The 72,089-nt window shown below is 38.1% G+C and overlaps 2 protein-coding genes across 2 annotated transcripts; both read left to right on the top strand.

The window, feature by feature from the left end:
- The first annotated feature begins 49,920 nt into the window (after positions 1-49,920).
- On the top strand, positions 49,921-50,912 carry LOC148692958 (putative aldehyde oxidase 4). Its single transcript, XM_088680503.1, has 3 exons — positions 49,921-50,053; positions 50,197-50,406; positions 50,658-50,912. Exons 2-3 carry the CDS (start codon positions 50,224-50,226, stop codon positions 50,895-50,897), a joined length of 423 nt encoding a protein of 140 aa, XP_088536629.1. The 5' UTR covers positions 49,921-50,053; positions 50,197-50,223; the 3' UTR covers positions 50,898-50,912.
- A 101-nt stretch (positions 50,913-51,013) lies between these two features.
- On the top strand, positions 51,014-58,200 carry LOC137742011 (indole-3-acetaldehyde oxidase-like). The gene is made up of 9 exons (XM_088679450.1): positions 51,014-51,051; positions 52,725-53,013; positions 53,157-53,366; positions 53,618-53,836; positions 54,930-55,895; positions 56,449-56,544; positions 56,724-56,822; positions 57,210-57,399; positions 57,672-58,200. The coding sequence occupies exons 1-9, from the start codon at positions 51,014-51,016 to the stop codon at positions 57,887-57,889; spliced, it is 2,325 nt and encodes a 774-aa protein (XP_088535576.1). The 3' UTR covers positions 57,890-58,200.
- Positions 58,201-72,089: the final 13,889 nt, after the last annotated feature.

Here is a 72,089-nt window from a genome sequence, read left to right as displayed (position 1 = left end):
ATAGCCAACGAACCATTCAAATTCAAATGTGAAAACAGAAAGTCTCCAGGGCATCAAGTAGCCAAATACAATAGGAATGCTTAGAATGGCCTAAATTTGTTAAATAACGAACTTCGTTAAACATCTCTATTGTTATTAGGGAACGCTAGCGCCTCCATTTTCTCTTCTTTGCCTTCAAATCTAATGATCAAACCTTAGTTTCTCCATCTTCATAATCTTTGCATTCTCTCATCCCGAACTTAAACCGTTCTAGAAATAGTCAGTGTTCAGTTTCAGAAATAATGATATAACTCGTGTTCAATTGAAGAAATAATGGTAATACTTGTGTTCAGTTTTAGAAATAATCAGTGTTCTGTTTACAATATAACGATGATACCGTTGTTCAGTTCTAGAAATAGTTAGTGTTCAGTTTAAAAAATAGCAAGTGTTCAGTTTACGATCGTTGTTTAGTTCTAGAAGTAGTCAATGTTCAATTTAAGAAATAATCAGTGTTCAGTTTAAAAAATAATTAGTGTTCAGTTTACGAAATAGTAATGATACCGTTGTTCAGTTATAAAAATAGTGAGCATTCAATTTAAGAAATAGTCAATGTTCAGTTTACGAAATAGTGAGGGTATCGTTGTTCAGTTCTAGGAATAGTGAGCTTCAGTTTAAGAAATTGTGATAGTACTTGTGTTCAATTCTAGAAATAGTCAATGTTCAGTTTACGAAATAGTGATGGTATCGCTGTTCAGTATTAGAAATAGTTTCAGTTTACGAAATAGTGATGGTACCGTTGTTCAATACTAGAAATAGTCAATGTTCAGTTTACTAAATATTGAGGGTACCGTTGTTTAGTTCTAGAAATAATCAGTTTTTAGTTTAAGAAATAGTAAGTGTTCAGTTTAAGAAATAGCAATAGAACTAGTGTTAAGTTTAAGAAATAGTTATAGTATCCATGTTTAGTTCTACAAATAATTAGTGTTCAATTTAAGAAATAGTCAGTGTTCAGTTTAAGAAATAGTGATAATACTAGTATTAATATCCGTGTTTAGTTTTAGAAATAGTTAGTGTTCTGTTTAAAAACTAGTGATGGTACTAGTGTTAAGTTTAAGAAATAATGATAATACCCGTGTTCAGTTCAACAAATAATGATAATTAGTGTTCAGTTTAAAAAATATTGATATACCAACTAGCACGAAAATTACCCTAGGATGGCGAGAGATTTTTCAGGGTGATTGGAATACGAAGTGGTACACTACGTGTCATTATATCAATGGTGAAATATGTGTGCTAAAAAGTTAATAACTTAAAAAATACAATTTCCCACCGCTTAAATAAAAACACATAATGTTACTACCCATGTTCCAGTAATAATGAAAAATTTCTCTAAGATGGCGCCTCTCATTCTTTCTCTTAATTTTACCCCTCCCCACTAAAGACACCACCCAGCTTACACCCCCACATCTTTGACGACAACTCATCCACCAAGCCTTCGTCACCCTTCTCCATCTTCCTCGTAGGCCTTCTCCTCCCCATACAACATCTACTTTCTAGAATTTTCAATTTATTTTTGAAATATTATGGTATGAAATGAAGCTGAAAAATTAATTCTCGGTTACTTATAAAGTCTGACTTGTAGTCAAATTAATTACATATTTCTGATGTTATTTTTCGGAAGTTCTAGGGGCTGTTTAAATGGGATAAAATGTATTCGCAAGAAAGTCCAAACTTGCATCTTACATGGCCTTGGCTGAACGAGTTTTTAACATGCCTTTTCTCTTACTTGACTTAATTATAAAGGTTTGCCTTGAATCTTGATCTATATGAGCACGAGAAGCAGGGAGTAAAACCTTATAAAATGTTATTTTTCTGCTTCATTTAGAACATCTTTAAAAAAGATGTCAAAAGTTCAAATCATTAATGACAATAATAAAATAAAAAAAAACACAAGAATTTTCCAACCGAACACTAAAAAATTTCTCCAGCAGAAGGAGTTGTTGTCAAATTTGATAGCAGTTTCAAATAATTTTTAATTAATTATTAAATCTTTTTTATTAAATTTTTTGCCCTCTCTCGCTCTCTCTCATGCTCTATCCATCTTCGTGTCGAACCAAGACCAAACTCACGAAGAGAAAATCTTTGATTTTCCATCTTTCACACAATTTGTGGACTAATTTCGACTAAAAAAAATCATCGCATTCAGAAAACCCCCAAATTGAAAAACCCTAGTCCCCACCAAATATGAATCCAGCACCTCCATAGTTAGCCAATGCACAATCCGACTCACGGAAGCTGACTAATGATAGGAGCATATTTATGCGACTTAGTTAGCTTGTTTTCTTGCATTTACATAGTTAGTTTCTATTTATTATAGTGATTTAAGCTATTTTCGTGTGTTTGTAGGTTTAAATGGCAAAAAAGGCAAGAAAATGCATTTTGGTGCATTTTAGAGCAATTTTGGGCTGGAATGGATAGCTTGCATATGGAGCAAGGTGGATGGATGAATTTAAAGTTCAAGAGAGGCTAGGAATGTGCTTAATATCTAGAGAAACAAATTTGGAAGCTTGGAAGATAAGGAATCAGCTAAGAAGAAGGAAACATTATCCAAACAACCTTATCTTATCCAAACTTTATCCAACCTTATCTTATCTTATCCTAACATAATCTTATTCCACCTTAATTCCAGCTGCAAGGAGGACATCTAAATGACATTTGGATACCTACAAATCAAGTTTCTAGAAGCCCTATCCTTCTCCTACATTGGTGTCGCATCCCTTATCCCTTGTCCTTCTAGAAACCTGCCATAATACCCTTTCTAGAATGCCTTATCTGGTCCTATTTCTATGCCGCACCTATTCCTTCTAGGTGGCCCATTCTCTGCCGTGTAACCTTAACCTTTTCCCCCTAGGATTGTGCAATCCTTTTCCCTTCAGAAATTGTGCATAACCATAGGCCTATATATACAAATTTCTGCCGCATAATTCAGATGACACACATGAGAGAAATTCAAAGAAATACAAAGAGTGTGCCGCAGGTTTCTGAGAGTTATAGAGACTTGTGCTGTGCAAGGAAGGAAGGAGAGGAAGAGTGCCGTGCCTGCCACCATTCAAGGGAGTGCCACTGCCTACTTTGGAGTGCTGGAGCGTTTATGGGTTCTTTCTATCCTTAGTTTTAGTTCGATGTTTATTTTAATTTGGTTTTCAATTATGATGAACATGAGGAACTAAATTCTTTTTAGTTAGATGCAAATTCGAAGCCATGAACATATATGTAATATGAATTGATTTACTCCAGTTATTGTTTCGTAAAACATGAATGCGCTTTACTTATCTGTTTGATTGATAACTTATTCTTGTATGTTGATTAAGGGTGCACACTTAGTTTGCATGCATGAATCTGATGCTAAAATATAAGGGAATTTCACCTAATAGTTATGAACTTATATTTATAAGTAGTAGAAATCACTAGTCATGATTGTGTTAAGTAAATCCATGGCAGGAGTATCATGCAGTTCATAGCTACGAATGCCTTGTCAATGCTTATGATTTTCATAGAACTTAATGATCTTTGATTTGTATCTCTATCATGCAGTTCATATAGGGAACTTGATAAGAATAATTTGATTGCGTCGTTGAGTCCAATTTAATGAAATTAGGAAAATCTGAGAGTTAATTTGTGCAGTTCACAATTAATTTGGGGCATTGTCATTCATAGTTTATAGGAATAATAACTGGAAATAGATTTGTATGCATATGTATCATGTGTGGAGATGAACCCTCTAGCTAGCCATTCACCCATTAAAACACCCAATTTCATCCAAAGTTGTTTAGAGTCTTTAAATCTGTTTGCTTTTACTTTAAATTCGTCAAAAACCACTTCCCCTTTTATATTTTGTGTCCTTTAGTTAGAATCTTTTCAAACTAGTTTCTTTTTAGTGTTTTGAGTCAACATAAGTTAGAATTCATCCATACACATTGTTTCAAGTCAATTTGTTTGTTTTGTGTGGTTTTGAGTCAGTCTTGAGTCATAAGAGTCTAGTTAAGTGTAATTGAGTCTAATTTGAGTAGATAAGCATCCCTCCTAATCCCCGGTCTAGAACGATTCCTATTTTCACATACTACAACTATCTAAAAAGAGGGTTAATTTGTGTGTTAGTTTATATCACATCAACTAACGCCAGAGACGAATCAAGTGGAAGCAACAACGGCGACGGTGGAGGCAAATTTCATACAGTGCAGCAGAGCGTCACCTAGAATCCAATTGGGACCTTGATCTTGCACAAAAACTCAAAGAGTATTTGCTCAAGATTTGCTCCGGTGAAATACCCACTGAAGCAGAAGGGCATGTCCTATTATTTTTGCAGAAGGTGTTCCTTTTGCTTCAGACTACTAATTTTCTATTAATTTCACAGAATCTTTAAAATATAAAATAGAAATAAAGGAAAAAAAATTAATAATTTAATAATTTAATTTGACAAATCAGGTAGAGAGAGAAAATTTCAAAAATATCAAAATGCCACATAAGACCATCTCCAATGGATATGCCATATATGATGTGGCATGTGGATCATTTGATTCCTTACTTTCTAGCTGCATTTTTTGACAACAAACAAAAAATGAGTCAAATATATTTAATTGAATTTTTTAATACATGGATCCCATTAACAACTAATAGAATAAAAACTACAATTAATTTTGATTATTTTTAATAGTTAATGTAACTCTAGGCCTAATAAAATAATAAAATAAATATTTGATACATCCATTGGGAAAAGAAGAGAATTTAGCACTTGTATTCAATTTGCTACATCAGCCATCAAATAAAATTTTGACATATTATATTTGACTTCTTCTTTAAATTTAAATTTTATATTTAAAATTTGAAATTTCCCTTGCCCATGGTCTAACTTTCCTTCTCCGTAACCCACAAAGGTTTAAGGCCTTCCTGGGTTTACTGCTGTTGATTGCTCCCTTGTTGCTTGTCTTAATTATTCGCTTGATTCGCAACCCAAATTTTGGGAATTAGCCAAACTCCATGTTGACTGATATAAATCATCAAGAAATTACCCCAAATTTAAACTTTCTCCTTAAAAAACCACGAACCGAAAATGAAACTGGGATGTTGATCCTCCATCCTTCCCATATTTTTGCTCGGTCAAACTTCCTCTTCTCGACGAGAATGTCGGCTGCGCCTCGTAGGAGGAGGTAGGCACCTTTTGAATAACCAACCCATTAATCTTTGTCTGGTGGATTAATGAGGTAGTGGCACAGTTGTAAATAAAGAATGAGTAATCCAATTCATACCATGTTTTTGTATCACATTTCATACCATCTTATATGGCATTTGATGTGGATGCCACATCATTTGAATTAATCAGATTTTTAAATTTAGTTTATTATTTAATAAACTAATAATTAAGAAAAACTAATTAATTAAATGATGATTGTGGTATACGAGGAGTCTTTCTCCTTCATTTCCTTGGGTTTTGCAAATTTTTCAAATGATGTGGCTGTTCACATTAGATGTCACCTAAGGTGGTATAAAAATATGGTATGAATATCATTACTCATAAAGAATTAATTTTTAGAATTGGCTGAGAGAAGGGGTTTTTGTTAGGGGCAAGGGCTGGAAACAAATTTATCTCATTTTGGGCTTTTAATTCAGTCCATATGCGTTCAATGTTTGTGGGACTTGATATAGATTAGTTTTGTCCTTACGATTAAATATGAAACCCTTTTGATTAAACAATATTATAGGATGGTTTTTTTGTTAAATTAAACTCAGCTCAAACCCTTTTTCTGAAAGCTCTCTTAAATATATACATAATATCGACTCATCAGTACACAATTACTTATTGGTTGGAAAATTTTACCTCAACCGAATTGATCATGATGATGCATGTGATCAAGATGCATCTCATAAGCAGAAAATGACAATGAATAAATTGCTTGAAACTTGTGGTAAGCCATGAAACATTGTGTGCTCATAATTTAATCCCAAGTGGCATGAAATAGCCAACAAAACTTAGGACACTGTGCTTGTAATAACAAGCAAATTATATGATGAATATCTTGTAAATACATTTAGGTCAAATAATCCATAATTACATGTTGACTAAGCTCATGAATATGCTTTTAAATCCTCGAGAAAAAAAAAAATGGAGATCCAATGTCACTTTTGACTCAGATGGTCTGAGGACCAATTTTCTATGTGAGCACTACTTGTAAGGACGTGCACAAAGCACTAGGTTAAGATGTTTAAGACTTGGCTTCTCCCATGCCATATCACACATATGGTGTTTGTGGAACTTATTTGGAGGCACTTCATTTAGCAGATTAGCTATTGTTTGTAGTACATATCCTCAGAATGATAGTGGTTGATCAACATAACTCATCATGGAACGAACCATGTCCATCAAGGTTCAGTTTCTCCTTTCCAAAACTCTGTTATGTTGAGGAGTTCTCGGTAAAGTTCACTGTCATACTATTCCACACTTTGAGATAATCTAGGAATTTAGTACTCAAATATTCACCCCCTCGATCTGATGTTAAGATCTTTATTTGTTTCCTAGTTTGCTTCTCTACTTCATTCTTGAATTCTTTGAACTTTTCAATGGTTTCTAAATTATACTTCATAAGATACACAATGCCAAATCGAGAGGGAACGTCGGTAAATGTGATATAGTGGGAGAAGCTTCCCCTTGATGTGGTGGACACCACACATATCTGTGTGGATTAACCCTAGTATATCATTGGCATGCTCTCATTTCCCAATGAACGGAGATTTGGACATCTTCCCCAATAGAAAAGGTTCACAAGTGCCAATGTGGTCATTACCCAATGAGCTAAGATATCTGTCTTTCAACATCTTGCGAAGTGATTGACTATGAAGCGACTTTCTTTCCTATAGTCATGGTTAAGTCCCATTGGGATTTTGCTTGCTATAGTTGCATACCATCATTATGAGATATGGTAGATGGATGTGAAGACAATTTTTTCTGAATGGCTATCTAGAGGACGAGTTTTATATGACTCAACCCGAAGTGTCTAAGTCTGAAAAGACTAAGGTAAACAAGTTTCAGAGGTTCATTTATGCCTAAAAAACAATGTCCATATGGATTTATAATAGTCTGACACATCATTGTGTATCATGAATGACCATGTTAATCATATGCCATTATTTGGCCATTGAACTTCTGGTTCTTGACAAGTGTACACCAATTTGAAAAAATAAATTGACCGATATACAAATGGATATAACAATAAGCTCAATTAAGAAATTCATAGTAACAAATGATTTTTATAAATTGGGGAAATGTGGGAATACATAGACAACAAATGAAAAATAGAACCTATGTATTCACAAGAAAGAAAGTGGATATTCCACACCTTGAAATTTATTTTTTTTCTTCGGGGGATGAGAAATTAAGGTGTGTTTTCTTTCTTATTAGAGTGCTTATTTATAGGCGTAGAATTTACATAGAAAGATGTTCAACTATTTGGGTATTACTTATTGATTCAAAAGTGAATGTCCACACAATAAATATTATGTATAACATATATCATTGTATTTTGTAATTTATGTTTCCTAACAACAACAACAACAACAACAACAACAAAGCCTTTTCTCACTAAGTGGGGTCGGCTATATAAATCCTAGAACGCCATTGCGCTTGGTTCTGTGTCACGTCTCTCGTTAGATCCAAGTACTCTAAGTCTTTTCTTAGAGTCTCTTCCAAAGTCCTTCTAGGTCTTCCTCTACCCCTTCGACCCTAAACCTCCGTCCTGTAATCGCATCTTCTAACCAAAGCGTCAGTAGGCCTTCATTTCACATGTCCAAACCATTGTAAACGATTTTCTCTCATCTTTCCTTCAATTTCGGCTACTCCTACTTTACCTCAGATATCCTCATTCCTAATCTTATCCTTTCTCGTGTGCCTACACATCCAACGAAGCATTATCATCCTCGCTACACCCATTTTATGTACGTGTTGATGTTTCACCGCCCAACATTCTGTACTATAAAGCATTGTTGACCTTATTGCCGTCCTATAAAATTTTCCCTTGAGCTTTAGTGGCATACGACAGTCACACAACACACTGAATGCACTTTTCGACTTCATCCATCCAACTTGTATTCTATGGTTGAGGTCTCCATCCAACTCTCCATTATTTTGCAAGATAGATCCTAGGTAGCAAAAGCGGTCGCTCTTAGATAGCTCCTAAGAGCGACCGCTTTCGCTACCTAAGTAGACACTTATTTATATATTATTTATAATTTAATTAAAATATAAAAACCGCCTAGGCCCCTAAGCCCTTACTAACCGACTAAGTAGCACCTAACACCTTTCGGAACCTTGGGTATGGATTCATCTAGAAGCTCCTAAATACAGTGGGAGAGAAATGAGCTCCTAGTGCTTTCTATAAGTAATATTAGCTATTTTAGTATTATTTTAAATTATTAATAATTCTAATTGGCTAATTATTGAATCATAGTCATTATAACTCTCTCAAGTAAAGAGTATGGCTGAAGTATAACTTTTTCACAAAGCTCTTAATATAATTTTTTTGATAGTTTTAGCTTAAATTTTGCTATAAAATAGAAAACATGATTATAGATACTCTAATATAGATGCACCCAATGTAGTGTTCACTTGTAAGCATAAGACTAATGCTGGGTTCGATTTCAATCAGTTTTCCTTTTTGTCAAAACCGAAATTACTATTTGGTTTGATTTTTCTATCGAATTTTGCCACCATCGCTCTACTCTGGAGCACTAGGCGAAGTTCTAGTGACTCCGATGGATGACCATTCCTTTTCTGCATGACATATGATATGATCCGGATATGGACACATTTAGATCTTCTAAGTCTTAGGGTTCCTACAACCTAGGGGTTGGTGCGCACCACAAGTAATCACAACTCCTAAAAGGGTGCAATATCTACTACTAGATATCCTCTAGGATTCTCCTGGCTTGGAACGAGGATTCTATCCTAAAAAATGTCTCTCTTCCCATGGTATAAATATACCCACCTAGGATTCATTTATGGTAGCACAATTTAAACATTTAAATTCTCTTACCTACTACTTGAGTCTAAAATCATTCACTAACTTGACCGTCAATGAGCCTTTTGCAAAGCAGTACTAACAAATGCACAACATCGTCACTGCAATTGACTAGATATGGGAAGATGTCATGGAAATCTACTTTTCCCTGTAGGGCGTTTGACGAAATTCCCTAGCTAAAAAACCCACTAGGCTTACCGACATGAAGGCACGCAATAAAGATCTCAAAGAAGCAGTAACTCGCTTTGGAGAATTAACCACCCAGAAGTAGAAGGTGATTGAACTGATGTTAGACAGGTCATCTCAACGAACTACCCTAGAAAGGCACCCCAGAAAATCCCCAAGGCTTCAGTATGTGCACCTTGTCCAGTACTCGACGGAAAAAGCATCATCTGAAGTTATCAGTCCAAGCGAAACCCTATAACCACTTGGTAACTTTTCACGTGATGGATTGCCCAACTCCCCATAATGCCATTCTTAGCCGTAACTGGTTACATAAGGTGAACACCGTTCTGTCCAATTATCACCACTTACTCCACTACTCGGCTCTCAGCGGGGTAAAGGAAATAAAAGGAGGTCAATCGGCAGTGTGCTATTGAGCCGTTGAAAACATGAACATGATCTGGAAAAGAGAATAAAGCTCTAGTGCACGAATGGATGAAACAACATAGCAATCACAGCCTGGGGGCCAGGAGACGAGTTACAAGGAGTTTGACCTGGACCTTGATCCCTAAGATGACGGCACGCTAGAATTGAAGGCAGACGAAGATGCCGTTTACATTAGCCTCGACCCCAACAAGTCAGAAATGAAGATTAAGATTGGTTCGAAGTTGACCAATCAAGAAAAGAAACTGTTCACCAACTTCTCATGAGCCAAAAATAACGTATTCACATGGTCAGTAGAAGACATGCCTGGAATCGATCCCTCTGTAATTTACCACCGTCTCAATTGGACCTAACTGCTGGACCAGTTATCGAGCATAAATGGAACCACAGAACAGAGCGTAGTAACATCATAGAGGTCGAAATAGACAAGCTCAAAGACGCCCAGTTCATCTTTGAAGTCCACCATCCGGACTAGCTAGCGAACGTTATACTAGTGTAAAAAAAAAAAAAAAAAAAAAAAAAAACGAAAATTGGAGTATGAACTTTACGGACCTAAAGAAGGCTTGTCCAAAAGACCCATATCAGTTTTCCTTTTTGTCAAAACCGAAATTACTATTTGGTTTGATTTTTCTATCGAATTTTGCCACCATCGCTCTACTCTGGAGCACTAGGCGAAGTTCTAGTGACTCCGATGGATGACCATTCCTTTTCTGCATGACATATGATATGATCCGGATATGGACACATTTAGATCTTCTAAGTCTTAGGGTTCCTACAACCTAGGGGTTGGTGCGCACCACAAGTAATCACAACTCCTAAAAGGGTGCAATATCTACTACTAGATATCCTCTAGGATTCTCCTGGCTTGGAACGAGGATTCTATCCTAAAAAATGTCTCTCTTCCCATGGTATAAATATACCCACCTAGGATTCATTTATGGTAGCACAATTTAAACATTTAAATTCTCTTACCTACTACTTGAGTCTAAAATCATTCACTAACTTGACCGTCAATGAGCCTTTTGCAAAGCAGTACTAACAAATGCACAACATCGTCACTGCAATTGACTAGATATGGGAAGATGTCATGGAAATCTACTTTTCCCTGTAGGGCGTTTGACGAAATTCCCTAGCTAAAAAACCCACTAGGCTTACCGACATGAAGGCACGCAATAAAGATCTCAAAGAAGCAGTAACTCGCTTTGGAGAATTAACCACCCAGAAGTAGAAGGTGATTGAACTGATGTTAGACAGGTCATCTCAACGAACTACCCTAGAAAGGCACCCCAGAAAATCCCCAAGGCTTCAGTATGTGCACCTTGTCCAGTACTCGACGGAAAAAGCATCATCTGAAGTTATCAGTCCAAGCGAAACCCTATAACCACTTGGTAACTTTTCACGTGATGGATTGCCCAACTCCCCATAATGCCATTCTTAGCCGTAACTGGTTACATAAGGTGAACACCGTTCTGTCCAATTATCACCACTTACTCCACTACTCGGCTCTCAGCGGGGTAAAGGAAATAAAAGGAGGTCAATCGGCAGTGTGCTATTGAGCCGTTGAAAACATGAACATGATCTGGAAAAGAGAATAAAGCTCTAGTGCACGAATGGATGAAACAACATAGCAATCACAGCCTGGGGGCCAGGAGACGAGTTACAAGGAGTTTGACCTGGACCTTGATCCCTAAGATGACGGCACGCTAGAATTGAAGGCAGACGAAGATGCCGTTTACATTAGCCTCGACCCCAACAAGTCAGAAATGAAGATTAAGATTGGTTCGAAGTTGACCAATCAAGAAAAGAAACTGTTCACCAACTTCTCATGAGCCAAAAATAACGTATTCACATGGTCAGTAGAAGACATGCCTGGAATCGATCCCTCTGTAATTTACCACCGTCTCAATTGGACCTAACTGCTGGACCAGTTATCGAGCATAAATGGAACCACAGAACAGAGCGTAGTAACATCATAGAGGTCGAAATAGACAAGCTCAAAGACGCCCAGTTCATCTTTAAAGTCCACCATCCGGACTAGCTAGCGAACGTTATACTAGTGTAAAAAAAAAAAAAAAAAAAAAAAAAACGAAAATTGGAGTATGAACTTTACGGACCTAAAGAAGGCTTGTCCAAAAGACCCATATCCACTGACACAGATCGACCTATTGGTGGATTCAACTGTTAAGCACGAACTGTTAAGCTTCATGGATGCTTACTCCGGATACAACCAAATAAAAATGTACGGACCAGACATGGAAGCAACCTCCTTCATCATTGACTGAGGAACATAATGCTACAAAGTCATGCACTTCGAACTCAAAAACGCAGGGGCAACATAACAGAGACTTGTCGATCGAATCTTCAAGGAAAAAATTGAAGATACAATGAAGGTCTATGTGGATGACATGGTCATTAAAAGCAAAGAAAAGAAGGACCACATAACACACCTTCAAGAGTCGTTTGATATGCTCTAGAAGTACGACATGAAATTGAATTTAGAAAAATGCATATTCGGAGTGGCATCATGCAAATTCTTAGGTTATATGGTTACCAAACAAGGAATCAAAGCTAATCCAGATCAGATCAAAGCCATCATCAAAATGGCATCATGCAAATTATCTCACAATCCACTGACAAATGCAAACCATTGTTCACGACAATAAAGAAAAGCAAGGGTGTACTTTGGACAGATGAATGCGAATAAGTCTTCACTAAACTCAATGAGTACCTTTCCAAACCCTCACTGTTATCTAAGCCAATCGACGGAGAAGACCTGTACTTGTACTTGACCGTGTCCAACTATGCGATAAGTGCAACTCAGATTCGAGAAGACTTGGGGGAGCAAAAATTGATATATTACATGTCAAAAGCTATTTTCAAACTAGAAACAAGGTATCAAAAAATGGAAAAAATCATCCTGGCACTAGTAAAGGCATCTAGAAAACCCCAACCATATTTCCAGTCATTCAGAGTAATCTACATGACAAAGTATCCATTCAAATCAATATTGCATAGCCCCAACACCTCGTCCAGAATCACCAAATAGGCCATTGAACTAGGGCAACATGAGATAATTTATTGACCTAAGACATCCATCAAGGTGTAAGCACTGGCAGACTTCTTAGCCAAATTCACATCAGCGGCTTAAGGTACCACAGACACAGCCAGTTCCCACGGTAATCCAGAAAATCCACATCTATGGAAGCTTTACGTAGGCGGATTGTTCAACATCCATAGGGTCGATATAGGTATGGTGCTTCAAACACCAGACAAATTCATACTCGAGCAGGCTCTAAAACTTGGATTGAAAGCAAGCAACAACAAAGTAGAGTACGAGGCCTTTCTGGAGGAATTGAGAGTTGTAAAAGAACTCCACGTAAAAGAACTACTAATCCATTGTGACTCGATGCTTATAGTTAACCAAGTCACAAGATATTACGTCTCCCACCATCCTACCATGAGACTCTACCTGAGCAGAGTTAAGGTTTTACTTAAGAAGTTCGAAAAATATGAAATCATACAAATTGTCAAAATAGAAAATAGCCACACGGACGAACTTGTCGAGATAGCTTCAAACGTAGATTACTCATTCCAACGACCAATTCCCTTCGAATATCTAGAAGCCCCCAGTATCAATCAGATCGAGCCTGAATTAGTAGCCATCATCAATGCTTGAGAAAATTGGATGGAGGAAATCACTGATTAGATACGGGACGAAACCTTACCAAAGGATCATAACCTAGCCAGAAACTTAATCTAGAAGGCTGACAACGTATATAGTCATCCGCGGGAACCTCTATTGGTGTTCCTACTTCAGACCATATACCTTATGTGCCACACCATAGATTGGCCGGCAAATTTTGAATCACATCCACTCTTGGATCTGGGACAATCATGCTAGAGGAACGTCGTTAGCCCAAAAAGCAATGATCATAGGTTACTACTATCTTACCATGCGACAAAGTGCAAATAGCTATACCCAGAGTTCTAATAAACGTTAAAGGTACGCTTCTATGAACCATCAACACGTGGAAGAACTCAATACCCTGACAGGTTCATGGCCCTTCATACAATGGGGTATCAATTTAGTAAGACCCCTTAAGAACACTCCAGGAAACAAACATTACTTGATAGTGGCAATAGACTACTTTTTGATATGGATAGAAGTGGAACCTCTAACAAGAATCATGGTCACAGTCGTCAAGTCTTTTGTTTGGAAAAATATTACTCATTGATAGGGATTTCCCATGCCATAGTAACCAATAGTGGGCTACAATTTACCGGCTCCGAAGTCACAGACTAGTACAAAGAACTTGGGATCCGCCATGTCACCTCCACTATGAGATATCCCCAAGGCAATGGACATGCAAAAGCCTCAAACAAAGCCATCCTCCAGTGCTTGAAGAAAAGACCAAGGTCGGTCCTGAGATTTTTGAGGCTTGAAGTGGCGCCAAAACATGTGCCCTAACTTTATTTAAGAAAATTATTTGTTTTCACATATAAGACTTCGAAAAAATAGAAAAGCACTTCAAACTCAATAAATTAGAAACACGGGAAAAACTAATTTATTTTGTATTGAAAGAAGGGAACCAAAAAACCCCAGACTTACAAGTAGATAGATGATGAAAACAAAATAAATTATTGCTAGCCCATTATTTTGTATCCTCTTCACCTGTAAGTGAGAGGTTTTAGGGTCGATTCTTGCCAAAGGCGAACTTGAACTACATTATTGCTAGCTCATTATAAGGCTAAGCCCGCTCCCCCACCCCTTTAGTGTAGATAATATCATTTGTTTTAAAAAAAATATTTTTAGATAAATTGTGAGGTGTTTTTGCTTATTTACTAACCTTGTCAATACGAGACTAAAAAAATAATTATGTTTTCAAACTTTTAATTGATATGTACAAGTAATGAATGAGCACTAAATTAAACCTATCGGTGACACAATATATGATTTGCAAATTTGGTCTATGAATTACTCTTTGTTGAAGGTTAGACATGAATTGGAATGAATGTTTAAAAACTAAACATAACATTTTGAACTCATAACCTCTCATTAATTTTAAACAACAAAAATCATTGCTTCTAATTAAACTTCTTGATCATTTAGCCAAATTTCATAAGTTTAAACTCTTATGAAAAGAAATTCATAAAAATTGGAAAGTAAAAAAACACATAGTATTCCAAACCTAGGGCCTCCTCGTTAATTTTAAACAACATAAACAACCACTTTTGATCAAACTTTTTTTTATCATTTGTATTCTTATGAAAAGAAATTTGTAAAAATTGAAAGTAAATAAACATACATGGTGTTTCAAACCCAACACCTCCTCATTAATTTCAAACAACAAAAACCCCCAGTTCTAGTTAAATTTCTTTGCCATGTAACCAAATTTTATAATTTTATACTATTATAAAAACATATATGAATATAGCACCCTAATAATTTTGATGCCCCCAATTTTTTGGGCCCCGAATGGTCGCCTAGCCCGCATTGGGTCTGGGCCTGCCTTAGAAAGTACAAGAACCAAAGAAAAATAAGTGGCCGGAAGAACTACCCATAGTCCTATGGGCATATCGCATAATAGTTTGGAAAGCTACAAGGGAAACACCATTCTTTATGGCTTACAGAAAAGAGGCCATCCCATTTCAAATCAAAATCATGTCAAATCTGTATACCGAAGAACGAACCATCCTGGAAAATGTGAGGATTCTAAAAATCTGACCCATATGTCGACGACTATGTTTCCAAAGAACTTTCATTTAAGATTCATTGGAAATGTACGTGCAACCCAGTTTGGGAAGAGAAACTCCTTTCTCACACTACGTTGCAATTATCAAAGCTCTTAACCTAAAAACATGGGAGAAGTATGGAAAATTTCACTAAACCTATGTTTTATAGGATATTTTCAATATACGCGAAGTCGACTTAGATCCGACCAATGTTGAAAAACAGCTCAGAGCAAATGGGCTCCTCATGGGTTTAATATTCAATTCCTAGTACCAAACAAGGTGGTACTCCAGATATCGCGATTAGAGTTCTTCATAAAATGCAAAGTTTAGGAGGTAATGTTTTTCCAATCAACATTGCCAAGAGGGGTTTTTTAAAACTCTATCTTGGGCCTACAAACTTAATCGTGTTTTTGCTTTGTTGCTTATTTTATTTCTCAAAGTTCGTTTACTTATTTGGAAACATTTATCGGATTGGAAATTCTTTATGCGAAAAGATACACAAGACATGAAGATTCTCGTACAAATTAATCATTACTTCCAAAGTTACAAAGAAGATATAACTAGTACAATGGTTTGGGGGTGACAAACCCTCACCCCTAGTGAAAGAGAAAATCTGGGGTCGAAACAACATGTTGCACTAGAATCACTGATTCAAGCAGTGGCAGAGCCAGAAAACTAGATTATGAGGGGCCTCTTGAGTCATAGAAAGAAATTAGGCTTTGAAGTATAATTAATGAAGAAAAATTAAAGGTTTTGTTTTCTGTATTTGCATGGGAAATTCTAATCAAACAAGAATGGTGGAGCTTTATATTATGTATGAAAAAAAATTAGTATTGAAATGATTATATCATAAGAATTAAACTTGTTTACAAGTTTTGATAAAATAAAAAAAATAGAATCGAACAAAAATTTAAGATCATAACTTAAAATTAGACTTTGCTCTAGACGGTATAAGTCTTTGATTTATATCGTCTAGCCAAAACAAAGGGTAGTTTTTTATATGTTTAAACATAATGCTAATTATAACCAAAAAAGAAGGGCTTAATTTTATTATGGTAAAAAACAAGGCAAATTATAAGGATTTTTTCTTCTTTCAGCTTAAAAAAAAAACTTAAAAATGTTGAAACACAAAGCAAGTCTCGAACCAAGGTCATTTCGATATGCAAAACACCAAAACCAATGAGCTACGTGCTCATTTTTGTGAAAGCTTGCAGGCAATATGTATAAGAGCTAAAGTTTCAGGATAGGCTTAGGCCATTGCTGGTCTCTATGTGGCTCCACCACTGGATTCAAGAGAGAATACCACTATCAAGTTAGCGCCACACTACATCCACCTTGTTGCATACCGAGCACGACACTACATTAAGGCTGGAGTCCGCCACCGTCCCCGTCTATGAGTAGAGGAAATGGAAAGAAACAAAGACGAAGAATTCACAAGAACGTTTTACCACCTTAAAGGAATTCGACTCCATGCAAATTTTGCGCTAAAAGCCAGGGAGGGAAGAACGTTGGTGAAAAGACACTCTTATGTGACTTCAATGCTCAAACCACATAAGTACCGCCTGGGTTAGTGTTTGAATGAAGAAGCATCACCGCCATCATCATCAAGTGCCAGACGAGGAAGAAAATGGTGATGAAAGATCTCCACAAAAGTGACAAGCCAATCCAGAGGATCAACTCCGATGCAAGATCTACATCGTGTATGCCACATGGGGATGGGTGTTATAGAATGAGTTGCAAGAAGTGTGAAAAATGATCGAGCAAGTTGCTGGAAGTAAGGAGACATTTCTGGGATTATGTAGGGATTTACAGTGGACAACACGATTTTCTGGCATCAAAGTTTTCTTCAATGAAAGACTCAGAAGAAGATTAGGGTTGAGCAAAGGAAAAACAGACGTCATGGTAGAAAGAAGAAAGGATAAGAAAAATGTTATATGAGAAGGCTATATAAAGGAAGATCAGAAGAGGATCTCACCGTTGAAGTCAAAGGGTCATCATCGGGTCAGCATGAGTGAGGATCAAGGCCAATCAATGAGATATATGATTTCTTTTTCGAGGAGCATATGTGTGAAACAGAGGCATATTCTAAGAATTTGAAGACCAAACAGTACGTATTCCAGCTTACTTCAATAAGCATGGTCTTTGGATAAAAATCCATTCTCAGAGGAATAGGTTGCCTTTCATACAGATAGTTAAGGGCAATTGTGGGACCATGATTTTTCAGGACCAGAGTAAGTCTGATCTAAATATAGTTACCTCAAAAGTCTGGTCATGGATTCACCAACTCCAAGTGGAGCTGTAGCAGACGGAGTAGTGGTGCCACCATCACTCTACTCCCGGGCACTAGGTGGAGTCCTAGTGACTGTGCTGGATGACTATGCTTGTTTCACAAGACTACCAAACTGATCCAGATATGGACACAATTAGATCCTATAAGTTTTGGAATTTCTATAACCTAGGGACTGGTGTGCGTCGTAAGTAATCACAAATCCTAAGAGGGTGCAATATCTACTTCTAGATATCCTTTATGATTCTCCCGGCTTAGAACATGGATTCTATCCTAAAAGGGTAGGGTTTCTTTCCCCATGGTATAAATATACCCACTTAGGGTTCATCTATGGTAATGCAATCTAAACACTTGAATTCTCTGGCTTACTGCTTGAGTCTAATTTCATTCATTAACTTCACCACCGGAGAGCCTTTGGCCATCACACATCCGCCTTCAGCGGGATCTTAGGCTTGCTCACAACTATTTATTGTTTTGTAAGTTGCTCAGATTTACTCGGATTTGTGCTCGATCACCACTCACAGAAGTGTGCGCATTCAGTTCCAACAGTTCCGTTTTGTCGATTTGGTTTAGGTTAGGTATGATTTTTTTTACCTGAAAATTGTTTTAAAGAAAAAATCAGGCAAAAGCCCAATCTCTTGTAAGCAAACCAAACTAACATAAAAGTGAACACGTTTCAAAGGTGCGGACCGAATTAGGTCCATTGAATCAAATCTGAACGGTTGAAAACAAATCCATCAAAATGTGTTTAAGGTGAAACCGAGGTCCATTGAATCAAATTTGAACGGTTGAAAACAAATCCATCAAAATGTGTTTTAGGTGAAACGGGGTCGTGAATGTCACACATCTCAATCTAGTGGTATCACAAGTAGATAGTTAGGAATGACGTCAAGAATTTAGTTTGATTAGGTTCATAATTTCCAATTGTACCTAATTGTCTTCTTCCTCTACAACACATGCTAATAAGCCTTTATAACTTTTTCTCAATAATTGTTTCGCCTTTATGGTGATAATTAAATCATGCTTCAGATTCTAATGTTTGCATGTTGAGGTGTGACCACAAGGATGACAGGTCATCGGAAAAATGACCACTTTCGGTGGATGCTTCACCAAACGAATAATAATGATGTAGTGGATTCATCTATTGGATTACGTGGAAATCCACAATATCCAACAAAATAAGATTAACTGGCATTATTGGATTTGTAATGGACACAGTGCAATTATTGCACTCGCAATGGACATAACAGACTTGCCTTATGGCATTAGGATTCTTAAGACATACCCAACTGAGGTACCATGTGATTGAAGTATTTGAACAAACAAGGATAATATGACTACCTAGTGGTTAATGTTTATGGCACGACTACAGGCTTGCATATCTCCTACATGACTTGCTCCTAAGTTTCCAAGATTGTGGTTCCGTTGGCCCTAATTGTCTTGATACGTGTGTATGTTGGTTGTGCTGCTACCTAGCATTTCTATGGTATTCTAGTACCGTCTGCCTCTATGGGATTATGAACCAGTGTTCTGGCAAAGAGGTATGATACTAATATACCGCATTGAATTTTCAATATAAAGAAATCATACCCATTGTATACTGGTTTACAGCTCTCGAATACAGGATAATCTCGTTTTGATGGCAATTAGCATCACCTAGGTTAGCTACTACCTAGGGCAAGGTTGGAAGAGTAAGTAAGATTTCTAGGAAGGCTACTCTAGTAGGCTGATTTTGTCGTTTATAGGAACACTAACTACTGCTTTTAATATATTTGCTAACCCTGACTTTTGCTTTTGATATGTCTTCTAACTGTAGGTATAACAACTTGTATGCTCGTGCCAATACTTACCGTAGTGACGGATACTGCATCAGAAGTAATTATGGGAACTAGTGTTAGTGAAACTGCCTAAGCTTGAGAATAGGAATTGTGTTAACCTACCTCAGAATAGGGTTTACGGGAGTTCAATTTTCCTCATGATGATTCAAAATTATAACTATTACATTTGAAAGGTTAGTATTGTCGGGGACCAAAGGTGACTGTCCCCCCCAGAAGTTCTTCTATTGAGTGCTACCACTTCTAACACTTACATTGTCACTCAAAATATTTTTGAAAACTTTGAGGTGAAGTAAAACCTCGAGGAAATTCAGGCAGGTGGTACAGAAAATAAACACTACTAAGGATAAAGCTATTTACGGTTTTTTATCTCTGAAGGGTTGGTAGTGCTGACTGGATAGTGGTAGGATTAATTGGTATTTTTTTTGTGGTACTTAATTAACGATACATTAGCCATGCATTTAGGCAATGAACTTTTCTATAATCCAAATCCTTCCTTGGCAGAGAGGTTCATCAGTTGATGTCTTGAGGTGGTTGCCAGAGCGTTCTTTTGAAGGGTCAAAGAATCGTCTCATTGGCGTTAACAATTTTCGTTCTGAGATGTCCAAAACTCAAGAAAGCAAGCATATTTCACACTCAATGTTGTGGGGTACTTATGACATTAGATTTCAAAATTCGAGAATGCTTAAATCACGTGTGAGATGATTGCAATACTGCCTAACCTATGCTCTGATGCCAAAATGACACACCTTGACCCGGAATATCCACCTGGACACCCGAATCGGGATTTGTTGGTCATCACCTGGAATGTGACGAAGCCATAAAGTGATGGTGATGTGGAAAGTGCTACTAATTTAAACCTAAAGTAACTAATTCTAGAGTGCGCATGTGAGCGGGATCAACCCATTTCAAACAAATGGTGTTCAAAGCCTAAGTAAATTGCACTAAAATAATAGTAAAGACATTTATATCGAAAGAAAAAGTCTCCTACATCCTTTGACTCACTTGTGACCCAACAGCTGATGCCCCTAGAGAGTCTTTAATCGTTACCAAAGGAAAAAAAGTCACAAAAGGAGACCAGCCTTAAAGTTTCCTGGCTAGGATGAGGGCCTGTCCATTATGTGATCTAAATTTTGCATCTTAATACGAATTCCTTTTTGTTCATGGAAGAAATTCCAATCCGATAAACCTCTCTAAAGTAAACGAACTTTGTATGAGAAATATATGGCTGAGCGGAAGACAAGTAAGTTTATGGGCCTGGGACATGCCGGTTAACATGTCGGTCGGAAACACTTTTTGAATCCTCTTATCAGACGTTATGCATTAGACGTGAGCGTTTCCAATCAGGCTACCTTGACTGGCTTGGTCAAAGCATTTCCGCATATCAGAGCTCCGTTGAAATAAAATTCCTCTTGAGGATTGCCTAGTCTGGATGCCTCATTCGAACCTGCTAACATACGCTGTTGCAGAATATATTTTTCATAGTATGTCAGTTCGAGATAAAAGTAGCCGTACTTGGGTAGGAGTTTAGAGCAACATTCGGATAATTTCTGGATTTCCTGATAACCCACAACTTTTCAAGTTGTAAACTTTTCGGAGGTCAGATGGTGCATTAGACTCCAGGTCAGGGTGTCATGTACCCGTGCCCATAACCCACTAATCGTAACCGCGCTTATTATGGTTCAAGTATCCCAAGTTGTTGACTATTTAGGACGGAATGGGCTAAGAGAGACTCATTTGACAATGTTGCTTTGAGTTTTTAGACTTGCGTTCATGCGAAGTTTTTAAAGTTCATGCTTTGTTTGGGATGAGTAAGGTCTTCCCTGCATCACCAAAAATAAAAAGAAAGAAAGAGCAAACATTGAAAACTAAAACTTCTTTATTCATAACTAAAATAGGATTGATTGAAAATGGGGTGCGATTGAATTCGGGAAGGATTGCCTACATATCTCCGGAATAGAGAATCAAATCACTGTCGTAGTTCTAAGAAAGATGATATGATATAAAAATTACATCATGGATCACTTTGACAATAAGCCTATGGAAGGCGTAAGGAGATGAGTTCTTCGTGGACTTGTCTTCAAGCAAACTGCAACGTTACAACTGAATCTGGATTAGACTGCCTATGTATCCTTAAAAAGGAATCAAATCGCAGGTAGTTCGGGTGGTGTTTGTTCTTATTTAAGCTATTTAGAGAGGCATGTAAGGGGTTTTCCTTTTGTCAGCAGGGGTTCTTCTTCACAGCATCGGTTCTTCAGTTTATCTAGTATTTGACCTTTCACTGCTTGCCGTCATAGTTGGGTAGCCGGGCAAGGGTTTGTCAATAGCTAGAGTTTTACCCATACTGTGCAGCCATTCCTAACCGAAGATAGCATTGTACGGAGATAGATTGTCCATCACATGTAAGGTCACTAGATGTTTAAATTGTTTTGCTTGTACCTTGACCTATATTGTTCCTATAGTGCAAAGTGGGCTCGCATCGAGGATTTGGATAATAGACCTTTTAAAGTTGACACTGTTGAGGACGCCCATCCTTTTAGCTATGCTTTTGAAGAGGACGTTACCTTCGACCTACCATGGCATCAAAGATTTGCAACTTGACAACAAGAGCATCATCGAGGGGATAATGGGCAGTTTCTGGTCTGGAGGCCATGGGGGTCTTGGGCTGATTTCATTCTCACATCATCATCAACCTTCCCTTCTGTGTCTTTTGGCAATGTTCCTATTTTCCCACTATGCTGCTGAGGACTCCAATCCTTTCAGGCGCGCCTTTGAAGAGAATTGTTACTTGTTTAAATTTGTTTAGATGTCATAGAAGGTTAACATGTAAGTATACTTTTGATGTAATCAAATGTCATAGAAATTGAATAATTTAGGGGAAATTGATCAGTATTGGGGAATTACTTTTTCATAACATACTAGTGGAATTAAGTATAATTGGTTGTGGCACACCCAGATTGGGAATATCCACTTAGACACCCAAATCAAGATGTGTTGACCGACACTCGGAAGGTGATGGAGCCATAAAGTGATGGTGATATGGAAAGTGCTACTAATTTAAACATAAAGTAACTAATTCTTAAGTGCGCATGTCAGCAAGATCAACCCATTTCACACAAGTGGTGTTCAGAGCATAAGTAAATTGGACTAAAATAATAGTAAGGACATTTATACCGGAAGGAAAAGTCTTCTACATGAAAATTTTTACCAGCAATCATCATCGTCACAAAACCTTTGCCTCTAAAATCCTAGAGGGCTGAAAAACAAGGGTAACTGGGCTAGAAAATAAAGTTTTGTAAAACATTTTTGAACAGTGTAACCCCTCATTGTGAAACAAGTATATAGTTTCAAGAAAATATCATAATAATAATGTGTAATAGTAACCTACAGCACAAGTGAGTCAAATGATGTAGGGTAATACAAAATGGTATCTCAACATCAAATCCCAATTCGTTATCACAAGAAATCGATGCTCATTAATTTATGTAGGCACACAAGTCCATTGTAAGATATTCAGACTATGGAATAGGCTGGTGTAGGTTTTACATTCTAGTACTACATCATGTGAGTTGCATTAGTCATATCGCATAGGAGTCCAAAAAATCACACACAATGACAGGCTAGCACCTAACTCTAGATTCAGAGCGAATGTAAACGGTGCATGTGAACTACACATGAAGTTGGTCCTTGGCCCAGAACAGTACAAATAAATAAAAGACACCATGCAAACATGTAATAATGAGCATATAAGATGCAAGGATGTCATGCCACAAGTTTATGCTCACAAATAATATTATAAATATAAAGTGTACGAAAAGTCTATTTGTAAAGCTAAACGTGGCATGTCACATTAACTATATGTAAACCGGTATCAAGGAAAACCATATATATAATACTCATCAAAACCAAAACACCCACTCATAAGTACATGCAGGTCGTAACAGCGCAATTATTTTGCCTGCGGTTTGGATGGTCCTCATTTAAAGTATGACCAAAAAGTGGCCGAAGGTGGTCGAAAAAAATATTCCTTATGGCTCTCGGACAAAAAGGGTTCTTTGTCAAATTCGAGTGGATTCAAACATGCAATGCTCAGATCCTATGTTTGAGCCTCGAGGAGAAGGTTTGTGACCTTAAGTTCGACCAAATCGATGTGGTTAGCCGGACTTCGTTCGAGAACCTATAAAGCTTGCCTGAAAAACAAGAGTTAGAGATTTGTCCTTCAAATGTGCTGAAAAGTGCATGCATGTTAGTAGAATATATTGGAAACTCAAGGAAAAGCTTATGGTGGAAATCCCGAGCTTACCGTGGTCGGAGGGTATTGGCGAAGCCACATAGGGGTAAGGATGGGCAACTACCCCTCCACTCACCAAAGATCCTTCCTACAACTCAGCTTTCCGTCCTTCTCCTCTGGTCTTGCTACTCTAGTGCTTAAGTCCTACGCTAGTTTTCTGCAGCAGCGCTACTGCGTTCTATTTTTTTTTTTTCATCAAAAACCCAAGCCAAACGACATCATTTTGGATAGGAAAAAATGGAAAATTTAAATGAAAATGAGTAAACGACGTTGTTTCATTTCAAAATGAATAAATTTAAAAACTAAACAGTAGAGGACAACTCGTCCCCAGTATACACACACCTACACGAATTGAATCCGCCGCTTTGATTAAGGAGATATTGAATAGGGGATGGGTTGCATGGGAGGACCAACTTCTACAGATATTGCAGATGAGACTATATTTTGTAGTTTTAATAGCTAAAATTCCATTTTTATTGTAGAATTTCTAACAAATAAAAATTAAAATGAGATGGTCAAGAAAGATAAGCATATGGGTAAGGAAGTGAGGCTATAAATGGTAGTTTTGGTTGTCTAATTATAGAGACTTACTACTAATAGTAAGTCCACTTGTCTAAAAGGTTTCACTACTTCCGAGGCTCGTAACTTCTCCGTTCTAACTTGGAATTAAGATCCGTTTGCACCTACACGCTTGTAGGGTCGTCCTCTATTCAAATATATCAAGAATTACTATAACCAAATAGGGCATTTTTCGTCATTCCCCACTTAACGAAAAATTATAAGACATAATTAATTGGGTAAATCGCTGTTTACTACTCTCAAGTTTCGTGCTTTTCAACATTTATTACATGAAGTTTTTTTCGTCCCAGAGTCATACCTAAAGTGTTAATTTTGGGACAGTCTCATACATCCGTTAGTGTGGCTATTAAGTCTTTCGTTAACTAATGACGTGGCACCCACGTGGACAATGATTAGGCGCCGTGTGTCATTAAAAAATTAAAAAAAAACTTAAACTATTAAAATTGTTAATTAAATAAAAGTTTAAAAAAAAAAGAAAAAATTATTCCCCAGATCCCCTTTGTCTTCCCCACCCTGATCCCCTTCCCTTTTCCCTCTGCACCTCTGCACATCCGCTCTCACCTTCACTCTCCATTCTTTCTCTCTCTCACTCTCTGCTCTCTCACTTATTCTCACTTTCCGCTCTCACTCCCCAGATCCCTCTGCACCTCTGCATATCCATCATTCTCCAGATCTCCTTTGTCTTCCCCACCCCGAGTGACTTGTTGTGACACGTGTGATGATAAAGGCCTTTCTGTGGAAGAGAGGGTCGCCGTGCTTCCATCCGAGGACGAGGGAATTGTCAGGTTCCTGAAGAGGTTGTGAGAGTTGAGGATGGTGCAGACAATGTTGAGTTCTTGGATAGTGAAGGGGTCGAGAGGGTGGTGGGGGTGTTAGAGCTGTGGTCTTTGAGGCGGGGCGTTGGGATAGGAGGTTTGGATTGGATGCGATATTTGGAGGAGCACTAGGCCGATTTTGTTATGCAGTCGAGGAGGTTGAAGACGTACGGGCGGCGCGTAAGGGAGGTGGGACCAAGTGAAGATGAGGACTAGGCCTATGCAGAGGTAAAGGGAGAAAAAAACGGAGGAATCTCCGATCTTCCATGGATTCTGTGTTTCAGAGTTTGAGGGATGGGGAAAGATGGATGTGCAGAGGTGCAGGGAGAGAAGAGAGAGGAGTCGAGGTGGGGAAGACAAAGGGGATCTGGGGAATATTTTTTTATTTTTAGTTTTATTTAATTAATTATTTTAATAGTTTAATTTTTTTTAATATTTTTAATGACATGTGGCGCCCAGTCGTTGTCCACGTGGGCGCCACATCATCAGTTAACGGAAGACTAAACAGCCAGATTAACGGATGTATGAGACTGTCCCAAAATTAACATTTTAGGTATTACCCTAGGACGAAACATGTACTAAATGTTGAAAACCACGAAAATTAAGAGTAGTAAACAGAGATTTGCCCTAATTAATTCTTAATCCGGAAGCGGGATTTCACATTTTCCCCATTCGAATTTCATAACCATAAATCGATCTATTTTTGATTTCCTCCACCTAAACAATAACATGAATATCCACATAATTTCTAAAATTTTCAAGGTATTACATCTAGCCACACACGTTGGCAAAATAAATATCACATCAAGCCATAATTCACATTGGAAAAATAAATATCACAATCATTGGTAAATTACTTACCATCATTGGATATACGCAGCCGTCACCATGATTCTTCCTTGAAATTTCTACCCACAATCACTGGCGATATCATCATCAAAAAATTTTGCCATTTTCATTCTTGGCAAACAAATATCATAAATTCAAACCATAGCCCTCATCGGCCAAATAATTATCAAAATACCAAGCCATAATCATAAGTGGCTAAGTGCATATCCCAATTTCAAGCCAAAACCACTCAAATTGGCAAATCAAATACAAGAAATTCCCACCAAATCATTGGAATTTCAAATCACAATCACTGATAAAATCACTTACCATTATTAGTTATACACAGCCGTCACCACGATTCACCTTCAAAATTCGTGTGCCAACATAATCCAACCTGATGATCGGTCCCGCGGCCGATTACCCTCACTTTAATCTAACCACAAGAGCACGAAGTAGGGTAACAAGATTTTCCATTTAATCCTACACCTCATAACCAAGTACCCTCCCCCACAGGATATGGTACAAGTCTGACCGTGTAGGCCTCCAAAGGTTTAGGGGATCAAAACCCAAGGCAGTGCATGGTGCCCTTCACTCCTAGTAACTCTTAATCTAGGAGTGTCCATTTCCAAAGGCCATACCACATAGACTATCTCGCAGGAGTAGCCTGACCGTATAACACCCTTTGAAGGTTTAAGGGATCGAAACCCAGGGGAACTTCACAGTCCCTTTCACTCTTAGGTCATCAAAATCATCATGGGAACCTGCATTTACAATCCACAGGAGCCTGTGCTCACAACAACACACGTGAGTAATCCATAATACATGTACGTAACTCACATATTCATAGAAATTATGAAATATGCAACCACAATGCAATCATAATTTCCACCAACTGGACTCCATAATCACAATGGAGTCGCACCATATATATATATATCACATGAATGCCAACTCGTTCACCAAAATTGTGAATAATGCATTCACCATGCATGTCACATGAAAGCCACTTCATTCACAAAAATTTTGAGATAATGCATTCACAATGCACATGCAATTCACATAAGTGCCTTATGATGCATAAAACTGATGAAATATTGCAATATCACAGCAATCACATTTCACATCATCAAACACGATACTATATATAAATATATGTATATATATTCCCTCTTTTACTAGTGCGAGATTCAAAACACATATATATCTCACATTAATGCCACATTAATCATAGAAATTATGAATAATGCAAAATCAATGCAAATCAAAATTCACATAGCATATTGTTCACAAAATTTATGAAATAATGCATTCACATTGCATATCATATTTCACAGCAATAATAATTCAAGAATATAACAAATTAGGAAGTAGGATCGTTCGCTCTGATACCAATTTTGTAACGACCCGAAATTTCTAATTCGGAAGCCAATTACTTAGATAGGCCCCAAATTCATTTTCTTAGCAAATTTCACTAAAAGATTAATCTCAGGTATTTTATTATGGCAGCATCAAACCTTCTCGTTAGACCGCCTACGTACCTTACTAAGGGATCAAGCCATTCATGGTTCACATTATGCTTCTAGAACAACATACTAAAATTTCATTTCAATCCAATGGTCAGATCTCCGCCAATCACAGCATTCAAGTGGCGGTCGACATTTTAATTTACTAACTTGCAAATCCAATTCGGGAAAATTCGTACGTCGGATTCCTGATCCGTAAGTTCCTAAGGTCCTCAAATATTAGGTACTATAATGTCTCAAAGTTTAGTGACGATCCAACGGTTGAATTGTCATCAATTACGAAAAATCGTACAACGGTATAATTATCCAAAAATTTGAATATTCGAATCATCGCATCAAATTTCAACGAACGGACTTTGGATATGGGCTCAGGACATCAAGGATGTCCTACTGACCAAAATCCATGTAAACAAATTCTCCCCCACATGCCGCCACACCCGCCGCCTCGGGTGGTGGTTTTTGGTGACCGGAAACCCACGTTTTTGTCGAACTCCAAATTCTACCAAAATTTACAAGAAGATAGAGCTCAACAAGAGGAACAATTTTTATACCTGCCATTAAGTCCAAAAGTGGACGGAAGAGGGTCAATTCCACTAATAAAATTGGTGGGTGCCTAAAGCTTCTCGGTGTTGATTCGTCTCCCACGATGGTCCAACGGGATCAAAGCTGGTCAGGTTTTACTCCCGGGATGATGGGCTACAAAATCCACTTGGTGGCATCGGCCATCGCTTTGCCGATTCACCGGAAAAATGAAAAGGGTGGCCAGAGCACCACTGGTTTTCATCGGTTTTTATGGCCTCACACCGCCACATACGGTGGCTAATCAAGGTGGTTCTTGGTTGGATTTTGTAGAGGGGAGTGAGAGCTTCATGATGGTGGTGGTGGCGTTGAAAAACTCCACCGGAGTTGGCCGGAATTGGCGTCAAAAAATGGGATGTCGCGGGAGTCAACTAGGTCACGAATTGGGTTGGGGTTTCTGGGCCTTTTGGGTCAGTTTTCCTCTTTCTAGAAACTTCATAATTTTGGCTGTCTAATTATAGAGAGTTACTACTAATAGTAAGTCCACGTGTCAAAAAGGTCTCACTACTTCTGAGGCTCGTAATTTCTCCGTTCTAACCCGGAATTAAGATCTGTTTGCACCTACACGCTCGTAGGGTTGTCCTCTATTCAAATATATCAAGAATTACAATAAAATATATGAGGAGAATATACGTCCTCGTATAGTTACACTAAACGAATAGGGCACTTTTCATCATTCCCCACTTAACAAAAAATTATACGACATAATTAATTCTTAATCCAGAAGTGGGATTTCACATTTTCCCCTTTCGAATTTCATAACCATAAATCGATCTATTTCTGATTTCATCCACCTAAACAATAACATGAATATCCACATAATTTCTAAAATTTTGAGGGTATTACATCTAGGCCCCAATGTGACAACCCGTTCCAAATTTTACGTTTTTATTTTATTTTAAAAGCGCGAATTTACGAAATTGCCCTAGAGGTAAGGACTTTGACTTCTGTTGACCATCGTCTAGAGAGACGTATGATTTATTCTTTTAACATATTCTCGTAATACTCGTGGATGTGAACGCATAGGCGAAAGCCGTTTCCGAGTCCGGATTATAACGGTACAGTTACGGACGTTCGAAATTGGTTATTCAAGGTTTAGTGTTAATTAAATTAAATCCCCAATAAGAAATTGGTTATTTAAGGTGAAGCCCAATCAGAAATGGAGAAATAGAAAGAAAGAAAAAAAAAAAAAAAAAAAAAAAAAAAAAACCCAGCTTTTCTCGTGGGTTTTCCCACTCGCGACCACCCATTTTCCAAGGCCGATTTCGGCCAACTCCGGTGGATTTTTTCGATGCCACCACCACCATCTTGAAGCTCTCATTCCCCTCTACAAAAACCACCCAAGAACCACCTTGATTAACCATGGTATGTGGCGGTTTGAGGCCACGAAAGTTGACGAAAATCAATGGTACTCCGGCCACCCTTTTCGATTTTCCGGCAAATCGGCAAAGCGATGGCCGATGCCACCACTTGGGCTTTGTAGCCCATCATCCCAGGAGCAAAACCTAACCAACCTTGACCCCGTTGGACCACCGTAGACGACGAATCGACGTCGGGAAGTTTTAGGCACCCGCCGGATTTGTGGGCAAAATTGACCATCTTCCGTCCACTTTTGGACTTCGTGGCAGGGACCAATCATTCAGGACGCCTCGATGCGTGCGCTAGAGAATCATAGCGTGGACTCCAGGTGAGTGCATCTTTTCATTTTTATCGTACATATTATTGAGAGTTCCATCGACACTTTTAAATTGATTAGGCATATTACTTTCATATATAATTATTGTGAATGCTTGAAGTACTATATGAACTACGAATGGCTTGATCCCTGTTTAGGGTACGTAGGCAGTCTAACGAGACGTTAGATGCAGCCATAAAATATTTGAGACAAAAGCCTTGCTTGGGAAATTGAGTAATGCGAAGGAAATTGGTAAAGGCAAGTTTTAGTTTTATGAATTAGTTAGCTAAATTAGTGTTAATTGGGTCGTCATGGATAATTATCCCTGAAAATATGTAGTTCGGGAGTAGGGCGTTATTGATTGTACACTTCACACCGTATTGTTTATAATTGAGAATGTTTTGACATGGTTGAGTATTAGATTGCATCATGGTATATCAATATGTATATTACTTGCATATAATTATTGGGAATGCTTTCAAGTGCAAAGGTGAACTCAGGAAACCTAGGTAAGTTCAGGTGAGTTTATGGTACTAGTTGAATCGATTGCGTTATAGCATGACTACAGTTATGTGTTAGGCAACTTCGATACCGTCGGACTAGTTGCCATGAGTTGCATATGTTATATTGAGATGCATTGAGAGCTCATAAACCTGCACCCCGGTGTTAGTGCTCCCGCCCGTGGCCAGGGCATAGTCCTTCACGTGATGTTCACCTCCCGCACCTTACGCTCACCTTGGATTCAAGGTAGGTGCACAGTTCTGTCGTACAGACCACTTTAGGTGGTTCCGACTCGTAGGTGACCCGCGATTATTCGCCCAGTCTTCACGTGATCGTAGCACTTGAGCGTATTTATTTACACCCAGTCCTGTCGTACAGAGCACTTTAGGTGGTTCCAACTCGTGTGCAGGTATACTTATTGAGCTATTGGCTAGCCAGGATTGATGAGATATGGATAAGTCGTACAGGTCACTATAGGTGACTCCGACTTATATGCTAGCCATGATTGATGAGATATGGATAAGTCGTATAGGTCACTATAGGTGACTCCGACTTATATGCTAGCCAGGATTGATGAGATATGGATAAGTCGTACAGGTCACTATAGGTGACTCCGACTTATATGCTAGCCATGATTGATGAGATATGGATAAGTTGTACAAGTCATTTTAGACGACTCTGACTGATATATCACTTTGTATTGATTTAGTTCATTTGGCCTAATTATTAATGTATGGTGGAGTTAATGGCAAACCGTGGTTTTGGTCATTTCTGAGTATGGTTTGGATATATGTATATATGTTGTACTGTCTTATGGAAAATGATACGGGTTTTACATTTAGGGGCATTATTTTTAGAGAGGTAATAACTTTGGGAAGCTTGGTTTTATTGCTTACTCACACCTTCTGTTTGGTGCCCTCCAGGTTTTAGCTGCTGAGTTTGTATCGACAAGAATCTGTGGCGAATCTTAGTATTGATGGATATTTTTTAGGGTATGATTCTTACCCATACTACTGTACCTTACTTATGCTCTGACATCGCGTGTGAAATGGGTTCGCTCCTACTCGTCGGCACATTTTTCGGCCAGGGATTGGCTCTGATACCAATTTGTCACATCCCGGCCCGGGCGGGACCACTTCCCGGGCCCGCTCCACCACCGTAGCACGATATTGTCCGCTTTGGGCTTACCATTCCCTCACGGTTTTGTTTTTGGGAACTCACGAGCAACTTCCCAGTGGGTCACCCATCATGGGATTGCTCTAGCCTCCTCGCTTAACTTCGGAGTTCCTACGGAACCCGAAGCCAGTGAGCTCCCAAAAGGCCTCGTGCTAGGTAGGGATTGGAATATACATTTAAGGATCACTCCCTTGGGCAATGTGGGATGTCACAAAAATTCTATATCAATTATTAATTTTTATTTTAAAAAATTATGTAACATGTTAATTCATCATTACATCTTGCATCAAAATCTGAAAACCAATATGATTTCAGTCAATGAACATTAGTAACTAGGGGCTAGCTACTAATTTTAACTTAATAAAATACTAACAGAGACAGGCCTACTTGCCCACTTGCTTAACGAACCCAACGAATATATCATTGATATTACAATCTGCAACCCGTTATACTGGCAACTCACTGTTGTTTGGATAAACAAGTAATGGAATCCCGATGGTGCAAAATTATCATTTTGCCTGTGACAACCCGTTCCAAATTTTACGTTTTTATTTTATTTTAAAAGCGTGAATTTACGAAATTGCCCTAGAGGCAAGGGCAATTTGACTTCCGTTGACCATCGACTTGAGAGATGTGAGACTTATTCTTTAAGCATATCCGCGTAGTACTCTTTGGTACGAACGTATAGGCGAAAGCCGTTTGCGAGTTCGGATTATAACGGTATAGTTACGGACGTTCGAAATTGGTTATTCAAGGTTTAGTGATGTAAATTAAATCCCCACTTTGTGGGGGAAGCCCAAAAATCAGAAATGGAGGGAGGAAAGAAAAAAAAAAAAAAAAACAGGAGGTGGTTTCGGTCCACCCGCACCCACCGCGGGTCCATCTTCCAAGGCCGATTCCGGCCAACTTCGGTGGAGTTTTTAGATGCCACCACCACCATCTTGAAGCTCTCATTCCCCTCTACAAAACCCACCCAAGAACCACCTTGATTAACCATGGTATGGGGCGGTTTGAGGCCACGAAAGTTGACGAAAATCAATGGTGCTCCGGCCACCCTTTTCGATTTTCCGGCAAATCGGCAAAGCAATGGCCGATGCCACCACTTGGGCTTTGTAGCCCATCATCCCAGGAGCAAAACCCAACCAACCTTGACCCCGTTGGACCACCGTAGACGACGAATCGACGTCGGGAAGTTTTAGGCACCCGCCGGCTTCGTGGGAAAAATTGACCATCTTCCGTCCACTTTTGGACTTCGTGGGAGTATGAAAGTTGCTCCACTCACTGAGATCTTCATTTCTGTGAAGTTTGAGAATTTTTGGAAATAGTTGGATTTTCCGGCGAGTCAGGGCGGCCGACCGCCACCCGCAGCGGCGCGTGCGGCGGTGCATGGCCAGTGAGCCGCCAATGCTATTTTTAGGCTATGTCGAATATTTTGAATTCAATTTTGTCGTTTGAATGACGTAGGTTGATAGTTGGAACCTAAATTCGTTACGATACGTTACTTGATAAAAATGTGAATCGATGATCCGACCGTTGGATCGTCACCAAAATTGGAAACATTATAATACGTAATATTTAAAGATCATAGGAATTTACAGATCGGGAATCCGACTTACAGATCTTCCTGAATTGGATTTGTAAGTTAGTAAAATAAATGTTCACGGCCACTTGTTTTAGGCAATTGGCGGAGATCTGACCGTTGGATAGTAATGAAATTTTAATATGTTATTCTAGAAACATATTGTGGATCGTTGGGAGTTGCGGATTAGAAATCTGATATGCGGATCTTCCGGGTCAAGTTATAGAGGGTTGTAAACCCTACCGTCGATCTTTGATCGACGGTTGACTTGTGGTCAATGGGTATCAAACTATTTTAGAATGTCGTTGAGGTTGTGTTTTATGTGAATTACGTATTCTTCAGATAAGAGTTCTGAGATGTGATTTGATAATTGGTCACAGGGACCAATCATTCAGGACGCCTCGATGTGTGCGCTAGAGAATCTTAGCGTGGACTCTAGGTGAGTGCATCTTTTCCTTTTTATCGTACATATTATTGAGAGTTCTATCGACACTTTTAAATTGATTAGGCATATTACTTTTATATATAATTATTGTGAATGCTTGAAGTACCTATATGAACTACGAATGGCATGATCCCTATTTAGGGTACGTAGGCAGTCTAACGAGACGTTAGATGCAGCCATAAAATATTTGAGACAAAAGCCTTGCTTGGGAAATTGAGTAATGCGAAGGAAATTGGTAAAGACAAGTTTTAGTTTTGTGAATTAGTTAGTTAAATTAGAGTTAATTGGGTTGTCATGGATAATTATCCCTGAAAATAAGTAGTTTGGGAGTAGGGCGTTACTGATTGTACATTTCACACCATATTGTTTATAATTGAAAATGCTACGACATGGTTGAGTAGTAGATTGCGTCATGATATATCCATATGTATATTACTTGCATATAATTATTGGGAATACTTTCAAGTGCAAAGGTGAACTCAGGACACCCAGGTAAGTTCAAGTGAGTTTATGGTACTAGTTGAATCGATTGCGTTATAGTATGACTACAGTTATGAGTTAGGCAACTTCGATACTGTCGTACTGGTTGCCATGAGTTGCACATGTTATATTGAGATGCATTGAGAGCTCATAAACCTGCACCCCGATGTTAGTGCTCCCGTCCGTGGCCAGGGCACAGTCCTTCACGTGATGTTCACCTCCCGCACCTTACGCTCACCTTGGATCCAAGGTAGGTGCACAGTCCTGTCGTACAGACCACTTTAGGTGGTTCCGACTCGTAGGTGACCCGCGATTATTCGCCCAGTCTTCACGTGATCGTAGCACTCGAGCGTATTTATTTACACCCAGTCCTGTCGTACAGACCACTTTAGGTGGTTCCGACTCGTGTGCCGGTATACTTATTAAGCTATATGCTAGCCAGGATTGATGAGATATGGATAAGTCGTACAGGTCACTATAGGTGACTCCGACTTATATGCTAGCCATGATTGATGAGATACGGATAAGTTGTGCATGTCATTTTAGATGACTCTGACTGATATATTACTTTGTATTGATTTAGTTCATTTGTCCTACTTATTAATGTATGGTGGATTTGATGGCAAACCGTGGTTTTGGTCATTTCTGAGTATGGTTTGGATATATGTATATATGTTGTACTGTCTTATGGAAAACGATACGGGTTTTACATTTAGGGCATTACTTTTAGAGAGGTAATAACTTTGGGAAGCTTGGTTTTATTGCTTACTCACACCTTCTGTTTGGTGCCCTCCAAGTTTTAGCTGCTGAGTTTGTGTCGACAAGAATCTGTGGTGAATCTTAGTATTAATCGATATTTCTGAGGGTATGATTCTTACCCACACTACTGTACTTTACTTATGCTCTGACATCACGTGTGAAATGAGTTCGCTCCCACTCATAGCGCACTTTGGTACTTAGACACTTTTAGATTCAAATTTATTCACTTTTTATACACTATCACATTTTATGGCTTCGTCACCTTCCAGGTGTCGGCCAGCACAGCTCGATTCAGGGTCCAAGTGGACTTTCTGGGTCGAGGTGTGTCAGTTTGGTATCAGAGCATATGTTGGGCAGTATTGTGTTCATCACACGCGTGATGTGAGCACTCTTGGTTTTTGTGTTTGACGTTCAAATGATGCCACCTCGTCGAATATGGAAAGATATGCTAACTTTTCTTAAGTTTTGGACAATTATGTTGTCTTCACGACATTTAGATGATCAATTTGGCCATGTCCATAGAACTAAAACGAAGATTTCCCTTGAGGGGGGGGGGGAAGTGTAGATTTGAGGCAAGTTGATGACCTAAATTAATGTTTTGATAATCAGGTATCGCCAGAGATATTACCAAATAATTCTATCATTGTCCTACCGCCGTTAGTGTTGATTCTTTAAAGATTGGAAATCTTAGTTAGTCTTGATTTCTTAGTAACATTCACGGAAGATCATCGGAGGGATAATTATTGTTCGGTCCCTATTAGCACTAATATCTTCAAGCATACTTGTGTTCATGTTGGATCTTTAGGAGGAAGATCGACTGTCGATGAAGTCTTTTTGAAAGTAGATCTTAGGCAAGGTCTTTTTCTAGCATTGGGATTTTTCAATCAACGCCATTCCAGATTTTTGCTTTCGTAGTTGTACTTATTAAATGGGTGAGAATAGGCTTGTGAATGTAAGTTATCATATCCTGGGAGTTGTAGAAATCCGAAAAGCAATCATCAAATCCTCCTAGGATCAATGAACTACTTCGCTTGAGCCGAATAAATTAGGATCGTGGAAGCTTAGGAATAAGCTTTGCAATAGGACGTTAAACTCATGATTGTTGTTTTTACCCTATCACTTATTTAGGTAAACGAAAACCCTTTGACTAACCACCTCTTGATCACTTCCATAGACATTAGAATCGAAATGCGGGATGATATCTCACTGTTAGATTGTTATGAGTGTCGTGGAAACTGTGAAGACCTTTTAGTTCGTGTCGTAGAGTTGTTAGTAGTACTGTAAATTTCGAGGACGTATACTTTTGGCGTCATATCCCAAAAATCTTACCGCGGATACCACCACATTGTTAAGTTGGTATGGCAACATGACGGAGTATTGCTTTTACTTTTCACGATTAGAACCGTTTGAAACGAACCATCTTATTCATTGACCTAAAGTCAACAGTCATTACCTTATTTCGAAGGCTAGATGACACTTCTCTGGGGAGATTTTGATGATGCATGGTGATTGTCGATTGATGTGATAAGTCAATTCGGATTCAGACTTTCTTAGTATGTTAACGCTTATGTTTCTCGGTGGTAGAACCACTAAAGATGAACCATCATACTTATGACCTAGAATTAACAATTTCTAATTTCATTGGAATATTGATTGGGACTCTTATGTAGAAAAGTGTGTCCAAATCTTCATTGATCTTCGAACTTTTTATTGCATTTACTTTTTGGAACAAGCTAAGTTTTGTCAGAGACAATAGTAGAATTAAATTGGCATCTATGAGTGCACTATGGTGTATCTACTCTCACACATTTCCAGCCTGTCCTTTTCTATTTAATTGGGAAGTATGAGTATCGATATAGAGTTACCTTTAATCTACCAAGAAATGGTTCAAATGATTTTAATCATTTTGTATGAATGGAGTTAGGAAGTATCTTTTTATATGCGCAGTTCGAGATATGTGGTATATGTAAAGAATGTGAAATTCATTAATCGGGATGCTAAACCAATGATACGCTTATATGATGTTCCAATTGGTGGTTGTTTACTTAAGTAGAAAACAATATTCTTCTTGCTCTAAAAATTGAAGTATTGGCAATAGTTATTTCCTTAAAATGGGTGTTGAAATTTCAACAACAAGACACTTGTGAAGACCACTAAGATAGAAGTGGGAGGTAGTCAACCTCTTCGGGTGATGTAATTTAGAAGTTCTCTTTGTGACGTTATCAAAAGTGGAAGTAGGGAAGAGATAAAATCGAGGCTTCCTTCGATGTGTTTTAAATGAATCCTCACTCTAGATGGACCTTGCCTTTGATTAATCTTGTGAGGATATTGAGGTTATAGAGTTTAAATTTTCTGGACAACTACAATTTTCTAATTGCGTCCAGAGGACGATGACTTTTTGAGAAAACTACTCCTAGACTTTTATACAAATTCAGCAAACAGAAACCTGACAAGATTATCATCTTGGTGTAATTATATTTCATCGTGTTACATGTTTCACTTCCAAGCCTTTGGAAGTCATTATGAAGGTTTTGAGTATTAGAAGTTGTTCCTTATTGCATTTCTATCCCTAGATTAACAATTAGTTTGAAGTGAATTACTCAGACCTTTGTGGACGAGTTGCATCTTGTTTATCCCACCAGTAGCATGGTTGCAGTATATCCTTATCTCCATTCTAGTCACTTGTAACTACGGTTACATTCCTGTTTAGGAGTATGGTATCCTTCGAATTATAATACAAATATTGTATGTGCAGCTTGTGATTTACAGCAGATTATTGCGAACAAATATTTGATTGAGATTGTGATGTAGAAAATTTATGTTATTGACGATGTTGCCTCAGAAGGTAGTGAATGAGTACGATCGAGGCTGGTATGTGTATTTCCCATTGAGGGGCAAGATAGTAATATTGCACCCTCAGGAATTGTTACTTGCTTATCAAGACAACAGTGAATTGTCAGTTTTGCGGGGTGCAGACCGTAATATTAATAAATTATTCGTTGGGTTGTTAAGCAAGTAAACAAGTAGATTGTTCTACGTTAATATTTGTATTTACTTATTTAATTCGTTAATTGTTGTTTAGGCTTGATCCAAAAATACTACATGCTAAATTGTGAAGTGTGTTACGCTTCGAACACGTTTATGTAAAAGAGAAGGAAAGTAGGAATTTGGAGGCATGAAAGAAGAGTCATAACACTCCGATAATGACGGAATGTCATCCTCTTTTATGTAGTCGCTATAACTTGATGTCTTCCTCGTGTATGTATTTACATGCATATATCTCTTTGATTTTGAGTATTCTACATTCGACTGATGATTTTAAATTTCGAGGACGAAATTTTCTTAAGGTGGGTAGATTGTGACAACCCGTTCCAAATTTTACGTTTTTATTTTATTTTAAAAGCGTGAATTTACGAAATTGCCCTAGAGGCAAGGGCAATTTGACTTCCGTTGACCATCGACTTGAGAGATGTGAGACTTATTCTTTAAGCATATCCGCGTAGTACTCTTTGGTACGAACGTATAGGCGAAAGCCGTTTGCGAGTCCGAATTATAACGGTATAGTTACGGACGTTTGAAATTGGTTATTCAAGGTTTAGTGATTATTTAAATTAAATCCCCACTTTGTGGGGGAAGCCCAAAAATCAGAAATGGAGGGAGGAAAGAAGAAAAAAAAAAAAAAAAAAAAAAAAAAAAAAAAAACAGGAGGTGGTTTCCGTCCACCCGCACCCACCGCGGGTCCATCTTCCAAGGCCGATTCCGGCCAACTTCGGTGGAGTTTTTGGATGCCACCACCACCATCTTGAAGCTCTCATTCCCCTCTACAAAGCCCACCCAAGAACCACCTTGATTAATGATGCGATATTTATACGCACACAAACTAAACCCTATTTGTGACAATTGTAGTAATGATGTAAGTAGGGATCGTTCTAACCGGGGATTAACTAGGGATGCTAAACACTTGACTCAAATAAATAAAACTAACTTTTAAAACACTAAGACAAACTAAAAGACTCAAAACAAGTTCAGAAGACTCCAAATACTTAAAAACATAAAATAAGACCAATCAAATGATTAAGACTTAACAAAATAGGGGGGGATTGTGGTTGGACGAGATTAAATTAAACGGACAGATTATAATTTAAAACAGATAGTAAAGATGAATGTGATGAAAATATGGATGATGGAATAGCTAAGGGGTTCTTCTCCACACATGTTACACTTGCATACAAGATTGATTTTCGGTTGGTCTTTCGATAAATTATGAAACTCAATGCTCCAAGTTAATTAGGTCCGCTTAAATTAACTTTCAGATTTCCCTAGATTCGTTGGATTGAATGGAATACGCATTACAACCAAATTATTCTTCATCAAAGTCCCTAACTATGGAATACGCATGATAGAGACATTCAACAAAGATCATTAAGTTCAATAAAAATTATAAGTGTTGACGAGGCATTCGTTACTATGGAATACGCATGAAACTTATGCCAAGAATTCGTTTAACGCGATTGTTTATAAGCAACCTCCACTACTTGTGAATATAAGTTCGTAACTATTAGGTGAAACTCACTTATATTCTAGCGTCATATTCATTCAAACGGTTAAACAAATTGAATCCACAACTTATGAAATTCCAACCAAAAGTAATCAATTCATATTGCAAGCATAAACATGTATTTTGAATCACCCCCTAGCTAAAGGGGGGTTTAGTTCCTCATAACTTTGAAATCAAAGAAACACCTACACATTCCAACAACTCAAACTTGAATTGTATGAACGTTTAGGCACTCTTCTCTTCCATTACAAAACAAAGAAAATTGAATTTAAACATTGAAATCAAAGAAACACCTAAACATTCCAACAACTCAAACTTGAATTGTATGAACGTTTAGGCACTCTTCTCTTCCTCGTTGTTGTAGCACAAGGTCTAAGGTGAGCTTTGGGGATTATGTGAAGTGTTTTGGAGGGATGGGAAGTGGTTGGATAGTGGCTGCAATGGAGGAGAAAAAAACTGCACAGAAATGGAAGGATATGCACGGCTATGGATGTGTGTTTGTGTTGTGAATGGAATGGGTCAATTGTGGCTGCAATGCATGCTTATTTATAGGTAAATGAGAGGGAACATGACAGCTAGGAATAGGTGGAAATGTGGCTGCAATTTTGGTGAATGATTATGAGTGAATGCATGTGAATGTGGCTAGGTTGGAAAGCTGGAATTGCATGTGGAGTGTGCTGAAAATGGGATGGGAAAGCCACGGCAATGAAGGGAGATTGATGATGAATTATGAAGAGTGAATGCATGTAGGGTTGATATGTTTGAATGATGATGAATGCATGTGAATTAATGATTAAAGAGTGAGGGTATGCATGTGGAATTGCAAGGGAGAAAGCTGGAACAAGGGTGGGTTATGCACGGCAAGGTGTTGTTGTTGAATGATTATGGATGAATGGTTTAATTAATGAAAGAATCAAGGGTGCATGTTTGAATGATTAAAGGGACATGTGGGGGTGGAAATGATGAAGGAAATGGTGGCTGCAATGATGAAGAAAAGCTGGAAATGTTAGGGGGGATGCACGACAATGGGTGTTGTTTGTGTAAAGTGTGTGTGAATGGTGGTTTTGCATGGCTTTGATGGATTGTTTGATTGGGCTAGAGGTTTTGCATGGCTCAAAGGATTGTTTGATTGGGCTAGGCCCTTTGTTTTATGTCCTAAAATGCACACCAGGCTTCAATTTCGTCCATCCTCTTGGCTCCATGGTTAAGCTATCCAATCCATGCCCAAAAATGCTCCAAATAGCCTCAAAATGCACTTTCTTGCTCCCTTTGCCATTAGGACCTAAAAACAAACGAAAATAGCTTAAACTACTAAAACAACTATGAATTAACAACATAAATGCATGAAAACAAGCTAAGTAAGTCGCCTAAATATGCCCCTATCAAATACCCCCACACTTAGCTTTTGCTAGTCCTCGAGCAAAACAGAAAAACAAAATAAAACGAAATGAAACAAACCAAACACAATCTTAAACCTTCCAACGTTGCCTCAGGGATTTCCAATGCACATGACATGTTAAAAATCATCATTCCCACAGATTTTGGTTATCTTTACACTTAAGTACATACTTAATCATAGTCACCACCTATTAGTCCACAATTAAGCATTTAAAACCATGTTTTGAATGTAGTAACATGCCTTAGAGAATTTGCTCAATTCCTTACAAGATATGCACTCAATTTTCACTCAGATTTTCTAACTACACACCCTAAACTAGTTATATGTGAGAAGATTGATGTAAATATAAAAACGAAAACACTCACATATATGTATTTCAAGGAAGCAATTTCTGGAGTTAATAAGCATGTTTAGATATGATCTCATGAATGGAATGCTACTACTTAGATGCGAGAACCAGTGACACCATATGTTCATACCAAGTTCAAACTCCACAATTGAAATACATAACACTCAAGATAGAAGTCAAGGGTTGTAACGGGGCTTGGGGTAGTTGGCTAAAAATGAAAGGTAAGGATAACAAACGTTCTTTAAGCAATAGTGAGCAAAGTATTGAATTAGGCACTTAGAATTCCTTTTAGAATGCAGAAGTCAACTTTGATCACCCAAGAGGGAATTACACAAAACTTAGGGCCATATTCATCCTTTTTTTTTTTTTTTTTTTTTTTTTTTTCCTTTTGAATCTCAAAACATACATATAAACGTAAGAACAAACTTTTACTCCCCCACACTCATTTTCTTGCATAATGTAACTCAAAAGGAATTCATTTAAGTCATGCTCACTATACTTTAAGAACAAGGGTATAGGAAAGTCCTACTCTAGGCTAGGTAAGGGGTGATGTGGGTTAACAAAGAATAAAGGCTAAACGAGGCTCAACGGGGTTAAAACTTACAACAAATACGAAATATGGGAAGTAAGGCTATTTGGTTATGGTGGCAACTACACAACTTCATCTTGATATATGTTATGCAATTCAATGTCATGCTTTGAATGAAACGGATATAAGTTCTAGCATTTAGTTCTATCATGATACAATTGCATTCTAAGTAGCAACCAAGCAAGGAATAATGAGATCATGCAACAACTTAAGAAAACAAAGAATCACAGAAAAAAAACTTTCCAAAGAAGGTAATGGCTCGAGTCTCACAGGGTTGTAGCGTTTGTTTGAGTTCCTTCCTTCAAGCATGTTACAAAAACGAATTTTTCTTTTATGATTGCATGTGAAGTCATACATTATAACCATAACCAAGCATATACCAAGAGTAAATCAAACTTTCATCCATGTTTATAACTCTTTTTAACCGTCATGCAATTACAAACCAAATCCTTATCATTGTGTTGGAAGGTACCCTAAGACACAAACACACAAAAACGACTCAAAACACTCTTTTTAGGCTTTTCAAAACATTTTTTTTTTTTGTGATTTTCGGAGTTATAAAAACAAAATATACTAAAACACTCTAAAACAACTTAAAAACACCTTAAAACAGCAAGGAACAACATTTGAAGTTATGGGTGATAAAATCCCACGAATTTGCATCAAATATACTTAGTTACCCCCCCCCCCCCCCACACTTAAATCAAACATTGTCCTCAATGTTTTAAGCATAGATTCACACAAAACATAAGTAAACACACAAAAAGCACTTAAACATACTAAACATGGCAAAATGTAATTAACAAAGAGAAGAGTTTAGGGACGCAAATCTGGTTATGGAGTGTAAATTCCATCTTCTCTTTGTTGATTGCATTGAGGCTTGATCTTGATGATTCCACAGGCTTACTCTCGAACTGGTTGCCGCCCATCGTTGATTTTCCTTTGTGCTACCCTTGAACTGAGCAGCAGGATTTCTTTTGGTCTCCCCCGAAGGTCTGAGCTTCCTCCTTTTATCTCTGTTTCTTTGTTCAATCTTTGCAGAAGTGGTCCCTTCTCTGGAAGTGTATCAACCGTTGAAGATAACTACTCGAGAGCAACGCTAGGTAAGCAATCAGGAATAGCTTCCAGGCAGTCGGCTCCATATCGGAAGACTGACTCCAAGTGCCGGCTGATTGCTTCTTTTACTTTGCCATGCAAGTAAGAACAAGGACAAAGAAAAAGACAGGGAAAGAGCATGATATGAGATACTTTTGCTTTTGACCTTGATGATATGAGATACCTTTGCTTTTGAAGAAACGGTGAATGAATCAGCACATGCTTCAATCCGCCGTTTCCTCCTAGGTCATCTGTACTCCAGGCATCTGGTATCATCTTTGGGGAAGAAGAAAAAATTGAGTATTTCGAAAGGCTTTGCTGGGAGTGCGCCCTCAGATGTGAGGGAGAGTTGGGCATTATCTTCAGGTCTGCCTTGCCATAAGAGATGAAGGTCGACATATATAGGGATTTCTCAAAAGCAAGTGGTGGCACTGTTCTTTTACCCTTGTCGACAAATGTCTCTTCGATATCTGAACGACGCCTCTTCGATTTCTGAGCGGGCGCCCCTTCGATTTCTGAACGACGCCCCTTTGCTTTCTGAACGACACGTAGTAGTGCGGATGCGGCTCCTTTTGACAAAGCTGCACGCGTTTTCTGAAAAGCAGAGAAAGCGTCGCCGAACTTTGCGCTTGTCGGCTAAAGATGTGTAGTTGCGATGATGGCCTCCACGTGTTTTGCCGGAAATTCTGGCTTTTTGAATCGGTGGACGCATCGCCTTGGCTTTTTATAGAGGTATCGATCACCCCAACAAACACACTCTAAAGATTTCCCATTCTTGAAAATTGACTCCGGCCCTTTGAAAATTTACTCCATCCACCCCTTCTCTTTGAACACTTTTGAAAAAAAAATGGCAAACTCATCGAACCTTAGCTTAGATTTGAGTCTCAGCAGCGATCCGGTTGCGCCCCGTCAAGGTAATGTATGGCGCCCTTCTTTTTTATCTTCTAACGGTCTTCTTACAGGTGAAGACTCCGTGATGCAGGACGCCACAACAGCTACAATAGTAGCTAGGAACCTCCTTACTCCAAAAGATAGTAGACTGCTGTCAGGACGGTCCGATGAGTTGGCCGTTCAAGAGTCCCTCGCACTTAGTGTTCAGTGTGCAAGCTCTGTGTCCAACATGGGCCAACGCCTGCTTGCACGCTCCCGTCAGGTGGAATCATTGATGGCAGAGGTGGAAAGTCTTAAGCAAGAGGTCCAGCAGCTTAAGTACGAGAATAGAAGTTTGCATATGCTTGCAAATAACTATTCGTCGGGCATGAAGATAAAGCTTGATGAACTGCAAGAATCTGAGGGTCGAATTCAAAGTGACCGTCAAAGGCTTGCGGCTTATCTCCAGAGGCAGCTTTTTCCTGGGTCATCCAGCGTTTGGCCAAGTATTGAGGCCTGGAATGCTCTAGCTCTGATGCCTTCTGCCCCTATGCCTCCCGCTTCTATGCCTTCTGCTTCGATGCCTCGTAGTGGGGCTTCAAGTAAACGCCCTTTGTGAAGGCTCCATCTTTCTTTGTTTAGCAGTGCCTATCAATAAATCAAACATTTTCTCAATGTTACAATCATAGACTCACACAATTAATAAACAAACAAACAACAATAACTAAACAACCTAACAAGGCAGAAACGAAATAGCAACAGAGAGAAGAGTTTTTTTAGGAATCTGGAATTGGAGTGCTTTCTAAATCTTCCTTTGTTGAATGCATGGGTTGCCTCCCAAGTAGCGCTTTCTTTTACGTCTTGCAGCCGGACGGTACCTCCGTTTAAGCTTGACTAGGTTCTACGGCATGGAGGGGTACCTTCTCCACGACATGCTCCTCAAACGTCTCGTAATAGGGCTTCAATTGATGCCCATTCACTTTGAATTCTTGCTGCGTCCTTGAACTTTTGATTTGTACTGCACCATGAGGGAAAACATTAGTGACAATAAAAGGACCAACCCATTTGGAACGCAACTTACCCGGAAACAACCGAAGGCGAGAATTGAACAACAACACTTTCTGCCCAATAGAGAACGTCTTGGCACGAATCATCTTGTCATGGAATGCCTTCGTTTTCTCCTTGTAAATCCGGGCATTCTCATATGCTTCATTTCGGATTTCATCAAGCTCACACAATTGAAGCTTCCTATGTAAACCTGCGGCATCAAGGTCCATATTGAATGTTTTGACGGCCCAATGTGCACGATGCTCTAATTCGACGGGAAGATGGCATGGCTTCCCATAGATGAGCCGAAAAGGTGACATCCCAATGGGGGTTTTGTAGGCAATGCGATACGCCCACAATGCATCGTTTAAGCGCAAACTCCAATCCTTCCTTGTAGACCCCACGGTCTTCTCAAGAATCTGCTTGATTTCCCTATTCGAAACCTCGGCTTGCCCGCTCATTTGAGGATGATAAGGTGTGGCCACCTTATGCATGACATTGTATTTCTTGAGCAACGCCTCGATGGTTCGATTGCAAAAATGGGAACCTCCATCACTGATTAGCACTCGTGGCATTCCAAACCTTGCAAAAATGTTAGTTTTCACAAAATTTGCAACCACTCGAGAATCATTAGTTCGGGTGGCTTTTGCTTCCACCCATTTCGACACATAGTCCACAGCAAGCAATATATAAAGAAACCCATGTGACGAAGGAAAGGGACCCATAAAATCAATACCCCAAACGTCAAAGATTTCAACACTAAAAATGGGGGTTTGCGGCATTTGTTGTTTAGGACCAATATTGCCCGTTCTTTGGCATCTATCACAAGACATGCAAAATGTTCTAGCATCCCTAAAGATGGTAGGCCAATAGAAACCACATTCTAACACCTTAAGTGCTGTTCTTTGAGTGCCAAAGTGTCCCCCACAAGCATAAGTGTGACAAAAGGTTAGAATAGCATTAAACTCAGAATCGTGCACACACCTACGTATAACTTGGTCAGGGCAATATTTCCATAAATACGGGTCATCCCACACATAAAACCGTGCCTCTTTCTTCAATTTATCACATTGGTGTTTAAGTAATTCACTAGGAACATGTTTAGACACTAAATAATTCACCAAATCAGCATACCAGGGTTCACTTACCTTGACGAACATCAGTTGCTCATCTGGGAATGTCTCTATGATAGGCACGGCATCCTCCTCATGCACCATACGGCTCAAGTGGTCAGCCACCACGTTTTCACTTCCTTTCTTGTCCCGGATTTCGATATCGAATTCTTGGAGAAGAAGCATCCAACGAATGAGTCGTGGTTTGGCCTCTTTCTTGGTGAACAAATACTTCAATGCTGCATAGTCAGTATAAATAATAACTTTAGTACCAAGAAAATAAGAACGGAATTTATCTAAAGCAAATACAACAGCAAGAAGTTCTTTTTCAGTGGTAGAATAATTCAATTGTGCATCATTTAAAGTCCGAGAGGCATAATAGATAACATGAGGCCTCTTTTCCTTCCTTTGCCCCAAAACAGCTCCTAATGCGTAATCGGAAGCATCGCACATAAGCTCAAAAGGAAGGCTCCAATCTGGTGGAACTATGATAAGGGCCGAAGTTAGCATTTCTTTGAGGTGATTGAACGCCTTCTCACACTCCTCGTTGAAGTCAAATGCCACATCTTTCTGGAGGAGACGGCAAAGAGGGTTTGAGATCTTGGACAAGTCCTTGATAAATCGCCTATAAAATCCTGCATGACCAAGAAACGAACGAACCTCTCGAACCGAAGTAGGAAAGGGTAAGTAGCGCACAAGATCTATTTTCGATTTATCCACTTCAATTCCTCTTTCAGAAACAATATGCCCTAGAACTATGCCTTGTCTAACCATAAAGTGACATTTTTCCCAATTAAGCACAAGGTTAGTTTCTACACATCGTTTCAAAATTATTGTGAGATTTTCCAAACAACCATCAAATGAATCACCAAACACACTGAAATCATCCATAAATACCTCAATAATCATTTCCACAAAATCTGAAAAGATACTTACCATACACCTTTGAAACGTGGCCGGAGCATTGCATAAACCAAAAGGCATGCGACGATAAGCAAAAGTACCAAAGGGGCACGTGAAAGTTGTCTTTTTTTGGTCATCCGGCGCTATGACAATCTGATTATATCCAGAATAACCATCAAGGAAACAATAAAAAGAATGACCGGCTAACCTTTCAAGCATTTGATCAATGAACGGCAAAGGGAAGTGATCCTTCCTTGTGGTGGCGTTGAGCTTCCTATAATCAATGCACACCCGCCAACCTGTTTGGATACGGGTTGGCACAAGCTCATTCTCGGCATTCTTCACCACTGTCACTCCGGACTTCTTTGGAACACATTGCACCGGTGACACCCAATGACTATCAGAGATCGGATAAATCACTCCACAATCAAGAAGTTTGATAATCTCCTTTTTCACAACTTCCATCATTGGAGGGTTGAGACGGCACTGAGCCTCTCGAGTTGGTTTAGCCCCCTCCTCTAGAAGTATGCGATGCATGCACGTAGTCGGGCTAATTCCTCTAATATCGGCCAAAGTCCACCCAATGGCCGTCTTGTGCTCTTTCAACACTCGGATCAACTTCTCCTCCTCTATGGCGGTGAGTGATGAGGAGACAATGATGGGCAATGTCTCGTTGTCTCCCAGATAGACGTACTTTAAATGATCGGGCAACGGTTTAAGCTCAAGTACGGGTGCCTGAATCACTGAGGGTAACAACTTATTAGTGGAAACTGAAATTGAAATTGGGTTAGAAGGCTTACCATGGTGTTGAGGTAGTGACTCAAGGGCAGCCACTATCTCGGACTCCTCCACACTTCTAGGCACGGCAAAACCAGATTTTTGCCCAATTCCTTGTGAAATTGTTGTTTCAAGTGTATCCCTCTCCAAACAATCGAGAAAATCCTGCGCCAAATCATCAATTATATCAATAGAAAAGCAAGAATGATCGTCCTTAGGAAATTTAATACTTTCAGAAAGATTGAAATCAATCACTTCCCCATCAAATTCCATCGTTAAAGTTCCTTTAAACACATCTATCTTGGTGCGGGCTGTTTTCATGAAGGGCCTCCCTAATAGAATCGGCAATGGGGTGGAATGGGGTGAATCCTCCATGTCAAGCACGTAGAAATCCGCTGGAAATATCAAGTTACCAACCTGTACCAAAACATCTTCCAAAACACCCTTTGGATATGCATTAGAACGATCGGCTAATTGAATTATCACACCATCATTTTTAAGCTCACCTAAGTTCATAGATGCATAAATAGAGTATGGCATAACATTAATCGAAGCCCCTAAGTCTAACATGCATTGTTCAAACTTAGTATTACCCATAACGCACGGAATTGTAAAACTACCCGGATCTTTGCATTTAGGGGGTAATTTCCTTTGTAACACAGCAGAGACATTTTCACTTACTTGAACCACCTCTTTGTTTGAAATCCTTCTCCTTGTTGTACAAAGTTCTTTTAAAAACTTAGCATACCTCGGGACTTGCTTAATCGCATCAAGGAGCGGAATATTAACTTGAACTTTCCGAAAGGTCTCTAGAATGTCCTTCTCAGCTTCTTCCTTCTTTGATTGCCTAAACCTGCCAGGAAAGGGCACATTTAGTGGAATAGAACTAGAAAAAGTTGAATTGGGACTTACCTTGGTGGTTTGGAATGGTTTAGGAGGACTAGATGAATTCGGCAAGGTTTGGTCATCCTTGGCCGTGGGCTTTGCTCCCCGTGCTTCTTCTTGCAGCAACTTGTCCTCCTCGTCTTGACTTGATTTGGATGTATTTGAGTCCGTTCCAACCTGTTTACCACTTCTCAACATGATGGCCTTAGCGGTTTCAAATCCTCCCTTTGGGTTCATAACGGTTGAACTAGGCAATGTGCCTTGTTCTCTAATTTGCCCCATAAACTCGGCAATTTGACCCATTTGCTTCTCCAAATTATCCACCCGTTTGTCTTGGATTTGTCTCTCCTTATTTTGAGTTTGTACTTCCTGCGTCAAAGTAGTAAGTAACTTAACAACTTGATCATTATCCAAAGACATACCTGAGGTTGTTGGGGCAAATTGCACTTGGTTTTGATTGGGGATGAATGGCTTTGTATAAAAGCCCGGTGGTTGCTGCCTAAATCCTCCTTGTTGTTGGGGTTGTTGAGGATCCCGCCATTTGAAATTTGGATGGTCCCTCCAACCCTGATTGTAGGTATTAGAGTATGGATCATGGCGTGGTTGATTCTGGTTCCCAAAACCCACGGCATTGGCAGATTCCCAACCTTCATTCTCTATTAACTGAGGGCACGTCTCCAATGGATGCCCTTGCATTGAACACACGCCACACACTTGGTTTTCTTGTGGTTTTGACCCCTTGACAACCTGAGACACGAGAGAAGTAAGATTAGCCAATTGTGACTGAATATCAGAAATTGCACTTACCTCATTCACACTTTGTTGTCGTGGCCCCTCTCTTTGTCCAACACCTTCATATTGTTGAGCGTTGTGTGCTCGGTTGGCAATTAAAGCTTTGGCATCCATTAGAGTCTTGTCCACTAATGCACCACCCGCCGAAGCATCTAGCATTTGACGTTCCATGGGAAGGAGTCCCTCGTAGAAATATTGAATGAGCAGCTCCTCCTTCATTTGGTGTTGTGGACATGAAGCTACAAGTGATTTAAAACGTTCATAATAAGATGGGAACGACTCACCTTGATTTTGTTGAATGCCACTAATTCGTTTCCTCAAGAGAATGATCTTTGCAGTGGGAAAGAATTTCTCTAAGAATGCACGTTTCATACTTTCCCAAGAATTGACAGTTCCAGGAGACAATTCAAACAACCAATCTTTGGCCTTGTCCATAAGTGAGAATGGAAAGACCTTTTGTCTTTTTTTGTTTGAATTTGTTTTGTTTCCTCGTTTGTAATAGTTATTGACTGTTTTCACAAAACAGTGGGTGTGCTACAACTTCAGTGTTAATTGTTTCTTCTATAATTCTTTTGTTTCAACTGACTATGTATCTTTTCCATTTTTTTATATGTCTTCTTGAGCGCTTCTAGCTCGTGACACAAAAGTACTTATCTCATTCATGACCATCAATTTGTAGGTGAGGCAGTCTATGTAGACGACATTCCATCTCCGAAAAATTGCTTACATGGAGCGTTCATTTATAGTACAAAGCCTTTGGCTAGAGTGAAGGGAATAAAATTTGAACCTAAATCACATCCAGGAGTTACTGCACTGATATCTTTCAAAGATATTCCCAAGTCTGGGGAGAACATTGGGTCTAAGAATTTTCTTGGTACAGAACCTCTGTTTGCTAATGATCTTACAGAATGGGCTGGTCAGCGTCTTGCTTTCGTGGTAATTCAACGATCTTGTGATTATATCTAACGATCTTAGTTGGGATGAATGCCAATCGTTATCCATAATTGTAGACTATACACATAATTTTTCTCCTTTCCTTGGATGTGTGTCAGTTTACTCATCAAAAGAAAGTTTTGTAGGTAGCAGATACGCAGAAACATGCAGATATGGCTACAAACTTTGCGGTGGTTGATTATAACATGGAAGATGTAGATCCACCTATCTTATCAGTCGAAGAGGCAGTTAAGAGAGCAAGTTTTTTTGAGGTCCCTCCTTTCTGCTATCCGAATCAGGTCGGTGACATATCAAATGGAATGGCTGCAGCTGATCACAAGATTATTTCTGCTGAGGTATTTGAAATCAATATGACATTCTTTCTTTGTTTCCCGGTCTCCTTCCCACACTAATGTTCTGCCCTTTTTGTACTTTTCTATGTTCCAGTAATTTGGATTTTGGATATTCAACTTTGTTCCTTGGTTTTATTTATATACATAGAAAGGACTTGTGAAATGGGAGAAAATACGAGTATAAGAGAATGTTGGCTTGGTTTTCAAGTAGAACCGCCCACTAACTTACAAATCCATGCATATCTTGCTTTCAGATCAAACTTGGTTCACAATACTATTTCTACATGGAGACACAAACAGCCCTTGCTGTACCAGATGAAGACAACTGCATGGTGGTTTACACTTCAAGTCAAATGCCTGAGTCTACACACTCTACAATTGCAAAATGTCTTGGTATTCCTGAAAATAATGTTCGTGTAATTACAAGAAGGGTCGGAGGGGGCTTCGGTGGAAAGGCCATGCAATCAATGCCTGTGAGTATAATACCTACATAAATCTCTATATTCCTTCTTTATTACTGTCTATCTAATCGTGGACGAGATTGTCCGTTTAACTGTAGATTAAGCACTTGTTATCACAGTGAACATGAATATAATACTTCTGTTAGACAATGAATGGAACCCAAAAACTTAAGCGGGCCAACATTGTGTATTAAGCTAACATTCTGCGCACATACAACTCCTATCCTGCATGTGGAGAGTACACAAATGCAGATTAAGAGAAACATACTGGTGTAGTCTCATTATGCACCTAGAAATTTAGACATAAGTTGGGAATGAGTGTAGGAGGTTTTTTAACCGAAGAACTTCCAACCAAGCCCTTATATATACACATACACATAGATGTAGATATATAGTTCATATATAAAATGATATTTGATTCTGACCCATATAAGTTTTTTACCAGCGCACCAATAAAACTTGATCATGGTGTCAAGTGGGAGATCTTAGGATCCTGCAACTACAACCTCCCTGCGAATGTTGAACTCTGTATGATTTTAAAATGATCAATAACGTTCATGTTAAAAAATGTTTGTTGAATATAATGTCTTGGCTCTCTAGTGGTGCAGAGAGGTGTACACGTGAGGCGAAGTTTTAGAAAATAAAGCAATAGTTAGCATTTAGTGTCAGTTCTGGGAATAGTGGTAAATCAAATTGTTCTATGTGCTACTAGAGTTGGAGACCTTCGATGCATATCATTCTGATCGTACTACTCTAAACCTCCAACTTTTTTTTAAATTTCAGGTTAGTTATCCTTCACATACATGATTATATGGATGTCTAATTACTAAGCATCCTTTTATTTTTTTTTATGGGTGGTGGGAGGGAGGGCTAGCACACTACAGCCCGAACAAAATGAAAAACAAAAAAAAAACAACCACCAAACTCTAAAAACTGCTAACGAACCAAGAGATAGCAGCTTTCCAATAGCTCCCACGAAATCTTCAAAAATCCTTCTATTCCTCTTCATCCAAACCACCCAAAACAAGGTGAGGATCATAGTGCCCCCCATAACCCTAGCTTTCTTTCCCTTCAAACCATAGTGTGAGCCCCACATAAACTTAGCTTTCTTTCCCTTCAAACCATAGTGTGAGACCCAAGTTAAACAAAGTGAGGATCATTGTCTCTTTTTTTTGGTATTGGACTTAGTTTGCAGGCCTGTTCTCTGCTCCAAAATGTTCCCTTTTATCTAGTTGAGAAAATTGTAGTATGATTTATTCATTAACAATTATGTTTAGGATTAGAATGACTGGTTCTTGTTTTTTTCCCGCTGGTCGGTCATGTTAAAGTAGTGGGAGTTTGAATTATATACTTATGATATGCTTATAGAAAGGTCTCATTTTCCATCTTTTGAGATCATTCTTTTATATAAGAAACAAAATCTTAATGAAACCAAAATTGACAGAATACAAAGTGATGACCAGTTGTGGGCAATTTGTTCACCTGCTATATAGCATTGTGTCCTCCTCCCGCTGTCTCTCACTCTTTTGCTCTCTTGCTTTCCCTGGAGAGAGAGAGAGAGAGAGAGAGATATATATATATATATATATATATATATAATTTTTTAACAGATCATGTTTCAAATGATTCTCTTTGTATCTTTATGGCACCAAGCTTTCGTTGACCTTTTGTCTTTTTTTGTTTGAATTTGTTTTGTTTCCTCGTTTGTAATAGTTATTGACTGTTTTCACAAAACAGTGGGTGTGCTACAACTTCAGTGTTAATTGTTTCTTCTATAATTCTTTTGTTTCAACTGACTATGTATCTTTTCCATTTTTTTATATATATCTTCTTAAGTGCTTCTAGCTCGTGACACAAAAGTTCTTATCTCATTCATGACCGTCAATTTGTAGGTGAGGCAGTCTATGTAGACGACATTCCATCTCCGAAAAATTGCTTACATGGAGCGTTCATTTATAGTACAAAGCCTTTGGCTAGAGTGAAGGGAATAAAATTTGAACCTAAATCACATCCAGGAGTTACTGCACTGATATCTTTCAAAGATATTCCCAAGTCTGGGGAGAACATTGGGTCTAAGAATTTTCTTGGTACAGAACCTCTGTTTGCTAATGATCTTACAGAATGGGCTGGTCAGCGTCTTGCTTTCATGGTAATTCAACAATCTTGTGACTATATCTAACGATCTTAGTTGGGATGAATGCCAATCGTTATCCATAATTGTAGACTATACGCATAATTTTTCTCCTTTCTTTGGATGTGTGTCAGTTTACTCATCAAAAGAAAGTTTTGTAGGTAGCAGATACGCAGAAACGTGCAGATATGGCTACAAACTTTGCGGTGGTTGATTATAACATGGAAGATGTAGATCCACCTATCTTATCAGTCGAAGAGGCAGTTAAGAGAGCAAGTTTTTTTGAGGTCCCTCCTTTCTTGTATCCGAAACAGGTCGGTGACATACCAAATGGAATGGCTGCAGCTGATCACAAGATTATTTCCGCTGAGGTACTTGAAATCAATATGACATTCTTTCTTTGTTTCCCGGTCTCCTTCCCACACTAATGTTCTGCCCTTTTTGTACTTTTCTATGTTCCAGTAATTTGGATTTTGGATATTCAACTTTGTTCCTTGGTTTTATTTATATACATAGAAAGGACTTGTGAAATGGGAGAAAATACGAGTATAAGAGAATGTTGGCTTGGTTTTCAAGTAGAACCGCCCACTAACTTACAAATCCATGCATATCTTGCTTTCAGATCAAACTTGGTTCACAATACTATTTCTACATGGAGACACAAACAGCCCTTGCTGTACCAGATGAAGACAACTGCATGGTGGTTTACACTTCAAGTCAAATGCCTGAGTCTACACACTCTACAATTGCAAAATGTCTTGGTATTCCTGAAAATAATGTTCGTGTAATTACAAGAAGGGTCGGAGGGGGCTTCGGTGGAAAGGCCATGCAATCAATGCCTGTGAGTATAATACCTACATAAATCTCTATATTCCTTCTTTATTACTGTCTATCTAATCGTGGACGAGATTGTCCGTTTAACTGTAGATTAAGCACTTGTTATCACAGTGAACATGAATATAATATTTCTGTTAGACAATGAATGGAACCCAAAAACTTAAGCGGGCCAACATTGTGTATTAAGCTAACATTCTGCGCACATACAACTCCTATCCTGCATGTGGAGAGTACACAAATGCAGATTAAGAGAAACATACTGGTGTAGTCTCATTATGCACCTAGAAATTTAGACATAAGTTGGGAATGAGTGTAGGAGGTTTTTTAACCGTGTAGGAGGTTTTTTAACCAAAGAACTTCCAACCAAGCCCTTATATATACACATACACATAGATGTAGATATATAGTTCATATATAAAATGATATTTGATTCTGACCCATATAAGTTTTTTACCAGCGCACCAATAAAACTTGATCATGGTGTCAAGTGGGAGATCTTAGGATCCTGCAACTACAACCTCCCTGCGAATGTTGAACTCTGTATGATTTTAAAATGATCAATAACGTTCATGTTAAAAAATGTTTGTTGAATATAATGTCTTGGCTCTCTAGTGGTGCAGAGAGGTGTACACGTGAGGCGAAGTTTTAGAAAATAAAGCAATAGTTAGCATTTAGTGTCAGTTCTGGGAATAGTGGTAAATCAAATTGTTCTATGTGCTACTAGAGTTGGAGACCTTCGATGCATATCATTCTGTTCATACTACTCTAAACCTCCAACTTTTTTTTAAATTTCAGATCTTGAGCTTTCTAGTGGTGGGGAGAGGGTGTTGTGTTCTTTAGCGGTGGTGAGAGGCCTACTAGAATATAAATGATTGCTGGTGTGTTTCCTGATAAATTACGATTCTTCAGGATCAATAGTAAACCAATAAACTTTATCTTACACATGCGTGCAGACACCATACACACTCACACACACATAATATATACGTGCAAATATATATATATATATATATATCACTTACTATGTTTATGGTTTTTTTAGTACTTGATTCCCAATGCCCAATAGAATATAAAGCTGCTGCAATTCTGATGTTTAGGTCGCAACTGCATGTGCTCTTGCAGCACACAAATTACATAGACCTGTACGGATATATCTCAATCGCAAGACTGATATGATAATGGCTGGAGGAAGGCATCCCATGAAGATAACTTACAGTGTGGGATTCAAGTCTGATGGGAAGATTACAGCTTTAGAACTTGAGATATTGATAAATGCAGGGATTTCCATAGACTTTAGTCCATTATTGCCAAAAAGTATTGTGACTGCACTTAAGAAGTATGACTGGGGTGCCCTGGCTTTCGATATCAAGGTGTGCAAAACAAACACTCCAAGTAGGTCTGCTATGCGGGCCCCTGGGGAGGTGCAGGGGTCATTTATCGCTGAAGCTGTAATTGAACATGTAGCATCCATCCTTTCTATAGAAGTAGATTCTGTGAGAAGCGTTAATCTTCACACATCTCACAGCCTTGATTTGTTTTACAAGCAGAGCGCTGGTGAACCCCTGGAGTATACTTTACCATTGATATGGAACAAGTTGTCCATGTCTTCAAGCTTTAACCCAAGGACTGAGATTGTAAAAGAATTTAATAGGTGTAATAAATGGCAGAAAAGAGGAATTTCTCGAGTACCGATATTGTATGAAGTGTCATTGAGGCCAACTCCGGGAAAAGTAGGCATTTTAAGTGATGGGTCTGTTGTTGTTGAAGTTGGAGGAGTTGAACTGGGTCAGGGGCTCTGGACGAAGGTAAAACAGGTGACAGCTTTTGCTCTTGGTTCGATTCAATGTGATGGTAGTGGAGATTTCTTGGATAAAATACGGGTGGTGCAATCAGATACATTGAGCTTAATTCAAGGGGGAATGACTGCTGGGAGCACTACATCTGAGACAAGCTGTGAGGCAGTTAGACTTTGCTGTAATATTTTGGTTGAGAGGTTAGCTACTCTCAAGGGGAGATTGAAGGAGCAAATGGGCTCTATTAACTGGGAGACTCTTATTCAGCAGGTATTCTATTTGGATTGAGGGGAGGGCTTATTTCACTCGTGTGCTCCTTTGTTGGAATGCAAATAACACTACCATAATAGCATGTTATTTGCAGTCTCCCAGAGGAGTGCAGGGAGAAAAAATAGCAATCACCATGAAATTATTGATGCATCATTTTTTTCTTTTGAAACATTTCATTAACTTATTGATTTGTTTCAAATCCATGCCATGACGCTCCAATAGTTCACACACTGAATCTGGAAGAACCCAAGAAACTCAACCCCAGACAGAATAATTGACATTGAGCCACAATTTTCTTATGAGTACAAATAAAACTTAATGAGTTATCAAACTTTCAAGCTTGCCCTACTTCCCAGTGGCTTCTCCTTATAGCTTTTGAAGGCCACTGAAACACCAAACTCTCTCCAAGAAATATATATCAAACAAAAATAAAAATCAAATAAAAAATAAATAAAAAATAAAAAATAAAAAAAACTCTCTTTAACTTGCATTTTTCTTTATTCCCAAATTTGATGTAGTTGTTGCAGTTTATATTTCTTCTGTCAAAATGCAGGCATCCATGCAAGATGTGAACTTATCAGCAAGTTCTTATTATGTCCCTGATTCTGCTTCCATGGCATACCTTAACTATGGTGCTGCTGTGAGTGAGGCAAGTTTGTGTTGACCGTCTTACTCCTTCATTTTCATTCATGTGTATTGTTGAATTTTCGGCAAGATGCAGATTTACATAATGCAGAGCAAATCATAGTGCAACGTCACAGTCATAGAGACCAGTTTTTTCTCATTTAAAATTTATAGATTAATAACATTGAAACTACTTGATCACAGGTGGAGGTAAACGTTCTGACTGGACAAACCACAATTCTGCGATCGGATATTATCTACGATTGTGGTCAGAGTCTCAACCCTGCTGTGGATTTAGGACAGGTTAGCCTGATTGAACTTGCTACTCAGATTTTTATAATGTTTACATACATTTTTTTTATTTTTTTGCGTTTTCTTTTAATTAAGCTCTACCTAGATTTTGTTGTTTGCATTGCTAATCAGTAGGTTCTGCCTTGGAGAATTTTTCAAATTCCATTGTAAGAAAAGTTAGTAGTTCGGTTTATTTTATAAATTTTTAGGTACTTCCGTTCTTTAGCGTCTTTAGGCTTTCTCTGTTCGAAGAAGTGTAGCATTTTCATCATCTAGTCATCTTTGGAATAAGAATCCTAGTTTTCAACTTTTCTACAATCTGTTAAGATCCATAATGCCAGTTCACTGGCACGTAGTTAATGTGGTTTAGTTAAGTTTGACATTACATGTTTCTTGCAGATCGAAGGTTCTTTTGTTCAGGGTATTGGGTTTTTCATGCTTGAAGAATACTCGGAAAACTCTGATGGGTTGGTGATTTCAGAAGGTACATGGACATATAAGATTCCTACGGTGGACACCATACCCAAACAGTTCAATGTTGAAGTATTGAACAGTGGGCATCATAAAAAACACGTGCTCTCTTCAAAAGGTCTGCCATGCCGTTCCTTGCATACTTCTACTTATCCCAACTACAACTGATACCAGAAAAGTATTTTGTGTGATTAAAAGTAGGCGAATTTTGAAAAAATTGAGATTATGTTGTTACAAAAATTGAAGAGTCGAAAATTTTGTGTTATTACATAAATTGGAAAGCTGAAAATTTTATGTTAGTATGAACATTTCAATTAAAGAAGAGCATGTTTCATCATAAAATTTGAAAAGTGTTGTGTGAAACTCACACATTGAAAATCGTTTGCGCAGCTTCTGGTGAGCCACCATTACTTCTTGCGGTTTCTGTTCACTGCGCTACAAGGGCTGCCATTAAAGAATCAAGAAAACAGCTTCTTCAGTGGGGCGGCCTAGATGGATCGGCATCAATATTCCAGTTAGACGTTCCTGCTACCATGCCTGTTGTGAAGGAGCTGTGTGGACTGGAAGCTGTGGAGAGGTACTTGGAATGGATTGTAGGCAGAGAATAAACGTACGTTATGGCTGGAAGGCATGATCATGCTAGTTAATTTGTCCATCACAGCCAAAGAACCTAAAATGTGAGTCAATCGCCGTCACTTGATCTCAATAAGGATACGAATATAGGTTTTTCAACAGATTTTAGGTCTGTTTATAGTGCAAAACCAATAAAAAAACGAGAATTGGCAATAGATGAACCATTCCATCTCACGTTACTTGTGTTTAGGTTCGTTGTCCAGTTTTTGAACATTACTGTTGAATAAGCTTTTATCTGTAAGACAACTAAACACGAACGATCTTATTATACCTTTTGTGTTTGCAACTTGTATTGAGGCAAATTGTGTTAGACCAAGGTTCATTCGACCGGAGAATGGTTCGTAATCTCGGAGATTGGGTTGTTTTCTGTCTATATTTTTATTTGAGGAAAATTCTATGCAGTGAGAGTGTTTAGAATTGGGGTCATTATTGTTCAAACACTGATTCCCAAGAGTGCTGAATTAAACCCCTATACCGTGAAACGGTGTACTAGGTTGGTGAAGGAACCCAGTAAGCTGCAGAGAATAACAATAATAGTAAAACATAAGAGCATTTGGGCTCCTTAAATGAGCTCCTAGCTATAATTTAGGGAGGATCTCAAAATAATCAACTCTATTCATGCTTTGTATCCACCTCTTAGGGATGCCTAAGCGCTAGGCGGTTGACCACTGCCACAATTAATCCCTATCTATTTATAAAAATAAGAAAGGGCGCCTAGATCTTCCTAGATGCCTGTCCAGTTACCTAAGCTGCCTAGCTCGCCTTGGCGAGCATAGATATCTTTCATCTTACATTTTATCTTTTCAATAAATTGTAGGAGACTTGTTAGATACTTGTATGAACACTCATTATATCCTTGCTCCCCATATTTACAACATGATCTAGTACTTTATAATTCATATATTGTTGGAAATAAAATAGAGAGTAAGAGAGAATACAAAGAGACAAGTGAGCAAGTTGAGGACAAATCAAGGTGTGTCTCCTTTCTCATTAGAGTGCCTATTTATTGGCGTAAGATTTACATAGAAAGGTGTTCAACTATTAAGATATTACATATTTGACCCAGAACTGAACAACATAATAAATATTGTTAATAACACTCCCCTTGGGTGTTCACCAATCAATGGTAGTTGCCTCGACAAACCTTACTTGGAAAACCCAGTGGGAAAACACCTAAGCGAACTAGAAATCAGGCACCACGATTATGAAATATTGGTGCCTCGCTAAAATCTTGATAGGACAACCCAATGGGATAAAAATTTGGTTGAAGGGAAAAAGAGCACAACACGCTTATATGTCTATTATAGCATATTGTCGAAGACTCCGCCTAATGAATAACTCTGGCGAATACACGCCATATACACAAATCGCTTTATAGACTCTCCAAAAGTTCTACCGTAACTCTTAACTCTTTCAAGAATATGTTGCAACAATAATTTTAGTTCAAACGAACAAAAGTACTCATTGAGGTAATATAAACCAAATTTATCTAGAATAGGTATTGAGTACATATTTTGAGCTTTATGCTCTTAAATTGAAATCTTTGGATACAAATTTTATGGCATTTTCATACTTTAAGAAATGGCTTTGAGAGATAAATTCTCAAGTGGTTAGTATGCAGTCTCCACATGCCATAAGTCTCACATCTAAAGTAACATTGTACTTATAGAAATATGGCTACATATATGATGACAAAAAAATGCTCATATCTATTATGAAGCATCATGCCATGCTAGTGAGTTTATTTCACTAATTACAAACACCCAAGAATAACTTGGTGTATATATTACAAGTTTCTTATTCCACGTTTTTCAATAGCTCAAAAAATTGGTGACACACCCCGACCCTGATATCGAGTAGACACCAAAATCGTGGTGTGATGGTCATCACCCAAATGGGTGATGAAGCCATGATATGCATGAAATCTACCGAAATTTGGCAGAACTTTCCCTAAAATAGGGATAAACTCAAATTGAGACACTTACAGTAACGACATTAATTTCAACATATCCCTGGAGTGCCACACTTTATTAGGTATCCGACCCTCTATCACATGCATGAGAATGGGTTTAAAGCATATTTACCCAAACAAAAATCCTATGAATATATTGAGTAAATAACATACACGGTGGAATATGTCAGGGTTGCTAGAAAGTACCTTGACATCGAATGTGATCACTGCTACACCTACTGAATCTTGAGAGGGTGAAAAACATTCAAATGTGAGTGGACGAAAAAAAACAAAGTTTTATAAAACATTTTATTTTTTAAACATACAAACCCCATGTTTTGAAAACACATATAATTTATGAAAAGCTAAGCATGCCATACAACTAAAAACTGATATATATACTTGTATATAATGAGAGCTGGTGAGTACATACATACAGAGCTGATAATTACTGATGGCATGGCATACAATGTCATTCACTAGTTGTAAAGGAAGCTGGATAATATAATCATGTCATTGCCGTGTAATGTTGAGGCAATGACAAGTTGAGAATATAATTGTGAAATCATGTCATTAGTAGGTAATCTCGAGGTAATGACAAGCTAAGAATATAATCATATAATCATGTCATTACCGAGTAGTATCAAAGTAATGACGAGTTGGGAGTATAAATATAGTACCCCAATGCACGTGTAAGATGATATATAAAATTCCACTAACTGTAGCTAGTGAAACTTAGAAATATACTCATGTCATTGCCGAGTAATCTTGATGCTGTGGACGTAGTACAATACTCTAAGTCCATATGATGTATGTGTGCCACAAGATAAGTATTAATAAATAAATAACCATCACGAAGTCGTCATCGTGAATAAATCATTGATATTACAATCTGCAACCCGTAATACTGGCAACTCACTGTTGTCTGGATAAACAAGTAATGGAATCCCGATGGTGCAAAATTATCATTTTGCCCCTCTTTGGAAAAAGAGCATAAATCGTCCAATTTACACCTCATTCGTGCTCACGTGTTCGTAAGGACACGTACTACCTAGAAAGACGTGAAAATGGACAGAGAGTGATAAAGACTCAAATGTCCACTTAGGATTTCCACTTAGCCAACCAAGGGCATTTTTTGAAAATTTTCAATGCTAGGGAATAAAATATGATTAAATTTGGGACGGGATGTGATAGGTTATGATGAATTTGGATGCCCTAGGCCTTGTTTCTTATGTTTTCAATCTATTATTTTCATGTGTTAAATTTGATGCTTAATAATTTTCAGTTTAATTCAAATTTTCATTCCACAAAGCTTTTCAATTAGATTTGTTAAAATTTCTGTGGGAAGATATTCGTAATTAATTATTATATTATTATTTCATCGTATAGTTGTGAGCACTAATTTCGAGATTAATGAGGTTAATTTGTGTTATTTTTGGAAAAGAAGATACTTTAGATATTTAAACAGTTAGATCTTAATTTTTTTTTTATTTTTAAACAAATATCTAGTAATTAAAGGTTGTTTTTTAATTAGCACCCCATATTAATATTTAATAATAATGAACTCATAAAATTTAGGTTTTAACCCAAAAACAGTTTTTCTCCTCCAACCCTTCTGAGTTAATTTAGCTCGATATTATTAAAGAATGAATTTAGAATAATTTTTTTATTAATGTAACTTTTTACAAAAAAAATAAATAAAATTACGTAGACTATTCTAATCTATTCTAATCTAATTTTATGAACATTTTAACCTAAAAATATTTAGATTCTACTAAATATTGAAAAATGTGACAGCCCGTTCCTAATTTGAAGATTTTATTAAATTCTAAATGAGTGAATTGACAAAAACGCCCTTAGTGGCGAGATTATCAACTTTCGTTGACCATCATTACATGATGAGTTTTTATTTTACCATATTCTCGAAGTACTTGATGGTACAAACGTATAGGTGCAAGCGAAATCAAATTTAAAATTACGATGGAGATTTTACGGACTTACGAACATGAAACGCGATTTGGTAATTTTACATTTCGTAGGAGATATTTTATGTTTCTCTTTTATGGCCTTGTTTGTGAGCCAATGGGGCCCACACCCCACTCTCCTCCCTTACACCTGTGTCTCCCTCGCTTTTTCCCCTATTTTTTTTTTCTTTTGAAACACTCTCATCTCTCTCTTATTCTCCCCTATTATATTCACTCTCTCATCTCTGTAAACAGAGAGACTCGACAGCGGTCACCACTGCCTAGCTCCTCTGGCGAGCTCCCCAGGAAATGCTAAACCACACCAGACCACCATGTCATATCCCCCTCTGTCTCTCTTGTGTTCTACACCTCTCTCCCTCAACCTCTCTGTCGTCGCTTTCACCCCTACAAACACTGGACAGCCGTGAGGCTGAGATCATCATCATCGCCACTCTGGCGAACTCCAGACCACCACTGACTACCAGACTCTCTCCCACTTTCCTTACCTCATTCTCTCGTCCTTCCCTCTAAAAGTGCGAGAAAACACATCATCGCCACAACCATTTTCCTGGCAAAACTCCACTGTGCAACCATGGTAATTATCGAAATCCTTTAGATTTTTCCTTTCAAACATGATCTGGTACTATTTGTAACCTCTATACTTGATTTGGAGGATAGTTGTTGCAGAAATGGCTAAGGGGGAGACTTCCCCAGATTTTTGGAAACCTAGAACCGTGACCACCTGGCCACTTTTAGGCCATCTTTCCGGCCAACACATACCATAAATAGGCCCCACTTTGGTATATTTTTGTTCCCTACATTTATAGCTTCAAATTTGCTTTTGAATCATCGAGTTTGGTGAAGAATTAAGCACGAAATGAGCTCTCGAATTTAGTTTAAAAAACCTGGAAAAATCTGAAAATCGCGATGACCGGCGCATGTGCAGCCACCTTGTGGCGGCGCGTGCGGTGATGCATGGAGGAACTCGAGATTCCTCCTTAGGTTTCTCGACGTGCCGAATCCAAATCCGCCGACCGTTTTCTAAAATTCAACCATTTTAAAGTAGTTTCTTTATTAACCGTACTTTGTACAAAAACGTGTATATAAGTTATATATTTATGTGAATGGTTTCACTTCTAGGTGAAACGCATCGCAAGGATCTTTGATGTCTGGGGCCATTCTTTCACGTGTACATTCACATCGCACCGTAAGCTCACTTTAGATCCATTGTAGGTGCCAGTCTTGTCCTAGATTGCTATAGGCAATTAGGACTCGTATGTGATGCGCATAGCGTCAGTCTTCACGTGATTGTAGTACTATAGCGTAAATCATTATTACACCCAATCCTGTTCATGTTAGAATATCTCTGCATGAACTCGTGTGTCAGCATATGTCGATGAGAACTCGATATGATATGTTTATTTCTGCGAGATATTGTAATTACTAGAAGTTATATGCTTATTTACGAATTGTTATGAAGTATTGCATTTTTTAGTTATTGCTGACTACGATAAGTACTTTCATGCTATACGTAGTATATTATATTTGGAAACTATACTTGTTTTACGGCGATGGGCTTTTATGTTTTCAAAAAGGTTTCTACAAAGCTTTATTTTTAAGCCACTCACCCTTGTTTTTTGGCCCCTCCAGGATTTAGTTCCAATGTTCGTGTCAACAAGGATCTCTAGGAAACACTGATATCGGAGCTACTTCTGATGGTATAGTTTTTATTCTAATTTTAGTATACTATACTTATGCTCTGACATCATGTGTGAAATGGATCCATTCCCACTCATATGCGCACTCTTACATTTAGGCACTTTTAGGTTTAAATTTATTTACATTTTTTCACATCACTACACTTTATGGCTTCATCACCTTCCTGTGTCGGCCAACAAAGCTAATTTGGAGTCTAAGTGGACATTTCAGATTGGGATGACAAAATCACTAAGCCGACACCGTAAAAATTTTGGAACACTATGAAGGAATATGAAACATATGAAATAATTTTTTTTAATTACTTTAATTGTTAGATTTAAATTTGGACTGTTAGATCCTTTTTTTTATCGTTGGATTTGACTATATTAGATCTTAGCAGTTAGATTCAATGAATTTATAAATATAAAATTAAAAAGAATACATGTATACGATGGCCAGCCCCACTAACCCTGGAGGAATCTTAACCTAAATTTGTTCCATAAATGAGTTTTGGGTTAAAACTCATATTTGCCCTAAGAGTTAGAGCAAGTTGGTAAGTTTAGGACCTAAAATTTGAGTTTTACTACAAGGGTTGGAGTAGGTCTAATATGCAATGACAATTTCCACCTTATAAGGTTTAAAAAAAGGGAGTTTTAACAAAAAGCCCATAAATTGAAGATACAATGAAGGTTTATGTGGATGACATGGTCATTAAAAGCAAAGAAAAGAAGGACCACATAACACACCTTCAAGAGTCGTTTGATATGCTCTAGAAGTATGACATGAAATTGAATTTAGAAAAATGCATATTCGGAGTGGCATCATGCAAATTCTTAGGTTATATGGTTACCAAACAAGGAATCAAAGCTAATCCAGATTAGATCAAAGCCATCATCAAAATGGCATCATGCAAATTCTCTCACAATCCACTGACAAATGCAAACCATTGTTCACGACAATAAAGAAAAGCAAGGGTCTACTTTGGACAGATGAATGCGAATAAGTCTTCACTAAACTCAATGAGTACCTTTCCAAACCCTCACTGTTATCTAAGCCAATCGACAGAGAAGACCTGTACTTATACTTGACCGTGTCCAACTATGCGATAAGTGCAACTCAGATTCGAGAAGACTTGGGGGAGCAAAAATTGATATATTACATGTCAAAAGCTATTTTCAAACTAGAAACAAGGTATCAAAAAATGGAAAAACTCATCCTGGCACTAGTAAAGGCATCTAGAAAACCCCAACCATATTTCCAGTCATTCAGAATAATCTACATGACAAAGTATCCATTCAAATCAATATTGCATAGCCCCAACGCCTCATCCAGAATCACCAAATAGGCCATTGAACTAGGGCAACATGAGATAATTTATTGACCTAAGACATCCATCAAGGTGTAAGCACTGGCAGACTTCTTAGCCAAATTCACATCAGTGGCTTGAGGTACCACAGACACAGCCAGTTCCCAAGGTAATCCAGAAAATCCACACCTATGGAAGCTTTACATAGGCGGATCGTTCAACATCCATAGGGTCGATGTAGGTATGGTGCTTCAAACACCAGACAAATTCATACTCGAGCAGGCTCTAAAACTTGGATTGAAAGCAAGCAACAACAAAGTAGAGTACGAGGCCTTTCTGGAGGAATTGAGAGTTGTAAAAGAACTCCAAGTAAAAGAACTACTAATCCATTGTGACTCGATGCTTATAGTTAACCAAGTCACAAGATATTACGTCTCCCACCATCCTACCATGAGACTCTACCTGAGCAGAGTTAAGGTTTTACTTAAGAAGTTCGAAAAATATGAAATCATACAAATTGTCAAAATAGAAAATAGCCACACCGACAAACTTGTCGAGATAGCTTCAAACGTAGATTACTCATTCCAACGACCAATTCCCTTCGAATATCTAGAAGCCCCCAGTATCAATCAGATCGAGCCTGAATTAGTAGCCATCATCAATGCTTGAGAAAATTGGATGGAGGAAATCACTGATTAGATACGAGACGAAACACTACCAAAGGATCATAACCTAGCCAGAAACTTAATCTAGAAGGCTGACAACGTATATAGTCATCCGCGGGAAGCTCTATTGGTGTTCCTACTCCAGACCATATACCTTATGTGCCACACCATAGATTGGCCAGCAAATTCTGAATCACATCCATTCTTGAATCTGGGACAATCATGCTAGAGGGACGTCGTTAGCCCAAAAAGCAATGATCATAGGTTACTACTATCTTACCATGCGACAAAGTGCAAATAGCTATACCCAGAGTTCTAATAAATGTTAAAGGTACGCTTCTATGAACCATCAACACGTGGAAGAACTCAATACCCTGACAGGTTCATGGCCCTTCATACAATGGGGTATCAATTTAGTAGGACCCCTTAAGAACACTCCAGGAAACAGACATTACTTGATAGTGGCAATAGACTACTTTTTGATATGGATAGAAGTGGAACCTCTAACAAGAATCATGGTCACAGTCGTCAAGTCTTTTGTTTGGCAAAATATTATTCATTGATAGGGATTTCCCATGCCATAGTAACCAATAGCGGGCTACAATTTACCGGCTCCGAAGTCATAGACTAGTACAAAGAACTTGGGATCCGCCATGTCACCTCCACTATGAGATATCCCCAAGGCAATGGACATGCAAAAGCCTCAAACAAAGCCATCCTCCAGTGCTTGAAGAAAAGACCAAGGTCGGTCCTGAGATTTTTGAGGCTTGAAGTGGCGCCAAAACATGTGCCCTAACTTTATTTAAGAAAATTATTTGTTTTCACATATAAGACTTCGAAAAAATTATTAGAAAAGCACTTCAAACTCAATAAATTAGAAACACGGGAAAAACTAATTTATTTTGTATTGAAAGAAGGGAACCAAAAAACCCCAGACTTACAAGTAGATAGATGATGAGTTTTGTTTTCCTTTATCTGAATTTTTACAAGTAGATAGATGATGAGTTTTGTTTTCCTTTTATCTAAATTTTTAAAGTGTTTTATTGCCACGTAGTTTACGGTCAAGTGGTATCCTCTTCACCTATAAGTGAGAGGTTTTAGGGTCGATTCTTGCCAAAGGCGAACTTGAACTACATTATTGCTAGCCCATTATGAGGCTAAGCCCGCTCCCCCACCCCTTTAGTGTAGATAATATCATTTGTTTAAAAAAATATATTTTTAGATAAATTGTGAGGTGTTTTTGCTTATTTACTAACCTTGTCAATACGAGACTAAAAAATAATTATGTTTTCAAACTTTTAATTGATATGTACAAGTAATGAATGAGCACTAAATTAAACCTATTGGTGACACAATATATGATTTGCAAATTTGGTCTATGAATTACTCTTTGTTGAAGGTTAGACATGAATTGGAATGAATGTTTAAAAACTACACATAACATTTTGAACTCATAACCTCTCATTAATTTTAAACAACAAAAATCATTGCTTCTAATTAAACTTCTTGATCATTTAGCCAAATTTCATAAGTTTAAACTCTTATGAAAAGAAATTCATAAAAATTGGAAAGTAAAAAAACACATAGTATTCCAAACCTAGGGCCTCCACGTTAATTTTAAACAACATAAACAACCACTTTTGATCAAACTTTTTTTTATCATTTGTATTCTTATGAAAAGAAATTTGTAAAAATTGAAAGTAAATAAACATACATGGTGTTTCAAACCCAACACCTCCTCATTAATTTCAAACAACAAAAACCCCCAGTTCTAGTTAAATTTCTTTGCCATGTAACCAAATTTTATAAATTTATACTATTATAAAAACATATATGAATATAACACCCTAATAATTTTGGTGCCCCCAATTTTTTGGGCCCCGAATGGTCGCCTAGCCCGCATTGGGTCTGGGCCTGCCTTAGAAAGTACAAGAACCAAAGAAAAATAAGTGGCCGGAAGAACTACCCATAGTCCTATGGGCATATCGCATAATAGTTCGGAAAGCTACAAGGGAAACACCATTCTTTATGGCTTACGGAAAAGAGGCCATCCCATTTCAAATCAAAATCATGTCAAATATGTATACCGAAGAACGAACCATCCTGGAAAATGTGAGGATTCTAAAAATCTGACCCATATGTCGACGACTATGTTTCCAAAGAACTTTCATTTAAGATTCATTGGAAATGTACGTGCAACCCAGTTTGGGAAGAGAAACTCCTTTCTCACACTACGTTGCAATTGTCAAAGCTCTTAACCTAAAAACATGGGAGAAGTATGGAAAATTTCACTAAACCTATGTTTTATAGGATATTTTCAATATACGCGAAGTCGACTTAGATCCGACCAATGTTGAAAAACAGCTCGGAGCAAATGGGCTCCTCATGGGTTGAATATTCAATTCCTAATACCAAACAAGGTGGTACTCCAGATATCGCGATTAGAGTGCTTCATAAAATGCAAAGTTTAGGAGGTAATGTTTTTCCAATCAACATTGCCAAGAGGGGTTTTTTAAAACTCTATCTTGGGCCTACAAACTTAATCGTGTTTTTGCTCTGTTGCTTATTTTATTTCTCAAAGTTCGTTTACTTATTTGGAAACATTTATCGGATTGAAAATTCTTTATGCCAAAAGATACACAAGACATGAAGATTCTTGTACAAATTAATCATTACTTCCAAAGTTACAAAGAAGATATAACTAGTACAATGGTTTGGGGGTGACAAACCCTCACCCCTAGTGAAAGAGAAAATCTGGGGTCAAAACAACATGTTGCACTAGAATCACTGATTCAAGCAGTGGCAGAGCCAGAAAACTAGATTATGAGGGGCCTCTTGAGTCATAGAAAGAAATTAGGCTTTGAAGTATAATTAATGAAGAAAAATTAAAGGTTTTGTTTTCTGTATTTGCATGGAAAATTCTAATCAAACAAGAATGGTGGAGCTTTATATTATGTATGAAAAAAAATTAGTATTGAAATGATTATATCATAAGAATTAAACTTGTTTACAAGTTTTGATAAAATAAAAAAATAGAATCGAACAAAAATTTAAGATCATAACTTAAAATTAGACTTTGCTCTAGACGGTATAAGTCTTTGATTTATATCGTCTAGCCAAAACAAAGGGTAGTTTTTTATATGTTTAAACATAATGCTAATTATAACCAAAAAAGAAGGGATTAATTTTATTATGGTAAAAAACAAGGCAAATTATAAGGATTTTTTCTTCTTTCAGCTTAAAAAAAAAACTTAAAAATGTTGAAACACAAAGCAAGTCTCGAACCAAGGTCATTTCAATATACAAAACACCAAAACCAATGAGCTACGTGATAGGAGCATATTCATGCGACTTAATTAGCTTGTTCTCGTGCATTTTTGTTGTGTTTCCTTAGTTATTTTAGTGTTTAAAGTCACTTTTGTGTATTTTCAGATTATAAGGCCAAAGTGTGCAAGAAGATGCAAATTGGAGTCTTTTGGAGCAAAAGAGGAATGAATGAGTTGAAGACTTGAAGAAACGATGAATTCCTACTCCAACGATGAATTCCTACTCAAACGAGGATTCCTACTCTAACAAGGATTCCTACTTGAAGTAGGAAAGTTAACCCTAGGTTTCCCGTTTTGGTAACCTTTCCTAATCTAAACGTCCATATTTTCTAGCCACTTTGTAGGCCTTGTATGCACTTTAGTACACAAGACAAAGGCCCTAGCCCACTTTCCAACCTATGCCGTGGCCTCTCCCCTTCTCCCCTTCCCTTGCCGTGCAAGGGGGGGCATTTTTGTCCCATTTTATGCACCTAAACCCTAACACTTCTTCTTGGCCGCACCTTGCCCTTTTATTTCTGAACTTAAACCTATTTCTCTCCTAAACTAAACCCTAGCCGCACCTATTAATCAATTCCCTTTGAAATTTCTGATTTAATTTCCTAATTTTGGGAGCCTTTGATTTAATTTTAATAAGCTAGGGTTTTATTTTCTATAACCCTATATAAACTAAATTTCAGCTGCACCCTAGCTCTTCTCTCATTCATTCATTCTTCCATAATTCAGCCACAAAACCTTGTTGCCGCAGCCACCCTTCCACTCTCTCCCTTTTGCCGCAGCCACCATCACCTAAATCCCTTCAATCCGCAGCCTTCCTCCACCATTCTAGCCACCATTCCAGCCACCATCCACACCTCCATACATCATCCCACCACCTTGCCGCACCACCATCGCCCCATAAACCCATCCCTAAACCAGAAAATCATCCAAACTCACCATAAACCTCCTCTGCCGCAGCAAGAAGAAAGGAGAAAGAGGAATTTAAAACGTGCAGAAATTCAAGTGGATTCCTTGGGCGTTTTAGGTGTAATCAATCTTTTGTTCTTTATGTTTAATTTCAATTTTGTTTCTCTTTCTGTGAACATGAGAGGCTAAATCCCTAGTTAGCTAGGGGGTGATTCAAAACCATGTTTATGCTTGCAATATAAATTGATTACCTTTGGTTGGAATTTCATGAGTTGTGGATTCAATTCGTTTAACTGCTTGATTGATAACTTATTTGTGTATGTTTATTGAGAGTGCACGCTTAGTTTTCATGCATGAATATGATGCTAGAATATAAGTGAGTTTCACCTAATAGTTACAAACTTATTTTCACAAGTAGTGGAGGTTGCTTATAAACAATCGCGTTGAATGAATTCTTGGCACTAGTTTCATGCTCATCATAGTAACGAATGCCTCGTCAACACTTATAGTTTTCATGTTGCTTAATGATCTTTGATTGTATCTTTATTGTGCTTTTCACGTAAAGGACTTTTGGAGAATGTTTTGAATTGTGTATGCGCTGTCCCATCCAATTCATTAACTTAAGGAGAACTTGAAGGTTAATTTAAGCGAACCTAATTAACCCGGGGTGTTGAGTTTCATAATTCATCGAAAGACCAACTGAAAATCATCTTGTATGCAAGTGTGACATGTGTGGAGAAGAACCTTCTAGCTAGCATTCCATCCATATTTTCATCAAATTCATCTTTACAATCTGTTTTAATTACAATCTGTGCATGTTATTTAATTTCGTCAAAAACTAAATCCCCCTTTACTTTAGTGTCCAATTTAGTTAGAAAGTGTCTTAGTTTGTGTTTCTAAGTGTTTTGATTCAATTTTTCACCCAAATTCTTCCAAATTAGTGTAAGTGCTCAAAACTGCCCAGATTGTGTTTTTAAGGCAGTTTTGAGTGTTTTGGTGCTGTTTTGAGTCTTTTGGTTTGTTTTAGTGTTTTTATTGTTTAGTTTTGCATTCTTTGAGTCTAGTTTAGTGTTTTAACCTTTGTTTTACGTTTTTGAGTCAGATTCCAAGTGATTTAGCAATCCCTCCTAATCCTCGGTTTAGAACGATCCCTACTTATACATATACTACAATTGTCAAAAGAGGGTTTTAATTTGTGTGCTTATATAATTCGCATCACTACGTGCTCATTTTTGTGAAAGCTTGCAGGCAATATGTATAAGAGCTAAAGTTTCAGGATAGGCTTAGGCCATTGCTGGTCTCTATATGGCTCCACCACTGGATTCAAGAGAGAATACCACTATCAAGTTAGCGCCACACTACATCCACCTTGTTGCATACCGAGCACAACACTACATTAAGGCTGGAGTCTGCCACCGTCCCCGTCTATGAGTAGAGGAAATGGAAAGAAACAAAGACGAAGAATTCATAAGAACGTTTTACCACCTTAAAGGAATTCGACTCCATGCAAATTTTGCGCTAAAAGCCAGGGAGGGAAGAACGTTGGTGAAAAGACACTCTTATGTGACTTCAATGCTCAAACCACATAAGTACCGCATGGGTTAGTGTTTGAATGAAGAAGCATCACAGCCATCATCATCAAGTGCCAGACGAGGAAGAAAATGGTGATGAAAGATCTCCACAAAAGTGACAAGCCAATCCAGAGGATCAACTCCGATGCAAGATCTACATCGTGTATGCCACATGGGGATGGGTGTTATAGAATGAGTTGCAAGAAGCGTGAAAAATTATCGAGCAAGTTGCTGGAAGTAAGGAGACATTTCTGGGATTATGTAGGGATTTACAGTGGACAACACAATTTTCTGGGATCAAAGTTTTCTTCAATGAAAGACTCAGAAGAAGATTAGGGTTGAGCAAAGGAAAAACAGACGTCATGGTAGAAAGAAGAAAGGATAAGAAAAATGTTATTTGAGAAGGCTATATAAAGGAAGATCAGAAGAGGATCTCACCGTTGAAGTCAAAGGGTCATCATCGGGTCAGCATGAGTGAGGATCAAGGCCAATCAATGAGATATATGATTTCTTTTTCGAGGAGCATATGTGTGAAACAGAGGCATATTCTAAGAATTTGAAGACCAAACAGTACGTATTCCAGCTTACTTCAATAAGCATGGTCTTTGGATAAAAATCCATTCTCAGAGGAATAGGTTGCCTTTCATACAGATAGTTAAGGGCAATTGTGGGACCATGATTTTTCAGGACCAGAGTAAGTCTGATCTAAATATAGTTACCTCAAAAGTCTGGTCATGGATTCACCAACTCCAAGTGGAGCTGTAGCAGACGGAGTAGTGGTGCCACCATCA

The sequence above is a fragment of the Pyrus communis genome, chromosome 11 (genome assembly GCF_041283825.1).
Source record: "Pyrus communis isolate YQ-2024b chromosome 11, ASM4128382v1, whole genome shotgun sequence".
Taxonomy (NCBI): domain Eukaryota; kingdom Viridiplantae; phylum Streptophyta; class Magnoliopsida; order Rosales; family Rosaceae; genus Pyrus; species Pyrus communis.
This window is presented reverse-complemented; position numbering and strand designations above follow the sequence as displayed.

Excerpts from the sequence above, each read along its gene's own strand:
- LOC148692958 (XM_088680503.1), top strand. The coding sequence starts at position 50,224 with ATGGCTACAAACTTTGCGGTGGTTGATTATAACATGGAAGATGTAGAT. Across the intron at positions 50,407-50,657 it reads ACAAGATTATTTCTGCTGAG|ATCAAACTTGGTTCACAATA; the intron begins GTATTTGAAATC and ends TCTTGCTTTCAG.
- LOC137742011 (XM_088679450.1), top strand. The coding sequence starts at position 51,014 with ATGAATGGAACCCAAAAACTTAAGCGGGCCAACATTGT. Across the intron at positions 55,896-56,448 it reads GGGAGACTCTTATTCAGCAG|GCATCCATGCAAGATGTGAA; the intron begins GTATTCTATTTG and ends GTCAAAATGCAG. Across the intron at positions 57,400-57,671 it reads ACACGTGCTCTCTTCAAAAG|CTTCTGGTGAGCCACCATTA; the intron begins GTCTGCCATGCC and ends TCGTTTGCGCAG.